This window comes from Chrysoperla carnea, chromosome X, assembly GCF_905475395.1.
Source record: "Chrysoperla carnea chromosome X, inChrCarn1.1, whole genome shotgun sequence".
Lineage (NCBI taxonomy): Eukaryota > Metazoa > Arthropoda > Insecta > Neuroptera > Chrysopidae > Chrysoperla > Chrysoperla carnea.
The window spans coordinates 14,741,873-14,813,550 of NC_058342.1; the positions used below are offsets into that span (position 1 = coordinate 14,741,873).

The following is a 71,678-nucleotide window of genomic DNA, read 5'->3' on the forward strand; positions in this document are numbered from 1 at the left end:
CTTTATTTTGTAAACCGAATAGTTTAGACAGTAACGGATGGCAAAAATCTAGCTTTTTGTGTGCTAGTTCATTGAATTTGATCAGAAATGGTCTTTGTAGAAAAACGAATCACTTTTATTTGATTTATTATCAATTTTTTTTCGAAGAATGTCTAGATTTCGCAGAAAAAATTATACGAAATAACAATTTTGATACGAAAAAACAATTTTGGGTTAAACTTGTCAGTTCGTTTTTATCTAAACTGTACGGCTTGGAAATTTCTTGAGAATTTTCGAGCAGAAACAAACCCTAAACACAACAAGATCGTTTTCACTTAACAGTGAGTTTCAAAGGACGTTGAAACCTTTTGGTGTAATCACTTCCGAGCGAGACCCGTAAACAAAACTCCATCTGTCGCAACTAGCGCCAGTCTTTAAAGAGTTTGCGAAAACTTACAGACTTTTTTTATTCAACACGAGCTTGTGTTTTGTTTTGTTCGTTTAGTATAAAACCTGCATTACGAATGCAAGAAAAAATAAGAATTTGTTCTGATGATTGTACGTTCGTTAAGTGGCGTTCGGTGTTCGAAGACACAAACTTGGATTATTCATTAGAACAACATCATAAACAAGTCTGTGAAATATCAGAACTACCGAATTTGATGCAGACTGTAATAAATATTCTTGCCATTGTTTTAATAATTACAGTTAATACAGCAGATCGTCGATAGAGTAAAAATTTCTATAGATTCATAAATTTTTTCTATAACTTAAACGAATAAATTTGGCATTGGACCTCGATAACTTGTTTTGACGCAGTGATGTCTTTTAGCTGCTACAAATAAAGTTCATAAATAAACATTTATACTAATTAAAAATATAAACCAATAAAAACTTCTTATCTTAAACCCTTAGTAAGTTAAAAGCTCGATAATTCAAATTACTTGACATTTCTCTTGATTTTTAACTTTTCGAGGTTGTACTAGGTGTATACTTTCCATTCTCTCTCATGTTGTTTTTTTTTTGCAGGATGAAGAAAATGATGAAGATGAATTGTTGGATATAAATAAAGAAATGGGCGACAAAGGTTTTAATACGAAAGAAGTTAAATTGTATGTGTTTTTCAATTTGTTTTTATAATACAATGAATAAGCCGGAAAAAAGTGTCGAAAGTGGAAAAGTGGAGAAACAGTACCGATTTTAATGAAACTTTTTATAACGTGTTTATAGGGTCCCAAAGTAAATTCAGCCAAGTTAACTTAGCCATAAAGGGGCATCGGCTTCCAGCGGGTGGCATATATAGTCCAAAATTTTTTTTAAATACTTATTTTGGCATAAAAATGTCATCTAGTAGGTATTCTTGTTATTACATTATCCGATGTCAGATTACACGAATTCTGCCACGTATTCCAATAATCGTGCAATTTTTGACCCGAAATTTCATTTTTTGGCACATAACCGGAAAACTAAGTATTTATCGTCCAAACTGTTATCTAGAAAGTATTTTTGGACGCTGATTACTGATCTGATTGGCAATAATTTCACTTTTTTGGCAAGCTAAGTATTAATCGTCAAAACTTGCTTTAGTTGGTATTTTAGGCCGCTGATGTCCGATTACACGGATTCTTTGACTCGTAATCTACGAAAAAAATTTCTCTTACAGCACAGATTATACGATAAATTCTTAGTTTATGTGCAAAAAAATGAAATCGTATCAGCGGCCAAAATGCCTTTTAGAGCAAAGTTGGACGATAAATATTTAGTTTTCCGTTTTTGAATTAGTGTAATTTGACATCGGATTCATATTCAGCGACCAAAAATATCTCCTAGATGACAATTTTAAGCCAAAATAAGCATTTCAAAAAAATTTGGAATACATATGCCACCCTCACCACTTATGACTTAGTTAAGTTAGGTAAATGTTCCTTGGGGTCCTATGAACTCCTTAAAAAAAAGTTTCATTAAAATCGGTACTGTTTCCAAGCTTTTCCTTTGCAAATGGGCTTATTAGTTGTTCTAAATTTAAAAAAAAAAAATTTGCATTAACTTTATAAGATAAAACAATTTCGGTCTCAATTACCACCAAATATACACTTTCGTTTTTTATAACAAATTAATTTAAATATAATAAACTAGCAACCCGCCCCGGCTTCGCTCCGGTCCAATACTGATACTAAATACACTACAGAAAAACTGTGAACGTTGTATATAAAAACATAGCGGCCCGCTCTGGCCTCGCACGGGTATGAAATATAAAGCCTATGTGATTAAAATCGATCCAGTAGTTTTGATTTATTCATTACTGCCCGTGGCCCGCACGCGTTAAATTTGGAGTAAAACAATCCCCCTTTCCCTATACCATGAAGATTTCCTGCTATCTTTTGAATATCTAAATTCATACACTACATTTTTACTTATTTACTTTTTACATTTTTAACTATTTATTTTATTTTTACACATCACATTAGAAACCTCAAAAATAGCAGTACTTCTCCACTATTTAATGGATGTTATTATACATATAAACCTTTCTCTTGAATCACTCTATCTATTAAAAAAAAACCGCATCAAAATCCGTTCCGTAGTTTCAATGATTTAAGCATACAAAGGGACATAGGCACATAGGGACATAGGGACAGAAAAAGCGACTTTGTTTTATACTATGTAGTGATAAGTAATCTCAGGATGACACCTGCCGCTGGCTTTGAGCGTCAAATTGGGGTTCCACTTAGCTGAAACAACAGAGTTATGCCTGGCATCAAATTGTAAAAATGAGCGACAAAAAGTTTATTAATATCGAAAGTCGATGTCTCGAGATATACATACTAAAAGTTATTTCCTATCCTAATTTCAAAAAACCTGTACCGAAAAGTTCCATTGTTATACCATGTATATAGAAAATAAATCATAGTATATTAAGTTTAGTTCCAAGTTTGTAGCGCTTAAAAATATTGATGCTATGAAAAAAATTTTAGTATAAGTGTTCATAAAATCACTGAATTAATCCATTTTCGGTTGTCTGTCCGTCTGTCTGTCAACACGATAACTCAAAAACGAAAAAAGATATCAAGCTGAAACAGCGTACTCAGGACGTAAAAAGTGAATTTGAGTTCGTAAATAAGCAACATAGGTCAATTAGGTCTTGACGTAAAAAATATTTCTTATAAAAAAATAAAAAACTTTTGTTTGATTCATTTTGTTTGTAAACATCACTGTTTACCCACAAGGGCGCAAATTAAGTGCAAATTTTATAGTATGTGTTAATATGGGAATATCGGGGCACGCGCCCCTTCTGTAAGGATGCCTATGTACACCTTTGTACCATAGTTACCAATATAAATACTGTTATAAATGCTGTAATTAAGTGTAAAAGACTATTCAAAATAAAAATAATTTTTAGATGTTTAAACGCAGTCCTTTTGGCGCTATCTGTTGATGACGTATTAATATATGATCTGTCAGTTGATGACAGTTCAATGCACTGTTTACTACAGGTATATAACCCACGTATGTAGGAATAATAGTATATATCCATGGTAATACCATACAAAAATATAAGTAATTAATACCATAGAATATGTCAACAAGTCTGACAAGCCACAGACTATGACGTCACGTCCGTTTTAGAAATTTGAATTTCTCTCACTGAATTTGTACCTTTATTAATTAATTTTAAGTAATTAAAAACATATTAATTACTAAATAATGGTTTAGTTCAAATGTTTTCTCATAAAGTTTATGTGAAGTCCATCGTTTGCCAATTAAATTAATTTTTATTCTAAAATTAATAATTTTGTATTTTAGTTCGAAAAAGAAATTTGAAACAATTAATAAAATGGTAAAACATTTAGAGAAAACAGATGATAGTAATATTTTGGAAACATTAGGAGACGTAAAACAAGGTGAAGAATTGAAAACAACTCCTCCAAGCAGAAATAAACGTTATCCTAAAAGAATTGTTAAGAAGGTTGATCATTGTAAGAACTTTATGTGTGATACGTGTGATAGAGCACCTAAGAAAAAGTAGGTAACTTAGGTATGTATACATTTATAATTATGTTCTAAGCTAATTAGCGTTGTCACGGGGAAACAGTGATGTTTACAAAAAAATGTTTCAAACAAAAATTGTTTCTTTTTTATAAGGAAAAGTTTTTACATTTAAAGATTAGGTTTATAAGATGAGTCTTACGGGCCCAAGACTCAATTGACCAATATTGCTCATTTACGAATTCGACCTCACTTTTTACGTCCTGAGCATGCTTGATATCTCTTTTCATTTTTGAAATATCGCGAAAACAGACGTAACACCGGAAATGGACTAATTAGGTGATTTTATAAACACCTATAGCAAAATTATGTTCGTATCATCAATATTTTTAGCGTTACAAACTTGGGACTAAACTTAATATACCTTGATATTGTATATTTCAATATATACACAGGGTATAACAAAGGAATAAAAAAAAGGAAAATAAAAATTGAGAAAGAGAATAGACCTTTTTCACATTTTTTTTCTTTTTTTTAAATGAAAGTAAATGTCTTGATTAATGAACAAATTTTTTCCCCCGATTTTTTGGAGCAATATGACCGAGAAAACAGACAATGAAAATCATTAAAATTCAAATTGGCGAAAACCATTCGGAAATTCACGAATATATATGAATGGCGGCTGTGATGTCAATTAGTATGAATTACATATTTTCAAATATTGTTTTGGCATAGTTTGCATTTTTGTTCATTGAATAACTAGTTTATTTTCAATTTTACACGAAAAATAGCCAGAACCAAAGTTATTTAAAATTAAATTTCGTACAATTTTGGTTCTTATCAATTTTTTCCTAGGATCGATATTTTTCGATTTAGACCCGAAAAAGGTGGTCATGAATTCTTGTTTGTTGCATAGCTCGTTTATTTTTAATTTTAAACGAAAAATAGCTATTACCAAAGTTGTTAGGAATTAAATTTCTTGCAATTTTGATTCTCATCAATTTTTTCTTAGGATCGACATTTTTTTATTTAGATCTGAAAAAAGGTGATCATGAATTCTCTTTGTTGCATAGCTCGTTTATTTTTAATTTTTAATTTTAATCTCATCAATTTTTTCTTAGGATCGACATTTTTTTATTTAGATCTGAAAAAAGGTAGGATAAATTTTTGTTTATTGAAGAACTCATTGTTTTTTAAAAATTCTGAAGTTATTTGAATTTAAATTTCTTACAATTTTGATCCTCATCAATTTTTGCCTAGGATCGATTATTCTGATATGTTCTTTATTATTGATTTTTTTCGTATAAACGTTAATTAAAGAGAAAGAAGGGTGCAAATGAAATAACTTTTACAATGAAAAATGCAAATTTATTTTTTTTCACTATTTCATTTTTGAAAAGAATTCAAAATTCAAATTATTCTTACACTTGGTCCGAAAAAAAATATCGATCCTTGAACTAAATTGATGAGGACTAAAATTGTAGGAAATTTAATTCCTAAAAACTTCGATGATAACCAGTTTTCACGCAAACTTAAAAATAAACGAATAATGCAAAAAATAAAAATTCATGACCACCTCTTTTTAGGTCTAAATCGGAAAATATTGATCTTAAGAAAAAATTGATAAAGACCAAAATTGTAGGAAATTTAATTTTAAATAACTTTGGTTCTGGCTATTTTTCATGTAAAAATGAAAATAAACGAGTTATTCAATGAACAAAAATGTAAACTATGCCAAAACAGTGTTTGAAAATATGTAATTCATACTAATTGACATCACAGTTAATTAGCCAATCAAAATCGTTTTAAATTATTTCAAATATCGTGACTTTTAAAAATTGTATTCGTGTTGTTTTTATTGTTAAAAATGCGTAATTTTCGAGTTACAGGTTCTGCTCGAACTATATTTTTATAAAAAATTAACAAAAAGCATTTCAATTTTTCATGAAAAAGGTCTATTACTCTAGTTACTCTTCAAAGCTGATAAATAGGTCTGAAAACTCTTATTAGTATTCAATATGATAAAAGTAACACCGACACTAATTAATTTTTCAAAAATTTCTTCCGAAAAAGTCTCAATCGATAACCATTTTCTGCCATTAAATGTTTGATTAATAATCTATTTAATATTTTCATATTTGATTAATTTTGGTAAAAGTGTTCATAAAATCACCTAATTAATCCATTTCCGGTTGTCTGTCTGTCTATCGTCTGTCCGTCTATTAAACAATTACTCAAAAACGAAAAGAGATATCAAGCTGAAATTTTTAAAGCGTGCTTAGGGCGTAAAAAGTGAGATCAAGGTCGTAAATGAGCAACATAGGTCAATTGGGTCTTGGGTCCGTAGTACCCATCTTGTAAACCGTTAGAGATAGAACAAAAGTTTAAATGTAAAAAATGTGACAACTTTTGTTTGAAACATTTTTTACAAACATCACTGTTTACCCGTGATAGTGCAAATCATGCTCAAATTGTGTAGTATGTATATTACAGATAGTTATATATGTGTGACATGTATGTATGTGTAATGTGACAGAGAGTAATCAACACTGTCTATACATGGTATTTCAACAATTAACTCAGTCAATTGTTTGTTTTCACTTGTTTTAATTTCTATATTTTACAGGTGAACTAAAAAAACAAAAGGAGGCGGTTGAAAAATCTAGTGTGATAAATTTAGAAAAATAATGAGTTTAGAAAATCATAACAATTTAAGTGATGAAAGTGACATAAATAAAAAACTTTTTAAACGGGACAAATGTGACTGACTCTACAACCAAATTAAATGTGCTGAATGTAGTGCTACGTTTACACGGAGTGCCAGTTTAAGAACACATAAAAATAATACTCACAACAAAAAATAAAAGCCACTTTTTATAACAGGGTGTCTACTTAAGTTGAATACATATTCAAAACTTTTTAAGAAGAAAGTTATTCTTTATAAAAATCAATTATATTACAATTATAAGATTTACGAAAAAAAAGATCTTTATAAAAATCTCAATCAATAATATTTCTATATCAATAATATATTTCTATTTCAATAATATATTTGCTTTCAATAATATTAACATTCAGCTATATTCACTTTTGACATCGAAAATACAGGGTGCCACCACAAATTGAGAAAGTTCGATAGGAATGTTAATGGTCGTTTAGAAATGGAGACCATTTTAAATAGTAGAAAATGGTTCATGAAATCACTCACAAGAATTATAGGAGTGGAATTAAAGAACTTTGTAAAAGAACCATGGAATCATGAATGGAACATGAAGGTGGATACGTTTAGGCAAAAACGAACTGAATATAACTGTTTAGGAACGAATTGTCTACGATGGAAATGTTTTGATCAAGAAATGTCCTGTTCAAATATTGAATTTGAGGAACGCATTAAAATCAATGATAGCATTTTAATGCAGATTAAAAATAGTTTTATGTTCGCTCTGCCGGCCTCTGCACTTCTTGTTCATTGCGGTCGGTTGCGCCTTGAGGTAAAAACAAAAAACCACCAAGCAATGAACGTGAGACCTAAAAGATTCACTTCATTTGAACGATTCGCACTTTCTTCATTACTAGGTTCAGTATCATCAAGCAATTCTACCGATCCACCATGGGGCGTCACCTCATTTGAACGATTCGCATCCTTTCATTACTAGGTTTAGTATCATCAGGCAATTCTACCGAACCACCATGGGGAATCACCTCATTTGAACGATTCGCATCTTCTTCATTACTAGGTTCAGTATCATCAGACAATTCTACCGAACCACCATGGGGAATCACCTCATTTGAACGATTCGCATCTTCTTCATTACTGGGTTCAGTATAATCAGACAATTTTACCGAGCCACCATAAGGAAAATAAGCATCCGGGTGATTAAAATCCGAGTATCGATTTCGTACGAACGTAACTGAATAACCATGATCATTTGAACGATTCGCACATTGTTCGACAAATAGTGCCTCCGCCATTTGTTCGTCAGTAGATTCCATAAAATCAGGTATTTCTACAGAGCCACCATAGGAAAAATAAGCATCTGGGTGATTAAAGTCAATGTAGCGATTTCGTACGAACCTAACTGAATAACCAAGATGATTTGAACGATTAAGACATAGTTCGGCAAATTGTGCCTCCGCTATTTGAGTTACAGAGCCACGATAGGGAAAAAAAGCATGCGGGTGATTAAAGTCCATGTAACGATCTCGTCTGAACGTAACTGAATAACCAAAATCAATTGAACGATTACGACATTGTTCGGCAAATAGTGCCTCCTCTATTTCTTCGGCCTCAGAGTCAGTATAATCAGGCAATTCTACCAAGCCACCATAGGGAATCACCTCATTTGAAAGATTCGTACCTTTTTCATAAATGGCACTATATTTTCCTATTTAAAATTTGAATTATTTACAATAAATATCAAATCGAAATTAAACCTTTCCTTAATTAAAGAAGTATAGATTCAAATCTAAATCGTTAGTGTACCCATCGAAACGGGCGGGAATCAGCTTGTGTTTAATATTGGAAATTAAATTGTCGATGAGAAATTTTTTTTTGTGAAAGAATAATTAAAAATTATTTATAAATTTATATCTGTGATTTCAAAAATTTTATTGTTTTATAACAAGAAACAATTTACGTATGTTCTTTTTGTACCTCAGTGTATACACTGCTTTTAAAGAGTGTTCGTAGAAAATGATAGTCTTACAATACTGTAAGACTAAGTCTTGTCTTTACTACTTACACCCAGTGTAATAGACCTATAGACAAGAACAAATTTGTGTACATAATTTATTTATTATTTGAATTATTTATCTGCGTCCAACGCATCCTGGGTTGTAGTTGATCTCTACTGGGACGGTTTGAGTGTTGGTGATTTGATTGTTATTTGGGTATCCTGCTGATCCACCAATGTATGAGGGTTGTTGAACATATTGAGCAACTGGTAAGATTTGTTGAGCACTTGGGTAGCTTACAACTTGATTGTAAACTGGTAAAGTCTGTAAAATAAATTTTGATTAAATTCTCAGTTATTCTTGGTTCTTTTATTTTAGTCTTAAGGAGGGCTTGTACCATTTTAAACAAAATAAAAAAAAGGAAGATAAAATAAAAGAAAAACTGTTGATAATTACTCAACAAATAGTACAAAAAAATTTGGATTTTTTGCTTTCCTCTAAAACGAAATGTAAACAAAACCTATTCCCAGTTTTAGACTGTTAAATGATATTTCATAAGAAATGGCACGGGACGTTTCCAAAAAATAAGCAAGTAAAGTAATATCCAATCAATATTTCTGCGTTTGAAAAAGTATGACTTTCTAGATTAGAAAATTTATAAAAAAAAGTGACCAAAAGTGTGGCATTTAAATATTATTTAGAATCTTTAAGTTGGCAATAACCATTTTTTCCACAGACTTATAAATAAAATATGTGATCATATAGACCAATTGTTGATGTTATGCATAATAATTGTATATATGGGCTAGATTTGTATGTAACGTTTTATAATATATTAGGCTGTAGCTAATATTAAAAGATTTCAATACTGATATAAACAAATTACCTGTGCAATGGTGGAGTATGGAAGTGTGGATAATCCATTTACATTGTTTACGATATTGGAACCAAATCCGTTTCCAACGAGTCCAACATTGCTAATTACACCTGGATATGAACCAATAGTTTGTACTTGAGAGCTACCAATGTTATTGATATAGTTCACTGGTCCTGACTGTAAAATTAAAAAACAGATTGGTTTCTTTGCAAGTTTTCTTTGGAAAGAAAATTAGAGAATTTTCTGGAATTTTGATAAGAATTCTTTATTTTTCAAATAGTTACCTGTACGGGGTATACTTGATTAGCGCCATTGTCTCTTAAATAAGTAAATGAGCCTTGATTTCCGAACGGGAAACCATTTTGATCGTTATCTCTTAAGTAACTCAATGGTGTTGCCACTGATAAAACAGTGCAACAAGCTACTGTTACCAACAATGAAGTACAAACTTGTTTGAATGCCATTGTTAATAATTTTTATTAAATTTTTGTTAAATAATTTAATTATTTTGATTTTAGTATAAAGTTCATTTGCTTTGCAGTCTTTTTATATAAAACTATGAACAAAAAAATTGTTTAACCAAAATAATTTTCGTGATGATAAATAAAAAACCGTCTGATTATGAGTTGATATAATATTTTGACATGTTTAAATATATCAAATATTTTGAAAATTTTTTGTTTTTTACCAAGAACTAAGAAAAAACACTGCTATCTTAAAATAGCATAGCATACTTCATGAGCGTCGCCAAAGAAGAGCAGGTAGGGGTAGCTGCCACCCTCTAAAAATTCCCAAAAAAAAAAAATTCAAAGTCCATCATTTGATTTAAAACTGTAATAATAAACTGGATTCAAACTTTTATTTTCATTGATCAAATCTCTTTTCAGGTAAATTAATGAGAAAATAGGTTCCATTTTAAAATACAACCATTTTCGCGTTATTATTTTTACTTGTATGATTTCAAAATATTAATTAATGATGTGACTAGTCTGTTTGTTAAACGTTGCCCAGTCATTTTATTGGCTGATTATAAAAAAAGAAATCGCTTTATCCTTCATAGATTATACCCACAATGCTGCTGTAAAAATAAGTTAGCGACCTAAAAGTTAGGATGAATTTAATAGCATGAATGATGAATAGAATGATATAATTGAAGTTTTAGAATAATTTGCTAGATAAAAGTCGCTTCACCTGTTATCGGAATAAGCAGCTATTGAGGGTTGTTTGGCATAAGATAATGAAGAAATTTAATTAATGTAATCTTCCTTAAAAAATTTTACGATTGCTTTATCTAAATTCCAAAGAATAATCAATAACATAATATTAAGAAAAATGTGCGATTTCTAAATCGGTCAAATGAAGTCACATGCGTTAGAAAAGCGCAAAAATTCTGTTTACTCTTTTTAGCAATTTCAGCAAATGTCCATTATAAATTTTTTTTCTCATCATTAATATTCTGTATCTTTCAGGTTACCCTCCTCTTATCTATTGACTGGCGACGCCCCTGGCTTACTTAGCCTTAAACTATCCTCACACGGCTGGTCCCATGCTGGCAAAAAGAGCAGAGTTTAGATAAACCATTCGCCCGTCAAATATATTGACGGATTTTCAATAAAAATTAAATTGTTTTTGTTTTTTTTCCATCAATATTATTTTTATTTACTCCTCAGGCGACTAATATATTGATCTATATCGATATTGATTGGATAATTTTGATCTCCTGAGATAAACCTTATGCTTTAGTGTGTTTAGTATTTTTGTTTCAATATACTCCTCAAATGATCAAAATATTGATCAAAATCGATATTAACTCAATTGGTAATATATGACAGTGTGAGGTACCTAAGCTGAGAGTTTTACTGACTTCAATATATTTTGATCAATATACTCGGAGAACAAATATATATTTCAATATCGAATCGGTTTTGCCTAATATTGGCTGTATTTGACTAGCGGAGTTTGCATCAAATTTCAAGACTTCCTAGTAATTTAAGGCAAACCCAAGTATAGAGGGGTAGGCTAAGAAAACTAAATAAATAAATGAATTAAAATATTAATATTACAAAATAAAATTTATTAAAATACAATTTTGTTTAACAAATACAATTTTATTTAACAGACAAAAACGTTTGATTAATGAATAGGAAATTTTCGATTCAATCAATCGGAATCTTCCAAACGAATGTGAAGAAATGTATAAAACTTATGTTTCTAAACTAATTAATTTAATGCAATATGACATCCATTTGATGGAGCATATTAAAAAAATTTCTTCTTTTAATTTTTTCAAATTATAACAAAAATTAAATTTTAAGTATTCAAAAATGAGTCGCTAAATAATTATTTATGTTTGGACGTAAATCATTTTTATGAAAAATCTACTTTTTTTTCTCAAAATAACAAACAGCCGTTACTGAAAAGTAATTTGAGCGATATCCCTAAAAAATTAAATTTAGTGAATAAAACATATATTTTATCTGGGGTAATTAAGTTCAGTCCGTCCATAATACCTAACGGTTTGGGGCATTAATATTGCATATTCCCATTCAATAAATGATAGATGGGTACAAATCAATGGTTTGGAACCAATGGTTCCAAACCATTGATTTGTACCGATATCGCCAAGGATTTTACGAACTCAATTAACCAGTGTTAGAATAGCTATACTCTTATATGTTTTAGTTTAAATAGAATTCCTTAAAATATATATATATTTTTTAAGAAATTCTATTTAAATAAAAATATTTCAATTTGAATTTTGAATTCTTTTTAAAAATGAAAAAGTGAAAAAAAATAAATTTGCATTTTTCATTGTAAAAGTTATTTCATTTACACCCTTCTTTCTCTTTAATTAACGTTAATGTGAATCACAAAAATATGAAGTTTACAAAATAAAAGGTCGACATCAAAGTTATTGCAATCTCAATTTTCAAATGATTAGTTTATCATGGTTTATACGAAAAAAAATCAATAATAAAGAACATATCAGAATAATCGATCCTAGACAAAAATTGATGAGGATCAAAATTGTAAGAAATTTAAATTCAAATAACTTCAGAATTTTTTAAAAACAATGAGTTCTTCAATAAACAAAAATTCATCCTACCTTTTTTCAGATCTAAATAAAAAAATGTCGATCCTAAGAAAAAATTGATGATAATCAAAATTGTAAGAAATTTAATTCGTAACAACTTTGGTAATAGCTATTTTGCGCTTAAAATTAAAAATAAACGAGCTATGCAACAAACAAGAATTCATGATCACCTTTTTCGGGTCTAAATCGAAAAATATCGATCCTAGGAAAAAATTGATAAGAACCAAAATTGTACGAAATTTAATTTTAAATAACTTTGGTTCTGGCTATTTTTCGTGTAAAATTGAAAATAAACTAGTTATTCAATGAACAAAAATGCAAACTATGCCAAAACAATATTTGAAAATATGTAATTCATACTAATTGACATCACAGCCGCCATTCATATATATTCGTGAATTTCCGAATGGTTTTCGCCAATTTGAATTTTAATGATTTTCATTGTCTGTTTTCTCGGTCATATTGCTCCAAAAAATCGGGGGAAAAAATTTGTTCATTAATCAAGACATTTACTTTCATTTAAAAAAAAGAAAAAAAATGTGAAAAAGGTCTATTCTCTTTCTCAATTTTTATTTTCCTTTTTTTTATTCCTTTGTTATACCCTGTGTATATATTGAAATATACAATATCAAGGTATATTAAGTTTAGTCCCAAGTTTGTAACGCTAAAAATATTGATGATACGAACATAATTTTGCTGTAGGTGTTTATAAAATCACCTAATTAGTCCATTTCCGGTGTTCCGTCTGTTTTCGCGATAACTCAAAAATGAAAAGAGATTCTTAGGTGCTCTATCACACGTATCACACATAAAGTTCTTACAATAATCAACCTTCTTAACAATTCTTTTAGGATAACGTTTATTTCTGCTTGGAGGAGTTGTTTTCAATTCTTCACCTTGTTTTACGTCTCCTAATGTTTCCAAAATATTACTATCATCTGTTTTCTCTAAATGTTTTATCATTTTATTAATTGTTTCAAATTTCTTTTTCGAACTAAAATACAAAATTATTAATTTTAGAATAAAAATTAATTTAATTGGCAAACGATGGACTTCACATAAACTTTATGAGAAAACATTTGAACTAAACCATTATTTTAGTAATTAATATGTTTTTAATTACTTAAAATTAATTAATAAAGGTACAAATTCAGTGAGAGAAATTCAAATTTCTAAAACGGACGTGACGTCATAGTATGTGGCTTGTCAGACTTGTTGACATATTCTATGGTATTAATTACTTATATTTTTGTATGGTATTACCATGGATATATACTATTATTCCTACATACGTGGGTTATATACCTGTAGTAAACAGTGCATTGAACTGTCATCAACTGACAGATCATATATTAATACGTCATCAACAGATAGCGCCAAAAGGACTGCGTTTAAACATCTCAAAATTATTTTTATTTTGAATAGTCTTTTACACCAAATTACAGCATTTATAACAGTATTTATATTGGTAACTATGGTACAAAGGTGTACACAGGCATCCTTACAGAAGGGGCGCGTGCCCCGATATTCCCATATTAACACATACTATAAAATTTGCACGTAATTTGCGCCCTTGTGGGTAAACAGTGATGTTTACAAAAAAAATGAATCAAACAAAAGTTTTATATTTTTTTATAAGAAATATTTTTTACGTCAAGACCTAATTGACCTATGTTGCTTATTTACGAACTCAAATTCACTGTTTACGTCCTGAGTACGCTGTTTCAGCTTGATATCTTTTTTCGTTTTTGAGTTATCGTGTTGACAGACAGACGGACAGACAACCGGAAATGGACTAATTAAGTGATTTTTTGAACACTTATACTAAAATTTTGTTCATAGCATCAATATTTTTAAGCGTTACAAACTTGGAACTAAACTTAATATACTAAGTATGATATATTTTATATATACATGGTATAACAATGGAACTTTTCGGTACAGTTTTTTGAAATTAGGATAGGAAATAACTTTTAGTATGTATATCTCGAGACATCGACTTTCGATATTAATAAACTTTTTGTCGCTCATTTTTACAATTTGATGCCAGGCATAACTCTGTTGTTTCAGCTAAGTGGAACCCCAATTTGACGCTCAAAGCCAGCGGCAGGTGTTATCTTGAGATTACTTATCACTACATAGTATAAAACAAAGTCGCTTTTTCTATCCCTATATCCCTATGTCCTTTTGTACGCTTAAATCTTTGAAACTACGTGACGGATTTTGATGCGGTTTTTTTTAATAGATAGAGTAGTAGGTAGAAAATGGGGATATATAACTTATAAATTCTCCCCTCCTCTTAGACATAAAATTCAAAGATTTTTTACAAGTTAACGTACATGTGGTATAATATTAACATGGGGTATACAATAAATTTTTATATGACTAATAATAAATAACGCACGATTTGTATATATTAATTTTTAACATTGTATATGCTATTAATAAACAATCAAAAAAAAGTGTTTACTGAATGTTAGTTTTACATTGTATCATTATTTATTATTATAGAATAAAATTATTAAGAGGCAATTTTTTTTAAATACTTTCATATACATTTTTTTTTTTTTTTTAAAGGTGGAGACAATTATATATCCTATGTACATTCTCGATTGCACATATTCCCTCATGCATTATACATCTATGAAAATAGTGATTTTCACTCTGTTTATAATTTTCTTCATCGAAGGTCCACATATCTTCAATGTTGCTTGCATTTATATTAAATAAATCCTTACACCACTTTACTTTCTCCAACCCTTTAACATAAATGCTATCACATTCTCCTAAAATATCGTCAACAAAGAATTTAACATCATTGAAATGTGCAAATCCATCCTCCCAAGCGATTTTATGGAAATGTTTGCTCAACCAAATGTTGCAAGATTGTGATTTATTTATAATCAAGCAAATTCCAGTTGTATGGTTTTTTAACCAAGAAGTGTTGTATTTCTCTCCCATTTTTCAAAATAGCTAATTCTTTTAATATAAACTTATTTTTTTCATCTCTAAATCCCTGCAAATCTACAATTGCTGTGCACATGATTTGAAATATTAATCTATTGTTAGCTAAAATATGAAATTTAGCAACTTTTGTTTTGGTTTATATAGATTTTTTTTGAAATTTAAAAGGGTAAGAGGGGAGGGTAAGTGTTAAAAATTAATATTAACTATATTGATTGTAATATGACGTATGAAAAAAAATTTATAACGTTCTATGATAAATATGTATGTTTTATATGAAATATTGCTATTCATAATGAATTTCATTTTTAAAATTTAAAAAAAATGTAATATAAAAGAATTTTACAAAACACTGGTTTTTTTTAAATTTGCTAACGTAACTACATAAGTAAATCAATTAATCGATATAGAGCTGTATATGGATGTACACAAAAGTTATCTTTAAAATTTAACTATATTAAAAATGAATATTTTTTTAACGTAATGAAAATAATCAAAAAGAGGACCCTATCTAATAAAGAAGTATATTGTTATTCGTATGCTTTAATTTGTGATTACCTCACCCAATTTTTGATTTTGTATACCCCTCAGGAAGCTAGATTTAAAATTGAAAAATATTATTTAATCATTACCAAACTAGAAGTTCAAGAAGATAGTTTAAAAAAAATATAAAAAATGGTGAAACCAATATATTTTATCACCATGCTATTAATTATAATATGCATTAATTACGTCATTTTTATGGCATGTTTTGCGAAGCAAGAGTAAGTGAAAATTAAGCATTTTTTTTATATTATTTTTTTTTTAATAAAAATGTGTGGTTTTTATTTACAGCAAAAATATCAGAAAAATGTTTCATGAAATAGAGTAAGTTTTTTATCTTTCTAATAAAATCTTGTTTGTTTTTTAATTTTTTTAAATTTTATTACAGAGAAACAATTTCGCATCCCAAAAATATCTTAGAGTATGTTTTATTTTTTTTTATATCTAAATACAGTGCAACCTCGATATAACGAATCTGAAGGGAACCAGTAAATATTCGTTATATCAAGTAATTCGTTAAACTGAGGTTTGTAATATTGAGGTTAAGTTGGTCTAAAATTCGTTATAAAGAGGAAAAAAGTGTCGGAACCTCTCGCGACATGAATTACATACTATGGAGTATACTAACTGTCATATATTGGTGGGACTTTATACGTTATATAAAGGTTTTGAATTGACGAATTTCGTTATTTAGAGGTATTTAAATTTTTTATGTAGTTGAAAATTCGTTATAAAGAGGCTGTTCGCAAAAAATATTCGTAATGTAGAGGTATATTTTATATTGACTCTTATGGACAATTCAAGGGGATTGCGAAAAATTCGTTAAATCGAGGAATTCGTTATATTGAGGTTCGTTATATTAAGGTTGCACTGTAATAATATTTATATATTAATATATATATATTTTTTTATAACTAAATAATAATATTTATATATTAATATATATATATATATATTTTTTACAGCAAACTTGAAGAAAAAAAAAAATAAATAAAATGTTGAAAAAAATAATCTAATTTTTTTTATCTAATAGCAATTCTATTCATGATGAAGCGGTCGGGCTAATGGGAATTGGTGAAGAAATTCTAAGGAGTATGGACTTTCTTCCATACTCCATACTTAACAGATTGGAGAACAAAAGTATGGCATATTATGAAATATTAAAAAAAAATAAAATGAGGATGCTAAATGGTATAAAAAAAAAACATCAAAAAGTATGTAAAAATTAATCTTGTTTTTATTTTAACATATGCATTTTATTTTACAAATTATCATTAACCATTAAGGTAGTTCCTCCGCGACAGTCCAGTCAAAAAGTTTTGGACTAATACTATCATTCAGTGCATTAACTGTGCTATGACTATTATACATATACCATATATTATTATATATAGTAATATATAGTAAATAATTTTTATTTTTATTTATATATTTTCTAAATATAGTATTCTACATTATATTAGTTTTTCATAGAGATGGTGGACGTCATTCATTGGTAAATAAATATAATATTTGTAAATTTGTGTATTTTTATACACTTCTCCCATGTACACGTACAAATTGCGTCACTTTTAATTGCTCATATCTCATGTATGGCATGGTAAATCATCTTCTAATTTTAACAGCATGTGTATTATGAATTAAATATTTTATATTCTGAGTTTTGAGAAATTCTTGAAATATCACTTTCGTGTAGGTACTACCTTAAGGGAAAAGTGTTTTAAAGCGTGTTTTCATTAAAACTAAATTTTTTTTATATTTACAGTGATACCAATAAAGTTATTGGGGCATCCTCATGTAAATATATATTATTCGCTTTGTAACCTTACTAACATTTAATTTTTATTTTTTTTTTTTTGGTTTTCTAACGTTAATTAAAAATTAAATAATATTATAGAAATTATAAATTTTTAATAATATTATAGAAATTATATATTTTTAATAATATTATAAATACAGTGCAACCTTAATATAACGAACCTCAATATAACGAATTCCTCGATTTAACAAATTTTTCGCAATCCCCTTGAATTGTCCATAAGAGTCAATATAAAATATACCTCTACATTACGAATATTTTTTGCGAACAGTCTCTTTATAACGAATTTCAACTATAATAAAAAATTTAAATACCTCTAAATAACGAAATTCGTCAATTCAAAACCTTTATATAACGTATAAAGTCCCACCAATATATGACAGTTAGTATACTCCATAGTATGTAATTCATGTCGTGAGAGGTTCCGACACTTTTTTCCTCTTTATAACGAATTTTAGACCAACTTAACCTCAATATAACAAACCTCAGTTTAACGAATTACTTGATATAACGAATATTTACTGGTTCCCTTCAGATTCGTTATATCGAGGTTGCACTGTATACCGAAAATGGCTAAGGATTATTGATTTATGGATTTACGGATATAAAATTATTTTTAATATTTTGTTTTATTATAGTATTCCGATACTATAATAAATGGATTAGTTCTGTTATCTTGGTAACAGTTTGCGGTCTTGAGTGTAGATGTGTCAAAAAGGACTAGGAAATCTCGGGTGGTAATTGATACTTTAGTATGCCAACCTTCAGTTGAGTATGCACGGATTCTCCTAGTTTTCCTCAAAACACCGCGGCCTTACAAATACATGAATGAGAAAGTTCATATTGGGAGGATAAATTTCAAACAACATTTTTTTTTATTTATTAGTTTCAGTTAAAAGTGGTTGAATGAGGGGTTTAAAAGTCCAGTAAGGTGTAGAAACCTAGCTGGCAAAAAAAAAATTAAGTTCAATTCGCAAATTGCCGTAATTAATGCATATTATAATTAATAGCATGGTGATAAAATATATTGGTTTAACCATTTTTTATATTTTTTTTAAACTATCTTCTTGAACTTCTAGTTTGGTAATGATTAAATAATATTTTTCAATTTTAAATCTAGCTTCCTGAGGGGTATACAAAATCAAAAATTGGGTGAGGTAATCACAAATTAAAGCATACGAATAACAATATACTTCTTTATTAGATAGGGTCCTCTTTTTGATTATTTTCATTACGTTAAAAAAATATTCATTTTTAATATAGTTAAATTTTAAAGATAACTTTTGTGTACATCCATGTACAGCTCTATATCGAGTAATTGATTTACTTATGTAGTTACGTTAGGAAATTAAAAAAAAACCAGTGTTTTGTAAAATTCTTTTATATTACATTTTTTTTAAATTTTAAAAATGAAATTCATTATGAATAGCAATATTTCATATAAAACATACATATTTATCATAGAACGTTATAAATTTTTTTTCATACGTCATATTACAATCAATATACATATATGATAATGTGTGTTACATTATTCTATAGTCAAATCTGATGTATGGTTAATCTCAGGTTTTAATTTTTTTAATTTTTTTATTAAAATTGTAAAAAAAAAGTATTGTATTTTTGCAACTCATAATAAAAAGAAATTATCTAAGTATTTTTTTTGTTTGTTTTATTTTTTTGTTTATTTTTCAGAATGTACATTTAAAAAAAAAATCTGTATAATAGTTTAAAGAACAATATGTTAACATGGTTTGTAAAATCTTTTCTAATGCAGTTGGATGGTTGATTGATAATTCCAACAATAATTTTTTCAACATTGGATTCTTTTTTTGAATAATTATCGATGATATAAATTCATTCAAGTCTAGTTGTGGGTTTTGTTCATTATGAAACTTATTTTTCACCATTTCCATATATCCTTGTATATTTAATGAGTCCAAGATTGAAAATTGACAATCTATAATTTTTTGTACTTCAAACATTTGTCGAATTGTTTCTTCGCTTTTTTTTTTTGGTTTTGTATACTAACGTTAATTAAAAATTAAATAATATTATAGAAATTATAAATTTTTAATAATATTATAGTTAAGCAATAATGAAAATTAGTTCCATCACTGATCGTTAGTAAATTTATATGTTTCTCTTTCTTTTCTCTAGTTAAATATAAAGGTCCATTAACAATATGCGAGTCAGATAATCCGTAAACATTTATCGAAAAGTCATTGTTTTTTTCAACTTTGATTATGTCTTTTAGTTTTACTGGAAATTCAATATCTCTAAAATCATATATTTGAGGAAAATTTTCTCGATTATTAAATTCTAATGGGTTAAAATGGTCAAATATACAGCATGTATTAAAATCTGGTATATATTTTGTAACATTTTGAGGATTTTTAACTATATTTTTAAAATGCGCAATTATACAATATACAAAGCAGAAAAAATCCTCATTTTTAATGTTAACGCAAGCTCTTTTATATAATATTTTTTTTGGCAGAGGGATAAAACATCCACCCTTGAAGGGTTCGAATTTTGCTATATTCAACTCTAGAGATAATATTTTATCTAAAGTATCATTCGACCCCCTTGACTGAAAATCTTCCAATCTTGCTTCAAGTTTTTTTAATGATTCATTATACCACGTCTTAAAATCAGATGCATGATCAAAAGAAGAAAGTTTTAATGCAAAAGGAAAAGTATCAACAACTTCCACATCAGCTTTTCTGATTATAAAATCACATTTTATAGCAAGCGAAATTTTAATTAAAGTATGTAATGATAAGTACTCCATAATTTTACCCCTAACTAATGTTTCTTTATGTTTAAAAAAAGTTTTAAGTTTCTTACTGTTTTCAAGGTTGCTAAGTGCTCCTGTAAATACTCTTTTTCCGAACGCTGTTACTGTTTGCCATAATTCTTTTGTTTGTGATGTTGTGTGAGAAGGATGATTAAATTCTTCTTCATCTGCAGATGATTCTGTCTCATCATCTCTTCTTGATGTTGATGGGTGAGAATAGCGTGAAGGAAGATTAAATTCTCCATCATTAGATGATGTTGGTTTATCATCTCTTCTTGATGTTGGGTGATGATGAGAATTGTGTGAAGAAAGACCTTTAACAAAACTCTTAAGTTAAAAAAATATATATATATATATATATGATGAAACTTGTTACCTGTCTCTTCACGGTTTCTTTTCAATAAAACCTTTTTCATATCTTAATTTTTTTTTCAAGATAGATTGGATATTTAAAAAGTTTTTTATGACGATAGTATGGCTTGCAATTTTTTTTATTTTCCTCAAATATCTTCTTCGATGTGCTCGGTTGATTGATATTTACTGAATGAGGGTTATCAGGATGGTTTAAATGTGTTTCCTCCACAAATGCTCCCTTTGATAAAGTGGTCTGATTGATTTTTTCTGAATGTGGCTTATCAGGAGGATTTAAATATGCTTCTAATTCATCTAGATCTACTTCTGGAATAGAATTAGGTAATGGATTAGAAATTGTTTGCATGCAATCATCCAATTTTAGAGGTGGAAAATGCATGTAATCATCCAAGTTTAGAGATGGGAGGGAAACATTGCTAATTACACGTGGATAATTTTCTTCCATTTTCTTAGCCATCATAAATAAATATTGATTGGTGACTACGCAATCTAAATCATCAATATTTAAAACCTATTAAAATAATAGAAATATATATAAATTAAAAAATAATAATAAAAGAAATAGAAAAATATTTATATTAAAAAACTTACCTTAATTATTTCACAATTCATTGTTGGCTATATAGTTAACTATAAAACTTGTATTGAGTACACTATGAATACAAGACGATTTTTTCTCTCTTTTATATTATAAATTTTAATTTAAAAAAAATTAGTATTATCAAAAATTTCCTATGTTCTAGAATATTTTTATTAAGGATATAATTAAAAATCACTGACTCGTCTATAATTAACATTGACAAATTAAGTTTTTAACCTTAATTAATATATTCAAAAATTAATTCTAAGTTCATTCACCTTAATATTTTTATTAAGGATATAATTAAAAATCACTGACTCGTCTATAATTAACATTGACAAATTAAGTTTTTAACCTTAATTAATATATTCAAAAATTAATTCTAAGTTCATTCACCTTAATATTTTATGTAAAAATAAAATAAATAGTTAAAAATGTAAAAAGTAAATAAGTAAAAATGTAGTGTATGAATTTAGATATTCAAAAGATAGCAGGAAATCTTCATGGTATAGGGAAAGGGGGATTGTTTTACTCCAAATTTAACGCGTGCGGGCCACGGGCAGTAATGAATAAATCAAAACTACTGGATCGATTTTAATCACATAGCCTATATATTTCATACCCGTGCGAGGCCAGAGCGGGCCGCAATGTTTTTATATACAACGTTCACAGTTTTTCTGTAGTGTATTTAGTATCAGTATTGGACCGGAGCGAAGCCGGGGCGGGTCGCTAGTTTATTATATTTAAATTAATTTGTTATAAAAAACGAAAGTGTATTGAGGTGGTAATTGAGACCGAAATTTTTTTTTTTTTAATTTAGAACAACTAATAAGCCCATTTGCATAGGAAAAGCTTGGAAACAGTACCGATTTTAATGAAACTTTTTTTAACGAGTTCATAGGACCCCAAGGAACATTTACCTAACTTAACTAAGTCATAAGTGGTGAGGGTGGTATATGTATTCCAAATTTTTTTGAAATGCTTATTTTGGCTTAAAATTGTCATCTAGGAGATATTTTTGGTCGCTGAATATGAATCCGATGTCAGATTACAGTAATTCAAAAACGGAAAACTAAATATTTATCGTCCAACTTTGCTCTAAAAGGCATTTTGGCCGCTGATACGAGTTCATTTTTTTGCACATAAACTAAGAATTTATCGTATAATCTGTGCTGTAAGAGTAATTTTTTTCGTAGATTACGAGTCAAAGAATCCGTGTAATCGGACATCAGCGGCCTAAAATACCAACTAAAGCAAGTTTTGACGATAAATACTTAGCTTGCCAAAAAAGTGAAATTATTGCCAATCAGATCAGTAATCAGCGTCCAAAAATACCTTCTAGATAACAGTTTGGACGATAAATACTTAGTTTTCCGGTTATGTGGCAGAATTCGTGTAATCTGACATCGGAAAAAAAATTGGACTATATATGCCACCCGCTGGAAGCCGATGCCCCTTTATGGCTAAGTTAACTTGGCTGAATTTACTTTGGGACCCAATAAACACGTTATAAAAAGTTTCATTAAAATCGGTACTGTTTCTCCACTTTTCCACTTTCGACACTTTTTTCCGGCTTATTCATTGTATTATAAAAACAACTTGAAAAACACATACAATTTAACTTCTTTCGTATTAAAACCTTTGTCGCCCATTTCTTTATTTATATCCAACAATTCATTTTCATCATATTCTTCATCCTGCAAAAAAAAAACAACATGAGAGAGAATGGAACGTATACTGACTGCACCTAAGAGAAATGTCAAGTAATTTGAATTATCGAGCTTTTAACTTACTAAGGGTTTAAGATAAGAAGTTTTTAGTGGTTTATATTTTTAATTAGTATAAATGTTTATTTATGAACTTTATTTGTAGCAGCTAAAAGACATCACTTCGTCAAAACAAGTTATCGAGGTCCAATGCCAAATTTATTCGTTTAAGTTATAGAAAAAATTTATGAATCTATAGAAATTTTTACTCTATCGACGATCTGCTGTATTAACTGTAATTTTTAAAACAATGGCAAGAATATTTATTACAGTCTGCATCAAATTCGGTAGTTCTGATATTTCACAGACTTGTTTATGATGTTGTTCTAATGAATAATCCAAGTTTGTGTCTTCGAACACCGAACGCCACTTAACGAACGTACAATCATCAGAACAAATTCTTATTTTTTCTTGCATTCGTAATGCAGGTTTTCTACTAAACGAACAAAACAAAACACAAGCTCGTGTTGAATAAAAAAAATCGGTAACTTTACGCAAACTCTTTAAAGACTGGCATTAGTTGCGACAGTTGGAGTTTTGTTGACGGGTCTCGCTCGGAAGTGATTACACCAAAAGGTTTCAACGTCCTTTGAAACTCACTGTTAAGTGAAAACGATCTTGTTGTGTTTAGGGTTTGTTTCTGCTCGAAGATTCTCAAAAAATTTATCTTTAGTCGAGGTGGGAATAAAAATCAATGCCTCGAGAACTCGAAAAACCAAGTCCGTACGCTAGGTATAGCTAAAAACACGCATAGGTATAACACGTAGATAATAGATTTTATCCAAACTCAAATTCATGTTCAACCGAAGTTTTCAACATCGCAAACCAAGATAATAAAGAGGTACTCAAACTGAATTATTTGAACTTCAACTAAAAAGGCCATTCAGGCAGCTAAGACTATACAGACAAAACCAGTTACACTCACATGACTGAAAATTTAATAAAAAAAATAATTTCAGTGATTCAGTCTATTTAGGTTTTCAAGCTCAATGAAAAGCTCACTCTACTTCAAAACTGGTAACCGTCAATAGTTGAACACTTTAAATTGAAGTTGTTGTTGATTAAAAAAGTAACATTTTTTGTTCGTAACGTTTTACGCAAGCCGTACAGTTTAGGTAAAAACGGACTGAAAAGTTTTACCCAAAATTGTTATTTCGTATAATTATTTCTGCGAAATCTAGGCATTCTTCGAAAAAAAATTTACAATAAATCCAATAAAAGTGATTCGTTTTTCTACAAAAATCATTTTTGTTCAAATTCAATGAACTAGCACACAAAAAGCTAGATTTTTGCCACCCGTTACTGTCTAAACTATTCGGTTTACAAAATAAAGTTGCAAACAAAAAAAAAAAGCGTTCGCCTAATGTTTGTCAGGTATGAATCAGAGTGAGATTTTAATTAAACCTTCGATGCTGGTAGAAGATGTGTGCCTTTAAAACTAGCATTTCCCATACATTGTTCGTACAATTGAAACATTTTCCGGAATTAAATTTATTTATTGCGTTTCAAGCATGTGTCAACTTAAAACAGACACCCTGTGTTTACTGCACTTACTTTTTTCCAAGGACGGAATTATCAACCGTGCAGCCACAACTAAGAATAACAAAATTTTCTTCTCTAAACATCTCTAAATATGCTGGTTTGTTATAGAAGAAGAACTATGATTTGGCTCAATCGAGGCAACCAATGCAAAAGGACCGAAAACAAAAACAAAATTCGAAAAAAATGTTCGATTTCGAAAATGTTCGAAATTCTCGATGAAAACTAGAGTTTTGGGTTTGTATCAGTTTCGTTTTTGTTTTTTAGGTTCTAGAAAACACAAACATAACAAAAACTTAACTGGCCGTTTAGTGGAAAACATGTTTTAGATGAAATAAAAAGATTTAGATGAATTCAAAAAATATAAAAAAATTTTAAAAATACAAAATTATCTGCCTCCCTTAAAACGTTTCGTGCAACTAAGTTTTCTCCTTTCGTATAAAATTCGTCATGTAAACCAAAATTCCGTTATGTTCCACTATGGCCGTAGCACTTTTGCTATGAAACACGGCTCGAATAATTTACAATTTTGCACAACGACATTTTCCTATGCCAAGTATTATGAGACTACGAGCATCATCAAAATAATTTTTATATTGTAGTAATTTTCATTGATTAATACAAAATAAAAATATTTTTTTAATTATTAAACATTTGGACGTCCCTATCACATATGTATATAATATATGTTAGTAATAATGCTTGGCCTGTAGAGAGTAGCACTGTAGGAACATTTTAAACGCGCTTTCATTTGAATATTCAAATAATCTAGTTTATAAAGAAGTTTGGGATGAAATTTTCGAAGGTAGATAATAGTAATTACGCTTATGTTAGTTATACTATGTTTATATGAAATATAAAGGTATACTAAGGTTAGTTCCAAGTTTGTAACGCTCACAAATATTGATGTTAGGACGTAAAAATTGAGGTCGAATTTGTATATGAATAACATAATTCAATTAGGTCTTGGGTCTATAGGACCTATTTTATACCGTTAGATATAGGTAAATTAAAAAAATGTTCCTTATAAAAAATAAACCACTTTTGTTTTAAAAATTTATTCCTAAACAACAGTGTTTACCCGTGAGGGTGCAAATCAGATTAGAAATATTAAATAGTATGTATACAGGTAATGTATAGATTTTAAATGTATAAGTTACATATATTATGTATATGTTTGTTTGTTATAAAATATACTATGTCCACTAAGAAAGTGAGAAGAAAAATATTCTTATTACTTTGTGTGTAAGAGTGGCTATCTTTCTTAAATTACATGACGTAAAAAAACGATTGTGTAATCGACACTGTCTATGCATGGCACTTCAACAATTAATCCAGTCAATTGTTTGTTATTTTACTTATTTTAGACTAAGCTATGTAATATTAAGGCAAACATTTTTTTATTAGGTGCTGAGAATTTGTTTGTTAGCGAGACATAAAAAAAAACATTGCATGTATCGATATTGAACAAGTTTTGATCGGGTGTTGCCAACCGAAGATATAGAGGAGAGGGGAGAGTTGTAGGTACAAGTAAAAATATAGGAGATAAAACGCGAAAAATACCATTAATTTACCTAAAACTCGGATTTCTAGTGGTGATAACCGTGGTACAATATGTTGATAGCTTTTAATTATAACGACGCAATCAAGCCAGTGTGATTTTATAATATTTTTTTGATTTCTGATGTTCTGATTTGTTTTTGCCTTGTTTGCGCTTTGGTATTTTTTTTTTTTTTTCCGAAAATCGCCAGATTTAGAAAAAATTTCTCAACCAGACATTTCTTGTGGTTGGGCCACGCAGGAAAAATATAAAGCTGCCCCAATTGAAGAAATGTCCTGTTCAAATATTGAATTTGAGGAAAGCATTAAAATCAATGATAGCATTTTAATGCAGATTAAAAATAATTTTATGTCCGCTCTGCCGGTCTCTGCACTGCCATTACATTGCAAGTAAATATATGATTATCCTTTTTATAATTTGCAATGACAAATATTTCATTTAACATTTTTTTTTATAAGGAACATTTTTTACATTTTAACTTTTGTTCTATCTCTAACGGTTTACAAGATGGGTCCTACGAACCCATAGGTCAAGACCCAATTAACCTATGTTGGTCATTTACGAACTCGACCTCACTTTCTACGTCCTGAGTACGCTGTAAAAATTTCAGCTTGATATCTTTTTTCGTTTTTAAGTTATCGTGTCCACAGACGGACGGACGGACTGGAATTGGACTAATTAGGTGATTTTATGATCACCTATACCAAAATTTTGTTCGTAGGATCAATATTTTTAAGCGTTAAAAACTTGGGACTAAACTTAGTGTACCTTGCATATTACATATATGCATGGTATAACAATTATTTTAATGTTTTATATAATTCTTTTACAAAATAAGTGTTAATAAAAATTGTTGCAATAACCTTATTTACATGCTTATGACATATGTATTTAGTTTCAAGATTGTAAACAAACATTTCCGTTAGATTTATGTATCTATCGGCGTTCTGACAATAGTTCGTTTTTCTATCTTAGCATTTTTCTATCTTAGTCTTTCTTAGCATTAAAATCCATATTGGATTTATTATTATTAAAATATACTAATGAAAGTTATACTATATCGTTATATATAGGTAATTCACGTTGCCTATAGAAACATAAATATATGTATAATTACTGGTATTTTCATTTTTACAAATTCATATTCGCATCGTGTGTGAGTTTTATTGGATGAGTTTCCATGGTAACGATACACTACTTTAATTATAGAATTGTATGGATGCATATATAATTGTATGGATTGCATTTATGACTTACATTGAAAATTTAATATTATTGTCTCACAAATTTAAATAAATAATTATGATAATTTACATTTGAAAAATAATATTTGTGCAATAGAGTATTATCGTTAGTCAAAAATAAATCATGAAAATGGAAAAGAGTTAAAATTTATGTAAAAATATACTTATATATTCTGATTTCGAGTCATAAAAGCACATTTTTCTTTTAAAGTATTAAAATTAAAAATCGTATTAACGCAGTCAATTGTTTGCTGTCACTTGTTGTTTTGTAGTATAGGGACCTTATTGTACAGGTAAAACTTTTTCAGGACTGGACTTTGTAATTTGGATTTTTTTTAAACATAAAGTGTAATAATTTAAGAAAAAAATTTTATTCTTTGTAAACAAAAATAACAACTTTTATACAGAAAATTTTTTTACAACTATAATTTTAACAGCTATAGCCTGGATTGCCACTAATGTTGACTTCCACTGGAGCAACTTGGTTGTTGGTAACTTGTTGGTTATTATTTGGGTATCCTGCAGATGCTCCAATAACTGATGGTTGTTGAACAGCATATTGAGCAACTGGTTGAACACCTGGGTAGCTCACAATTTGGTTGACGATTGGTACAGTCTGTAAAATAAATGATTTTTACATTTCGGCTAAAATTGTTTCTAGGTACTAATCGAAGTGAGATATATCAATAAAGACATACAATATACAAATCGATTCAGTGTTACAACAAAAATTATTGTTTAGTGAGTACTAGAGTGATACCACACGCTTCGTCGGGTTTAAAAGTAAAGATTGATAAAGATTGCTCTCGCTTATCCCTTTTCTATAACACTCGAAATAATGGTAAGGATTGTTTTACACAGGTAAAATATATGTATGGTTTTCAATTTTTTTAAATGTATAATAGTCGTAATTATTCATTGAGTATATCAGAAAAGATGGACGTGAAATATTTTATATTGACTATTTTTACAGAAATCTGTAATCTATGGTAATGTCAAATGACTACTTTTACAGAAATCTGTAATTTATGGTAATGTCAAATTAAATTAATTTAAATTTTATATCTTTATTAATTATATCTCATGTGTTATTCTGAAGTATGAGCTATATTGCTGTACAGTTTCATTAAAAACCATTCGTTAGTTTTACCGTGCAAGCGTAACAAACAAACAAACATGCTTACTTTCGCATTTATAATATATAGAGATTGAGAGATTTAAAAATGTTACCTGTGCAACGGTTTGGTATTGAACAGTTGGTAAACCGTTTAGGCTGTTTACATTGTTTATGATATTGGGACCTAATCCATTATATCCAACGATTCCAACGCTGCTAATTGTATTTGGGTATGAAGCGATAGTTTGGATTTGGGAATCTCCAACAAGATTGTTGACATAGTTTACTGGTCCAGACTATAAATTCAGAAAAATTGGTTAAAAATAGAGAGCTATTTAATATTCAATTTAAATTTAAAAATTTAAGACAACGAATGAACATAATTATGTATTAAAAAAAATTAATAAGGTGTTTTTTACGGAAGCCTGAATGGTTCACTGTCAACCTATGAGAAAGTGGCGCTACACTAGCTTATTTTTTAAATGTGTACTACTCACAAGTATAAAAACCAACTTTTAAAAAAGTCTCAAGTTCACTTTCAACAAGTGCACTTGTGACTTGGGGCATTATGGAAACGAACCTTTTTGAAGATGTCAGTCGGTGATGATTATCTTTTAATTAGACACTACTGAAACTGTCTGGAATTATTAATAATTGTGTGTCCGGATTTAATAATAATATGATAATGTTTATAATTTGTCTTATGTAGTTAGTTAACAATTTTCTTTATTATTATTTAAAAAATAAAATGCTTTCATTGTTGACGTTTTTCTTTTGCATCTGCACATTTCTAATTTCTAACCTTTAAAAGTATTATTAAATGTTTATTATGACGTTTAATTAGAAATCCGAACATGACAAAATATCGACACCTACAAAGAGGTTCGTTTCCATAATGTAATAAGTGCATTTGTTGAAAGTGAACTAGTGACTTTTTTTAAAAGTTTGATTTATACTTGTGGGTAGTACACATTTAAAAAATAAGCTAGTGTTGCGCCACTTTCTCATAAATTGACAGTGAGCCATTCAGGCTTCCGTAGTTTTTAACAAGTTAGATTTTCAGAAAAAAAGTGTCTTTATAAGTTTCAAAGTTATGTACTAATTATTCACAATCAAATATTTCAATTGGATAATTTTTTAACAAAATAATGTCATATGTCAAAATACATTTTAAATTTAACCCTGAATTAGTGACAACATATAAGAATGGTATATTTACAGTGTGTTCCGTAATATTCACCAGTATACTTTCCATTGCTGAATACGTCAACCGGCGCCGTACTGGTGAATCGTTCCGAAATATACTGGCCAGTGCGTGTATAATATATATCCTAAAATATATATTCTTATTGTATTCGTCAATTACGGGTAAGTCATTTCAGACGCCATTATTCCTGCTTAATAGATAATAAATAAATAAATTTCTTGTACAAATACCCGGAACACACTGAACACATGTACACTGTCATGCCCGTTTTACCAGTACAATATGGCGCCGAGTTCTGACGTCATGAGCACTGGTCAGTATACTGGTGAATATTACGGAACACACCCTTAACATTTTGTGTTAATTAAAGTTTAATATTGTATAAAGATTGTTAGCTGTTTACTATTTGTTATTAAGGTAGTACGAGCACCAAGGCAATTTTAGATTTAGAGTTGAAATTATTTATACCTTATTTAAATGAATTTTGTTATAATTTCATAAATGTAGACAAAAAATACGAATACAATTTTTCTAAATATGCCTTGGTTTCCAAAATATCGAAAGCTAAATAATTAAAGAAAATTTATAATTTTCGATGTTTTGAAAATTACTGCAGATAACGAAAAATTTTATTCTTACTTTTCGTTTTATATTGTCAAGTTCAACATAATTCGCGATCAAAATAGAAAATATATATTTTTTAAATTTGTGGCCCCACTACCGTGCTTGAACATGCTTAATTAATCGGACACAACGGGTTTTTTTTGTTTTCAATAATTAACTAAGGTTTTAACTTTAATTTAAATAGTTTTTTTTTTTTTTAATTTTCTCCGACAGTTTTGGAGACATCTATGAAAACATAGCATCCATCTATCATTTTACTATAAAACCAATGTTAAATATGCCTAACTTATGAAGTCATTTATTTATTTAAATAATCGGGCAACACCCCCCCCCCCCTAAAGTTTTCAGAATTGATTAAGACTTAGCCCAACTTCATATTCAAAAATAATCAAGCTTTTTATTTAATATTGCCTGGTGCTCGTACATCTTTAAACAGAATAAACTCTAAAATGTAAAATATTTATCCTTCTAATACACCTTCTAATTTAATTGTTAGTGTTTCCCAAATGACGTAGCATTAAGTCGTGTCATTTTAGCATTTCATAGAGACTTTTTTTGTACCTCAACCTATCGAGCCAGTTTTTTTTTTTTTTTTTTTTAAATGACCAGGAAGGTCCATAAATCGAAATCAACATCTAACTTTTTGCCGCTCGAAAGTTTTGGTTTTTGCTATGGACATAATAGGCTAATCATTAGAATCCATTTATGAGTTAATTTTTAAAAATTTTAAAACCTTGAAAATATGGGCCAGAAACGTATACTCGGTGGGCTTTCGAGATCTCTGATCACTATTCCGAAATCAGATTTTCGACATAATCTCCTCCCTCTTGTTGTAATTTACCTCGCTGGTTGCAATATATTATATAAATATTCAACAAAATGGATCAAAAAAATATACTCAGGAGTTTTTGGGGTCACTGAGCACGATTCTGAAGTAGGAATAAAGATGTACTCCCCTCTTCTGGGGGTTATTCGCCCCACTGGTCCAAAACAGCAGGATTCTGTTCATATTCGACAAAATGGGCCAAAAATAATAGGGATATATTCCCCCCTTCTTAGGGTTTTTCGCCCTTCATTGACCTAACAATGCAATTTTCTGTAAATATTCAATTTGGTCCAGCAGGGTGAATTACCCCAGGAGGGGGGGTGTATATCGAAATTCTGACTTCAGAATAATAATCAGCGATCCTGAAAACCCCCAAAAGTACGTTTTTGGCCCATTTTGTTGCATAATTTCAACTTTTTGATATTTTCAAAAATCACCTTTTATAATAATGGGATTTTTTGGCCCATAGCAATGGCCAAACTTTCTAGCGGCAAGAAGTTAGATGTAGATTTTGGACCTTCTTGAACATTTAAAAAAAAACTGGCCCGATAGGTTGAGGTACATACAAATTCTTCATTTTAGCCTTTTTTGATCTAAAATGATTCGTCTAATTAGGATGTCTTAAAAAAGTATAAATTAAAACAAAAAAAAAGTATTTACCTGTAATGGAATAACGGATGATAATTGATTAACGCCATTATCTCTTAAGTAGACAAAACCTTGATTTTGATTTCCGAATGGGGAACCATTTTGGTCATTATCTCTTAAGTAACTGAGTGGTGTTGCCACTGATAAAACAGTGCAACAAGCTACTGTTACCAACAATGAAGTACAAACTTGTTTGAATGCCATTTTTAATAATTTTTATTATTAATTATTGTTAAATAATTTAATAATTTTTTTTAGAATGCAATTCATTTGCTTTGAAGTGTTTTTATATACAAATTTGGAACATGTTTAAAAGTTTTTTGACCCAAAATTGTGCGTGATTATAAAGAAAAATATTCTGAATTGTTGATTAGATTGCGATATAATAAAAGATAACAATTTTTTCATTGAAACAAAATATTTATGAATGAAATATTTTTGTTATTATTTGGTTTGAACGCTTTTGTCAAAACATCTAAATATTATTTTTCTCCATTCAACTTATATTGAGTAACGAATGCACAAGCATAAGCCAGTCACTTAGTAGTCAAAATCGAGGTCGTTTCGAAAAAAATTGCGAATGGCTGAAAATACTTTTCTTATGGGTAATTTTGAGCGCTGGTCACGAATTTTTGGGTTATTTTGCTCCTCGAGGTGAGAAAAGAAGATATGGCCATTTCGCTCTTTTCTGCCTACTTAAGGTCATTTAAAGGTCATGGGGCCCATTTAAATCTTTGAAGACTAAGTTTTATGTTTGTATATTTAGCTAAAAAAACTTACTTACGTCAGTCTAATATGAAAGGATGACAAATGAAAATAAATTTAGAATGTTTTGATTTTCCAAACGTATAATTATTGGCGAAAATTTATCAAAATATAATAAATTTAAATTTCTATGACCAACAATCATTTTAAAGCAATTTTTAATCCAAAAATTATAATTTTTATTTTCATGGTGTTAATTTTTCAAATTTAGGTCAGGTAAAAAATGAAAATAATCAAAAAACTCTTAGAAAAGCCTTAAAACACTTCATAATTTAGGTATCAAAATTCATAATTAATGTCAACAAATAAGCTTAAAAAAATATATTTTTTATGTATAGCGAAAAATTGAGACCAAAATATGCGTTTTTCCAACAAAACTTCCACTCTCTGCATGCACACACACCAGAATATCTGCCGTATCGTATCTGTAGTCTTACAATTAAATGCTCAACTCATGTATATAATACCTCTCACTTAGATACATTGCTTAACGCATGTATTCTGTCATACTAGTGATATTGGTATCCCTAGATGGTACAAACACGGTCTGTATATGAAATATACGAAGGTATATTAAGTTTAGTCCTAAGTTTGCAACGCTTAAAATTATTGATGCCACGAAAAAATTTTGGTATAGGTGTTTATAGAATCACCTAATTAGTACATTTTCGGTTGTCCGTCCGTCCGTCCGTCCGTCCGTCCGTCTGTCAACACGATAACTCAAAAACGAAAAAAGATATCAAGCTGAAATTTTTATAGCGTGCTTAGGGCGTAAAAAGTGAGCTCGAGTTCGTAAATGAGCAACATAGGCCAATTGGCTCTTGGGTTCGTAGGACCCATCTTGTAAACCGTTAGAGATAGAACAAAAGTTTTAAAAATTTTTTTTTTCATTTGTTTGTGTTGTTGTGTTTCTTATCAAAAAATAAACAACTTTTGTTTGAAACATTTTTTTGTAAACATCACTGTTTACTCACGAGGGCACACATTGGATGCAAATTCTTTAGTATGTATTCATATGGGATTATCATTTATGTATGTGTGACATGTATGTATGTGTAATGTGTTAGAGTAATTAACACTGTCTATGCATAGTATTTCAATAATTAACTCAGTCAATTGTTTGTTTTTACTTGTTTATTATGAAACCAAATTTTTTTTCTGTTTCGAATTTAGTGTTACTTTATCTTATATATTATTTCTTTAGCCTGCTCTTTCCTGAGTACGCAATATCTTCCTTATTTTTTTATCAAATTCCATGAGTTACCCCATACATTTTACATTTAAAAAAAATAGACTTACTACCTAAATTGTACCGCTTAGGAAAAACAGGTTAGAGAAATAATAATAATGTTTTTATTGTGTTCATTATGTTATGTAAAAGTAAATTTTTTTAGCCTGTTTTTAGCCATGGGTATTGCACTGCGGAATTCCTCACGAGGCGAGTTAGTATATACAGGGTGCTTTTGATTCTTAACTGACAAAGATTGGACAAACGCTTTAAATTAGAAAGTTGTTCTTTATTATAATGACAACAATTCCAACAATTATACGAAAATACAATTTTGGGTAAAACTTTTCAATCCGTTATTGCCTCTATTCGGCTTTCGAAAAAATGTTTCGAACAAAAAATGTTACCTTTTTAATCAACAACAACTTTCTAATTTAGTTTTCATCTATCGATTGCCAGTTATGGAGGTAAAGTTTAATGTCTGCATAAGATATGTTTCTACACACCCAACATTTTTTGCTTGAAGCAATTTTTTTTTCTTATCGGTAAAACTTATTTTCCGAGTTTCAATAACTCAACTTAAAACCAGTATAAAAGTATTCGAATGTGCTGTAAATCCAAAGTCGACATCATCGGTTCTGTTAATAAGATTGAGGTCCACTTACGCTTAAAATTTTTCGTATTTTTTTATCTTCCATTTGCCGTGCGTTTCGTCATGATATGATTTTTTTTGAGCCGAGCAATTCAATTTGCTTACTAGCCGTTTATGTTCTGAGAGATGGCAGGGAGTAAAGGATAAAATTTTTGAGAAAGATTTTATGCTTAAAAATGCAATTGTTAGTTCGTATTTATATTTATGGTCATTCAGAGTGGGAAGTTCAAAAAATGCCACAGAGAATCGCAAACTAACTAATTTGTTTATAAGACATTTTTTAAACAATTGCAAAATACGTGAGATATTATAACAAAAAAGACTGTGTAATCTATGAGCAAAACACAATATTTTGACCAAAATACAACATCTATACAAACTTTTATTAAGCAGAAAAATAAATTAGAAAGAAAATGTTAATTTTTTATCCTTAACTTGTTTATAATAATTGAACGGTTAGGGTTAAAAGGTTGCAACTAATCGTAAATGACGTATTTTCTCAAAATTTTAAGTTTTTACCTCTTTACTTCTTTTTTTTTAGCGGTTTTTCTTCAAAACAATGAAAATTGCTGCTAAATATAATAATTTTTAAGAAAGAAGCCCTGCAGACTTCGCATAATTTTTTAATCACTATTGTATTTAGCACTCTTTTTATACCATATATATGAAATATACCAAGGTTTACCATTTCCGGTTGCCTGTCTATCTGTCTGTCATCACGATAACTCACAAACGAAAAAAGATATCAAGCTGATCTTTTATAGCGTAATTAGGACGTAAAAAGTGAGGTCGAGTTCGTAAATGAGCAGCTTAGATCAATTAGCTCTTGGGTCTGTAGGACCCATTTTGTAAACCGTTAGAGAATAAACAAAAGTTTAAATGTTAAAAATGCTTCTTTTAACAAAATTAACAATTTTTGTTTGATACATTTTTTGTACACATCACTGCTTATCCACGAGGGCGCAAATTAGGTGCAAATTTTATAGTATGTATTATATGGAAAATCAGTTATGAATGTGTGGTTATCTAAGAGTGGATATCTTTCTTTACTTCTTAACATGAAAAAACAAACGATTGCGTCACCAACACTTTCTATACATGGCATTTCAACAATTAATTAAGTCAATTGTTTTTTTATCACTTGTTTAATATAAAAAAAGTTAATAAATTGTCGTCATTAATTTTCTGCCTGAAATATGATAATTTTGACATCGATACGACTCGACTAGTATTGCACTGTATGCTTGATAGTCCAACTGAGTCTAAAATCTGGCACTTATCGCCGGTAAAGATGAATTTTTTCATATACATTTTTTGGATAAAACTAAATTGGCTAATTCATCAATTTTTGTAGGTCTATTTTGTGGAACTTTTTTAATGTAAATTTAATAAAATAAAGACAATATGTTGCGTTATTTCGAATTCTAAGTTATTTTTCAAAAAAAAAGTCGAAAAAAAATTAAAAGTAAAGTGGAATTCTTTAAACGCATAGTATTGTTTTATCTAACTTACTTTAAATTACTTTAACTTGATTTTTGGATATGATGGGATTTGAATATGGAATTTTTGGATATGGAAACCAAATTTAGAGAAAAAATTTTTTACATTAGTTGAAAGTTATTTTATTTAGAAATAGGGAGTGATTCGAAAAAGACAAAATCCAGAAAGACAGTTTTCTATTGAATAATTTATTGAAATCTATATGCTTTGAAACAAACAAATTCAATCTTTTACAAATTTTATTTTGAGATGAAACTCATTGAGGAATAATTGACAAAATGAAAATATTTGATTTAAAAAACAATGTTCTTTATTTGTGAGCAAAAATATATTTATTTTCTTAACAAAAATAAAAATTTGTGCACTAAATTTTATGACATGGCAATTCTAGGAAATATTCCTTGAATATTATCCTAGAATCTAGATTAAATTGATCCTAGATTAAAGTAAAGATCTAAGGGTGCTTTGAAGGCAAGGTTGTTGACTTCCAAAGTTGATTTCTACTGGAGCGCTTTGAGTATTGGTAATTTGGTTGTTATTGTTTGGGTATCCTACAGATCCTCCAACGATTGATGGTTGTGGAACATATTGAGCAACTGGTAAGACTTGTTGAGCACTTGGATAGCTTACAATTTGATTGTAAACGGGTAAGGTCTGTGCATAACCAGGATATTGAACAGTTGATAAACCACTGTTTACGTTGTTTATGATGTTGGAACCACCAAATCCATTGTTTCCAATGAGTCCAACACTGCTAATTACATTTGGATATGCACCAATAGTTTGGATTTGTGGATTTCCAATGTTGTTAATGTAGTTGACTGGTCCAGACTATAATTTAAATTTTTTTTATCTATTTTTGCGTTTCGATATTCGAGTATATAATTTTAAAACCAGGTAGTGGGGAGCCATGCATGGAAATAAACTTTATTAAGCGAAAGACCTTTGTTAGAAAAGCACACACAAGCCATAAAACTTTCTAGGACCGCTGCATAGAATGTGACAAAACTTTTTTACCCCCTTCCCCCTTGGTGAGATGTCAATAGCGGTTAAACAATCGAAGAGCTACTATGTTGCTCTGTGGCGTTCTGACAAATATAATAAATATAATTGTGTCAGATTTTGCCATATTTGATTCAAGATACGTTTTTTACTTTCATTTAATTTTACAACATTTTCTGCTAAAAAAATTATGTGATATTTGCCAAGACCTCCCTCCCCTCTCCCCGAAGTGAGATTTAGTAAGATTCGACTCGACCGCAATCAAATTATTAATACCTTAATGATATTTTTGTAACAAGAAAATGGTTCTTGCCAGTCTTTATAAACATATAAACACAAAAATAACGATTTACAAATATGCAGGTGTGTGTGTATAATTTATATATGTATAAATTATACACACGATTTCTAAGCATTGAGCCTGTTGTCACAAATAGTGTACGAGCATATTTTTTTGGACTTGAATGTACCGTATTTACCCTCAAATGAATTGTTTTTTTTTATGAAATTTACCTGTGCTGAGTATACTGCAGGTACTTGATTAGCGCCATTATCTCTTAAATAAGTAAAGGAACCTTGGTTTGAGAATGGGAAACCGTTTTGATTGTTGTCTGATAAGTAGCTTAATTGTTGGGCCTGTAAAAATAAATTTAATTTTAAAAGACTTAAAGCTCGGGTAAATGTTCGGACGGCTTCAAAAAAAATGCCTTCAGTTCAATTTGTGAAGAGAGTTCGTAAAACTGAACCGATAATGAACAAAATAACTCATGCACATGTATATAAATTTTCTTGTCCATTGCGTTTAGCCGAAAATAGTGACTGATTTAAGCAAAAAGACCAGTGGGCAAAATCCGTAAATAGGGATATTTTTTTAGCAAATTGGTCCTTTTATGCAAATTGGTCTTTTCCCCCTCTCTTTTTTAGTTTTTGTAAATGCACTTCGGACCCCCTTGTGGAGCCCTTCTTCGCCGGTCTAGTTGGTAACTTCTCCTTTGTCAACCCTTAAACATTATCTTCCGCCACTCTCCGAAAACATTATCTCCCCAAATTGGGCTGTAGATGAAAAAATAAAGACAAACGCCAAGTTAAAAAAATTAATTTAAAAAAAAAAGTGTACGGTAAATCATGTTGAAATTAAACAAAAATTCGTTTTTAATGCTATTTAATGCAGCCAGATATTTTTTTACTATAAGTCAACTGTGCCAATTTTGCATACATAAACCATTTCCGGTAAAATAGAACAAAAATAATCATAAGAGCCCGTGTATTTTTACATATGTTTACGGTACGATAAAAAAATCAAATTATTTTCTGTAAACTAAGGGAATTATGATCTTTTTAGTAAATTAAAAAAAAAAAATTATTTAACTGTAAATCTCGATACTGCAATACTACTTTAAAAAGCTCACCCTATATAAAGAAATAAAACGTAAAAAATATATGAACATTTTCTATGAAGGAATTTACCTGGATTGGGTACAATGACTGCAATTGATTTGCGGTATTATCGTTTAAATAAGTAAGGGATCCTTGGTTTCCGAATGGAAAACCATTTTGATTGTTGTCTGATAAATAACTCAATTGTTGGGCCTACAAAAAAAATTTAATTTAGAAAAAATTTAAATCTGTGGTTAACATTCGGACTTACCTTCGATAAAACGCTGCAACAAGCTACTGCTACCAACAATGAAGTACAAACTTGTTTGAATGCCATTTTTAATAATTTTTTTTGTTTATTTTAATTATTGTTAAATAATTAAAAATATTTAATTGAATATGTAATTAATTTGTTTTGAAGTCTTTTTATATAAAATCATGAACATGATTAAACGCATTTTAATAATTATGCGTGATTGTAAATAAAAATAAATTTGATTAAGAATTGATAAAGATACCGTTTGCGATTTGGTTAATCTAACAAAAAAAGTATTTTGTTTAAAAGGACTTTCTTATTCAGCAAAAAAAAAAAAAAAAAATTAGACGGTCCGAAACATCGGAGATTACAGGCTTAGGTAGGTATTTATTGGATTTAATATAATATTTAGAAGGATGCAGTTTGGTAAAAAAATTACCAAGTTACAAAAGTTACTTAAAAAGACATTTTAAATAATATTTGATCAATTTTGAGTAGGGTTGATTTGACTACTTTTGACTATTTCACCCCTCCAGGTCCACGGCTCCAAGGGAGAGTTATATCAAACCTAGGACCTTGTTGATATAAACCCTGATACGAAGTGTCACTGCTGTCCCCTCAATTTCTCTAGAAAATCCCATTTTCCTGTGTTTGGAAAGGTTTTCCCTAGGGTGTGGGCCTCTCAAATTTTCCCGGATATGTAACTTATACCAATCCTAGGAACACCTTAAGGTCTAGCTTTGTGCCAAGTTTAATCCAAATCGTTAGAGCCGTTTTTGAGTAAACCCCAAAAATCCTGTTTTGCCTAGAGGGAAGTACCCTTGAAAAAAGGTCTAGGGAAAAAATGTAAAAAATGTCTAGAATTATGACCAAACTGGATCTATGTATCGAGTTTGAGAAAAATCGATTGGAAATTGAAGGCTCCAGCTTAGTAACAGACATACCGACATACCGGCGGCGCAATATTTTTTAAAAACCACTTTTTTGGAATCAGGGACCTTCAAAACGTGTATTTCCGTTGAAACCCCGATATTGATTTTTTTTCGATCGCAATACTTTATTATATTTATAATATATTTATAGGTAAACTTATACTCCAAGAATATGTGATTAAAATTTCACCTTAGGTATCCAAGAAAATTTTTAAGAAAAAAATAATTGAAAATCGATATAAAATACATTGTTTTTATGGAAAAATCTCAAAAAAAAGACATATTTAGAAAGTTTTTGCTAATTTTTACTTGGCACGAATGAAAACCATTAAAAAACACCACTTTTTAATAGAAAGTAAACATTTTAGCAATGACATAGAAAAAAAAGCAAGTGACTCCATTCATCAAGCGATGTACGAGCAGGCTAGATTTAGGGTTAAAATTATTTTTATTTTATTGTCAACTTGATGAAGGTGATATAAGAATAAAATTTTCGATATCTGTCTTGATTTTCGAATTATCGAAAGCTGTTTAATTAAAGAAAACTAGAAAATTTTCGATATTTTGAAAATTAAGCCAGATATCGAACAATTGTATTCTTATTTTTCGTTTTATATTGTCAAGTTATAACATAACTAGCTGTTAAACCCGCTTCGCTGGGTTGTTTTTGCACATTTAAATATCAAAATTGTTAAATGAAAGACTTTTTTTTTAATTCTCTCTGTGTGTACGGAACAGTAAAATTTTTTTGGCCGATCCCAATATTATGTCTACACTCTCTGTTTGTACGGAAAAGTAAGGGAAAGATCGATAGAAACCCATGGAACATTCCAGAATATTCGAGAAAATTCTAGAAAATTTGATAGAAATCCATAAAACATTCCAGAATGTTCGAGAAAATTCTAGAAAATTCGACAGAAACCCATGGAACATTCCAGATTGTTCGAGAAAGTTTGATAAAATTCAATAAAAATCCATACAACATTCGAGAATATTCGAGAAAGTTCTAGAAAATTCGATAGAAATCCATAGAACATTCCAGAATGTTCGAGAAAATTCTAGAAAATTCGATAGAAATCCATGGAACATTCCAGAATTTTCGAGAAAAATCGAAAGACATTTGCGCCAGTAGCGCCATCTAGTGAAAATTGTACTATTGACAGTGGGGCCTATTGTACTATTAGAACTATTTTTTTTATCTATTTTCTATGAATTCCTAGATCATTTTTAATTCCACCCCCACCAAACTCCCTTATTCACAATGGGAGCCTAAGGGCTACCCAATGACATAATCCCCTACCGAAGGTCAATGGTTAGTTTTAGGGAAAATCGGGGACATACAAACAATCTTTAATTTTTCCATTTTTTAGGCGTTTGTTCACCTGGCCGCCAATTTATAAAAAAGGTGTTATCTAAAATCTTATCATGCTCATTAGAAAACTTGTACTTTCGAGTTTTGGAATCTATTTGCCAAAAATTTTTATCACCTCCTGTCGCTTTGTACTGAGGATTGAAATGGTGAGAAATTCGAGTATTATTTTGGTATTTTGAGTATCGTGGTATTTATTTCAATAACTATTTTACAACTTGCTTTTCAACTCTATAAATTTTTCACTCCATAAAACTTTACTTGTTAAATCGATCAATTGCATTGTTAGAGATCTGGCATCAGCGCCAAATGGCTCAATGTGAATTTCGTTACTATTTATGTTGAGAGGATTTACTATGAGTGCTAGAGTAGTCAAGCGCGGATCCGGCGCTCAAAAAAGGTGATTGGCACGGTACAGCACCTGAAATTCGGCCGAATGCAAATCGGAGTATGAACGATATAGTGCGCATGATCGATATAGTGCATTTCTAAAAAGGAGATGTTAACAAAATATATGACCTGACCAAGATTTTGTACAGTGTATTTGTAAATTAATAAACCTGTAAAATGTTAGTTTGTTCGTTCACAAAAATTACAAAAGTAAATGTGCGATTGCTTACATATCACAGTGTCAAATCTAGACTTTTACTTTTACAACTTTATATCAAATTGAACGCCAGTATAAATTTAACATTAAATCATTTTATTTAGGTTATTTTCTTAATTCAAGCCTTCGTTTTTTTTCGCGAAAGCGTTGATCATATGATCGATTTCCAAATGATTAGGAAAGCAAGACCGAGTGTTCTTTCCTGTCCCATTTAGGCACACAACCAAGATTTTACCCCATGAGGTGTAGAAAACGATCTCTCTGCAGTAGATACGCTGGCTAGAAGGGTTACTCTACAAATCTTGGTCGCTGGCTTGAATGAGATGAGCTACCGACTCTGGTATGGCGGAGTTATTTTCACATTCTGTTTTCCCTTTTTCCAGTTTCGGTATTCATTTGGTTCATTTACCGATATTTGGCTCATTGATAACGGAATCTAAATAGGGGTATGTAAATTGATTTCCACAAGTACTTTTCTACCTACTTCACTAGGATTTTTTTGCTACAGGCTTTGAAACGAACGAATTTTTAAACAAATTAAAATGCCCCCCCCCCCAATTTTTAGATAGGGTTGAATATGAAATTAGGAACAATAACTATTTAAAGCGATTCATGTTTTTTTTTATTAAATCACTAGCTGATTCCCGCCCGCTTTGCTGGGCACACCAACCATTTGGATGTGAATCTATCCTTCTTTTATTAACGAGATGCCTAATTTCGATTTGATATTGATTTTAAATTTTTCAAATTTTAAGTAGGAAAAAATAGTGCCAGTCAGTGAATACACAGATTTCCACATCACCCATAAGATACTGTGTATTAGGATGTTTCCGTTATTTATTGTGACGAGATCCCCAGCAGGCCTACACCACGAAAAAATTGTCACCATAAAACTAAGAACAAATTTTGATAATTTTTTATTTTTATATATTAAATTAAATTTATAATCCTTTTAAATTTATGATATTTAAATCAATTATATTTTTACGTCCTTTACTTTTTATGTATGACAATTTTTATAATTAACAACTACATTTCCATTTTTCATCACATTAATTTATTTCTCTTAATTTTAACATTTAATAACATTTCATGTATATGAAACTCATAATAATGGATAAAGATATGTAAATCTGTAAAATACTTTACTTACATTCACAAAACTTCTCTGTAAACAACATTCTTCGTACGTTTATCTGGTTGGAGAGCAATGAGATCCTCAGGTGAACTCACTCTTGAACACGCCACATAAAATTGACCATGAAAAAAACAGTCACTTCGTAAGTTTACACCCGTTAATTTTAAACTCTGACCTTGTGCTTGATTGATAGTCATCACAAAGCAACATTTTACTGGAAACTGCAAACGCTTAAATTAAAAATGATAGTACGATGGAATCAGAAGGATTCTCGGAATGAATAGACTTTCACCTTCATACTTTTCTGTAAAATTTGTTGCTTCGATAGCGTTTCTTTGCATGGTTTTTACGTGTAGTCTGGTGACATTACACAATTTTAGGGGATTGAAATTACGCAACAACATTATTGGTGCACCAATTTTTACATGAAGAATATGAGGTGGTGTTCCCGGTGGGTTGAGTGTGTGTAGAAACTCGACAGGATAATGAACAGTATCTTCTACATCTATGACTGTATCTACAGACTTATAAACTATAGAAAATCCGTTGGGATAGGAATTCCGTAAAATCCGTTTTTAGTGAACGTCTATGTCACGAAAGAGGTAAGTATGCGAAATTTGAACTTAATTGGACCGATAGTTTCGGAAATTTCGTGATGAGTCAGTCAGTGGTAAATCGCTTATATACATTTAATATACATAGATTAGTTGATAGGGCAGATCCTATCATATATGGGTAGATCCGCCACTGAGAGTGATTTTGTCGGTTTATTATTATTTTTATTTCGGCTCGTTAATATATCCAGAACGATTTCAATTAAAAAAAAAAATAATAATAATATTGTGTGTGGAATTAAAGGGCCGCAGCTTTACCTACATCCAAAGAGCCGCATGTGGCTTTCGAGTCGCAGGTTGTCGATGCCTGGTGTAGCACTATAGTTCGTTTGGATTGTGTATATTATCATATACCAAGTGTTTTTGTACCATCTAGGCATATACATGTCTGTAGTATGACTGAATACATCCGTTAGTAATGCATCTAAGCGAGAGGTATTATATACATATATTGTAAGGCTACAGATACGATACACAAGACTTTTGTTGTATGCATGCAGAGAGTGGGAGTTTTGTTGCATACAAATATTATTAATTATCTAAAAAACTTCCACTCTCCAAGCGTCTCCCAACTAATGTTAAATACATGTATATAATACCTCTCGCTTAGATGCATTACTAAACGGATGTATACTGTCATACTACAGATATGTATATGCCTAGATGGTACAAAAACACTTGGTATATTGTTTAATAATATTAAGATGATTTTTTAATAACTGACCAGTTTGTAATTAAATTAATATTGACATAATATCAATAAAGTTTTTTTACATTTCATTACCCTTTTAATTTTTATGCTCAAAAAGCAAACAAAAAATTGCTTCAATGGCAAGAATTATGTTCCTTAACATAAGAAAATTGTTTAGGCAAAAGATTGGCTACAAAAAATGGAAGAATTTACACATTTAAGATTATTAAAACATATTTAACTAACAGAACTCGCTGTTTTAAAAAATTTTTATTACATGGATTATGATACGTTTCAAGAATTCTTAAATTTAGTAAAAAACATGATCGAAAGATCATGACGATCCTTTCATTGGTACAATTTTTTTAATTACAGTCTTTAGGATCATTGGGAAATACTTCTTACATTTTGCAATTAGACCATTGTATGCCGTCTTTTTCTGTACTTGTTTTTGTAATAATTATTTGATTTTACATCTCATAGATAAAGTTTTTCTTTTTAAAGCAAAATAAAGTCTTCCAAAAAGACAAATTTAAACTATAATAAAATTTATTTCTTTAATTTATGATGGTTGAAAAAATCTGTGAATTTTGCAATAAATAATTGGTTTCTTATTTAGTCTGGTATAAATAAAAAAATTATGTGATCTTATAAAAAAGAAACAATAATAATAATAATAATAATAATAAATTACTGTATTTAAATCCATTAGATTATTACAGGAGATGACATTTATCATACAGAAAAGATCTATTATTGCTTGATTAAAAAAAAATCAGCAAAAAGAAAAAAAAAAAAGAGAAACACAATCATATATTAATCCTAAAAATTAAATAGAAAAATAAATATAAAATTTGATTGAATTGAATTATGAAATTGATAAGAAAATAAAACATAGCAAGTATAAAATTAAATTCAAGGAATATCATCCGAGAAAAAAAAAACATAATAATAATACTAATAATAATAATAATAACAATAACAATAACAGCAAAAATAACAGCAAAAATAACAGCAAGAATAACAGCAAAAATAACAGCAACAATAGCAAAAATAGCAAAAATAACAATAATAGCAATAATAACACTAACAACAATAACAGTAACAATAACCACAGTAATAATAATAATAAAAGATACCATCACAATCACAGCACTGTGTACCTTGATCAAACACAAAGTTAATTGAAACAACACAGATGTTAGTTTCTTATTCTTCTAGAGAAAAAGCTCGAAGCTTTAAAGCATTCATACAAAAAAAGAACAATCTGTTGACTTCATTAGGTCCAGAGTGAGAAAGCAATTCGGCTAGTGGGTTCAATGATTGTTTGTTGACTATCTCTCCCAAATATGCGAATCTCAAATGTGCTAAAACTGGACACTTCAGGATAAAATGTTCTAGCGTCTCATTTTCCCTGGTATTACAGATCTGACACTCCTCCTGGCTGCTCCACTCGTAAACCACTCCTCTTAATAGGAGCCTGATGTGTAAATTTCCCATTAGGCGCAGTTGGACAATTAACCTCATGTGTTCTATGTTAATGGGCAAAGTTAGATAGTCGCATGATTTTGACAGAAGATATTTGTATAGGGAAGAATAAGAAGACTCAAGAATTCTTGAATCATCCTGTTCTTTTATATTTTCTATGTATTTCTGGACCATGGCTTGTTGGTTTTCTTTCAGTTCATGTAGACTTTGACTAGCCCAGATTGACTCAAACCCTAAGCTTAAAACAATTTGTTTTAGTTGGGATACCCAGTTATATTTTATAATAACGCTATCACTATTTGCGTTATGAAGTAGGTGTAAGTAGCATTTTTTCACAAACCTAGTGTCAGAACAGGCAAGAAGTTTGCTCCACCAATTCAAAACCATAGCAAGAGCATACGCTCCTAAGTGGTCTCTACTATGTTCTTTGCGAATCATATAATGTGGCGTATTACGTGGTAAATTATAGATTCTTTTGAAGAAGCAACTTTGCACCCTATCTAATTCACTTAGATGCCTCAGACCCCACACTTCTACACCGTATAATGTTGTTGAGGTGACAATTGTAGTAAAAAGCCTATTTCTAGCTAGCTCAGAGTTACATCTGGCTTTCACAAATAGCTCCCTGACGCTTCCAATAGCTACGTTTCCTTTTTTAATCGCAGTGTTTGCCGCTTCTGTGAAAGTGCCCGAGCTAGTAAATATAACTCCTAGATAGTTGAATGCTCTCACTATTTCAATAGCGTTATTTTCAATGCGGAATTGAGTATCACTCTGTAGCCTACCACCTTTTCTGAACACCATTGCCTTTGTTTTTTCAGGGTTGATAATAAGTTTGTTAGCAACACAATAATTGTTAAAGACGTGAAGGCTTTCTTGCAGTTGTTTTGCAGAGTTAGCTAAAAGCGTGGTATCATCAGCGTAACACAAATGACTCACACACGTACGTTCATCTAATTCAACTCCCCTTATTAAATTTTGTTCGAAGTAGTCTTGCAGGTCCGACATAAAAAAATTAAAAAGAAGTGGACTTAGCGAATCTCCCTGCAGAACTCCTTGCGAGATGTGGATGTTTAAACATTCATGATTTCTGGTAGTAAAAATAATTTTCGCATTACTATATAGGTTGGAAATCACAGATATCACTTTCCTGCTGATACCCAATGCATGTAATTTATACCAAAGGCAGGAATGGTTTATGGTATCAAAAGCCTTTTTTAAGTCCACGAATACTACAAACAATTTCCCTTTAACTTTTGTGAGATGATCATTTATTAAACTATTTAAAACAAATATGTTATCCAGGCAACCTCTTCCTTTTCTGAATCCTGACTGGTTCTCTGGAATGGCATTAGACAATTGTGCCCATTGCTGTAATCTTTCGCTAAGCATGTACGTATAAATCTTAGTGATACTGTTTAGCAGAGTGATACCTCTATAGTTGTTAGGGTCATTCATATCACCTTTTTTGTATATAAGACACAGTTTACCAATGGACCAATGTATGGGAGCCTTTTCAGAATTGAAGGCTTCGTTAAACATATTTAGTAGAACATTTTGCCATTTACTTGGTAAATTTTTTAAAAATTCATTTGAGATTAAATCTACTCCTGGGGCCTTACCTACTTTGATATGCTGTAGGGCTTTGGATAATTCATGTTTACGAAATGGCACGTCTAGAGAAGGATGAAGAACATCCAAGAAAATATAGTCTGTGGGAATTTTGGGCGGAAATAGAGTATTGAAGTAAGTTTGCCACGTTTCGAGAGATATGTTATCAGATTTAAGCTTATATTTTCTTTTTAGGTCATTTACCGCTTTCCAAAACTGTCCTCCGTCCTTTACATTTCCTAACCTGTCTCTAATTAAGTCAAAGTATGAGTTTTTTTTCTTTTTGACTAGCTTTTTATAGTTTTTTTTGACAGCCAAATACCCATCAGATGTTGTCATATCAAAATGAGAAAGCTTTGCCTGCCTGAACGCATTTTTAACCTTTGCTTTATGGACTTTGCACTCTTCATCAAACCAAGGTTTATTATTTTTAATAGTGCAAGTATTGGTGATGTAGATTGTTCTCTCTTGAACCATGTCGCAGTTTTGAGCTGTACTTGTAATATTTTGAACTATCGCGTTGTAAATATCACTGGCTGAATATTTATCAAGTGCACATTCAGACTCATTTAATCTATCAATATATGATTCAGCATTATCATCATTCCACTTTAGGTTCTTGCAAGTATAAGTTTGAGGGACATGATTTACTACTCTGTGCGATTGTTTCTTATCAGTATTATTTAACGTTACTATACAGGGCAAGTGATCTGACTTTAATATAAAATCGCTTACTTTAAAATCAAATATTTCCAATAATGCCAAATCATTTGCCCATGCAAGATCCAACAAACTGTGTCCATTGGAGTTGTGGAATGTAAACTGTCCCCTATCATCGGATTTTGACCTGCCGTTTATAATATTAAAACCAGCATCCTCTAGAAAGGCAGTTAGCAGCTTTCCTTTTCTACCGGCAACCTTATCTAAGGAACTCCTCACTTCGTTTAGATTGGTTAGCTCAAAAATTTCTTTATCGGTTTGACCCAGTAAACCGACTCTGCAGTTCATATCGCCTATCAGAAGTACAGGAATTTTATTGAAATTATTATAAATCGAGAGGATATGATCGTTGAGTGAGTCAATAATAAAATCAATGTCTAGAGAAGGTTTGAAATAAACGAAAATTATGACATATGATTTATGTCCTAAAGTTAGCTTGAGTGACACCCAATGCTCACATTGGTTAATTAATAAACATATAATGTGTTTTTTGACAAGCACCAATAGACCTCCACTTGCACGGCCTTGAGTTTTTACTTTAGTGGCTTTTACACTGAATAATTGATAATTTTCTAAACCGGGGAACCTTTCACTTATATCACTATACACCCACGTTTCACAAATACAAATAACCTCAAACTTTGCTATTCTTTGTTGTTCATAGGTATCCATGTTTAAAAAGTTTTTAAAACCATTACAATTCCAGAAGAGCATATTCCATTTCCGTCCCATATCCATGTCCGATCTATTGCTGTTTATCTTGTGTTCTTGTTGCTATTTGTTCGGTATTGCATGGTTTTCTTCTGAAGATATACCGCTTTGATTGAAGGAATGAGCTCGCGGAAAAAAGAAACAAAGTTAGATTTGAATATTAATAGTTAAAATCTAAAAATTTAGCATTTTACCTACTTTCAATATAGATGTAATTCTTAAGTTATTCGTAATAATGTATTTAATCGAGGAAATGAAACCAAAAACACCCTCTAACTGAGGAATTCTCTCCTCGTCAGTAGATTTTTATGGAAGCCGGTGGAAAATGTTTGTCTGAGTGTACTCAAAAATGCTATATGCGTGAGTGCTTGAGACCAGAAATTGTGGCCAGAATATGCGATTTTTTTTTCGAAGTCTTATATATCGAAAACGGTGAGGTTTAGCAAAAAGTGTCAAAAGTCAAAAAGTCTTTAGAATGGTTCAAAATAAAATGCCATATTTTTTTCAAATAAAATTTTTAACCAAAATCACAAAATAATCATTCATTAGTAATTAATTCATTTTCGTCAATAACGAATTTTTGGCAAAAAAAGTTATGTTTTTTTTCAAACGATATATATATCAAAAAGGATGAGGTTTGGTGAAAATTGTCAAGAGTACAAAAATGCTTAGAATAGTCTAATTTATAATATCTTAGGACTTTCAAATTAAATTTTTGACTCGAACCACGAAAAAATGTTTATTTTCGTTAACAACGAATATTCGGAAAAATTCCGCAATATTTTTTTCAAATGTTTATGTCTCGAAAACGGTGAGATTAAGTAAAAAATGTTTATAATTGTCCAAAACATAAAATCCAATAGTTTTTTCAAATGTTTAATAAAGACAACATGGTGCCCAGGAGTAGGGAACTTCTTCCCCGACGCATAGGCGTAAATAAAAAAAGCACATTACTCAAGTATATGACATTTTTTAGTACACTCAGACAAACATTTTCCACCTGCTCCCATAAAAATCTACTGACGAGGAGAGAACTCTTGGGTCAAATTTCCTACAGTCATTTCAAATAGTAAATTTTTTTCTGTCATGCAAGATAAGTACTCTCTTTCTGCACTGTTTTTCGTGCCCAAAATAGTTAATTACCTACTGCGGAGGCCAAATTTATTTATCGCACGCCAAAAATAAATTACCTTGGTAGTTTATTATTAACGTGAAATAAAAAAAATTTTAGCACACAGTAATTTGTCCTTTCACAGAAAATCGTGCAGAAATAAAGAATTAATCTAGAAAAATATCATTTACAATCAGAGCTAATTGTTTATTACAAACTCGAATGATAAAATGGTACTTTTTATAGAACGAATAGTTTCGAAGATACAGCTTTTCAAAGTTAGTATTTTTTCAAGTTACACGATTTTACGCAAAATTCCATCTTGTAAACCGATAGAGATAGAACAAATGTTTAAATGTAAAAAAAGTTTCTTATAAAAAAATTAACAACTTTTGTTTGGACCTTTTTTCGTAAACACCACTGGTTTTTGAAATGTTTCGAAAAATTATTTTCCAGAATATTTTATAAGACCACGTTGAAGCTATCTGAAAAATTTCAATTCCCTATCTATTATAGTTTTGGAGAAAATGGACACCGAAATTTGGCCTAATTTGCTCCTTCACCGGTAAACAGTGATGTTTACGAAAAAATATTGCTGATTTTTTTATAAGAAACATTTATTTTTAAACTTTTGTTCTATCTCTAACGGTTTACAAAATGAAATTTTGCGAAAAATCGTATAACCTTATAAGTTGTATCTCCGAAACTATCGCTCCTATAAAAACCGGCTTGATCTCAAATTGCTGCAGATTTAACCTTCTCTAAAAATAAATTCTAAAATTTTTGATGAAAAACCAGTCCTTCCAAATCAAAATCGGCAAAAACTAAAATAAGGTCAAAATTTTTGAGATTTTTTTATTTTTCAGGATGATTCGGTTTTTTTCTGAAGTCGAAAACTTGGATTTAACATTGCCTTTACATTGCAAACAACATATCAAAACTACCTGATTTGATGCAATGTCCAATGTTTATTTTAATTGAATTAATGGTTTCTGGGTTATTTTATTATAATCTTTTTATTAAAAAAGTGATTTGAAATAAAAACTATATTTATTTGTCAGCAAAAAAATATTTATTTTTTTATAAAGTAAGAACTAGTTTTAAAAGTTTTTCTCGCACTTAACATTTTATAAGATGCATGGTCTACCAAAATTGCCTGGATTGCCACTAATGTTGACTTCTACTGGAGCAACTTGGTTGTTGGTAATTTGATTATTATTTGGGTATCCTACTGATCCTCCAATAACTGATGGTTGTTGAACAGCATATTGAGCTGGCAAAACTTGTTGAACACTTGGATAGCTTACAACTTGATTGTAAACTGGTAAAGTCTGTAAAATAAATTTTTATCATTTTCCAATTGTTTCGAATTAAAGTGTTTCAACCCAATCTGATTTAAAAAGGAAGCGAACTTGACGTTTATCGGAAAAATGGTAAAATAAAGTGATTTGAAATATTACCTGGGAAATGGTGGAGTATTGTGGAGATAATAAACCGTTGTTTACGTTATTGATGATGTTGGACCCTAATCCATTATTTCCAACGATTCCAACACTGTTGATTGCATTTGGATATGAAGAAATGGTTTGGATTTGAGAACCTCCAACAACTGATTGAACATTTGGGTAGCTTACAATTTGGTTAACTGGTAATGTCTGCAAAATATAATTTGTTTAAATATTTTCGATTAACAAATTGGATATACAATGGACCTTGGTTAAGAGGGACCTGAATAAGCGAGAAACCTCCATAAGTGGAACTCATGCTGAGGTCCCAACACTTTGGCACTAAATTAACTCTGTTAGTTGGACGAAGCAAACCTCTGTATCTGGGATTCGTTCTTTGGATTTTATCGTCATAGTTACCTCTATAGCTGAGACAGTGAGTGAATTTTATATGAATTAACCTCTATAACTGAAAACTGAGAAAATATTGTTTTTTTTTTTGTTTGTTTACTTATTCTTATTCTACCCGTAAATTCCACACTAACTAATTTTGAGCCTCAAGTTTTAGTTTTGTTTATCTCGCAGTACTAGCGTAAAATCCCACGGGCCCCCATGATAAATTTCTTATTTGATTTTTTTTGATAAATCACAATGTGTAGGAGTTAGAAACTTGTTTTTCCCTATAGCTTCCTATTTTTAACTACACCTAAACTGTATAGTAGCTGGTTTAAGACATTACCTGTGCATAACCAGGATATTGAACAGTTGATAAACCACTGTTTACGTTGTTTATGATGTTGGAACCACCAAGTCCATTGTTTCCAATGAGTCCAACACTGCTAATTACATTTGGATATGCACCAATAGTTTGGATTTGTGGATTTCCAATGTTGTTAATGTAGTTGACTGGTCCAGACTATAAGTTCAGAAAAATTGTTGAAAATATGTTTAGTTTTTCGATATTCAATGATTTAAAATTTTAAGCTTAATTTATGGACAAATCATTGTAGGAATATTGTTGTTAATAGAAAATTTGACCTATTTAAGTTCGAAAACTTCTAGAATTTATTTTGTTTTAAGTCTTTTTTTGTGAGCTTGGTTACATTCCGGATTTAATCCTAGTAGGAACAATTTAAAAAAAAAAAAACAAAAACTAAAAATATTCCTTTAAAGTATAGAATTAAAACATATTTCTGCCATCTATTGCGCAAAAAAAACAATTTTTGGAAATTTAAAACAAATAAACATGTGCTAAAATATATAAATAAATTATTATACCATGTATATATGTAATATGCAAGGTATACTAAGTTTAGTCCCAAGTTTGTAACGCTTAAAAATATTCATGCTATGAACAAAATTTTGGTATGGGTGTTCATAAAATCACCTAATTAGTCCATTTTCGGTTTTCTATCCGTCTGTCCGTCTGTCTGTCAACAAGATAACTCAACAATGGTATTTCAACAATTAACTCAGTCAATTGTTTGTTTTCACTTGTTAAATTTTAAAATTATCAAATAGTCTCAAAAAAATATCTGAAAGAATTAATTTGATATTTTTAAGAAAAAATTTATCTTCAAAATATTGTACTAATTTAATAATTTGATAAAATTTTTGATCAATTTTACATTTTCATATCCAAAATTCATAGACCGGAAAAAATAGACCGAAAAAAATTTCTGTAATAGTGTCCCAGAATCCAAAAAACTCCTCTATTGTAAACAAACTCAACCCAACCAACTCACTCGTAATTACAACAAATCTACGGATCAATAAAATTTTCGGTTAATTTTTCCGGTTGTATTTTTTCCGAATATCGATAAAAATAGTAGCGAAATATCCTGTTTTAAAATTATTTACCTGAATTGGATACACAGATTGCACTTGATTATCATTTAAGTAAGTAAGTGAACCTTGGTTGGAGAATGGTGAACCATTTTGATTGTCTGATAAATAGCTTAATGGTTGAGCCATGGTACAACAAACAACTGCTACCAACAATGAAGCACAAACTTGTTTGAATGCCATTTTTAATAATTTTTATTGTTAATTATTGTTAAATAATTTAATTATTTTAAATTCAGAATGTAATTCGTATGTTTTGAAGTCTTTTTATATACAAATGTGAACATGCTTAAACGCATTTTTGACAATATTTGTGCGTGATTATAAAGAAAAACATTAAGATTAGATATTAAATTGAGAATTAAATTTTGAAAAAGGCATTAATAATTTCATATATATTCATTCATTATTTCTGTATCAGTAACATATATTAATCTTTTAATAATAATAATAATAATAGGGTTTAACCTCCGTTTTTGTGACATTTTTATTAAATTACATTCATGTTTCTATAATTATATTATTTATTATTTATTAACGGTTATTTCGTTCTTATCCAAGCGACGACAATGGACCAATTCTACCGCCTCATTAATTATAATTTTAATTGATTAGACTGCCGCTGCCTGGATTCGAACCTGCAACCTAATTCTAAGCAGTCAAACGGTCAAAGACTAAAGCCTTAGACCGCTCGGCTATTTAGGTTGTAAATCCTTTAACTTCTATTCTCGTGTTTGAGGTTTTACGTTTCAGAGTACGTAGATTACGAAAATTAAAAAAAAAATTGTATCCGCTTTACTCCAAATGCCGTAACTCAAAATCTTTTCCAGAGTTTATCTCGTTTCCCTAGAATGTTGAAAATAGGTATATAACTTTGAGTTTTTGGCCTTTAGTATCTTCCCCCGCACACAATTTATTGATTTTTGGTTTCGGTTAAGACTTTTTTAAAATTATGGATTAAGGTAGGATCATGGTGATCAAAAGTTTTTGTAGAATTAACCGTCGAAAACCCTTCCTCTCTAGCTACGAACCTTCAAAGATTATACCTACATGAGATATTGATTTTTGGGTTCGTTTAAAATTTTTTTAAAACTATAAATTAAGGAAATTTTGATTATGGTGATCAAAAGTTCTTATGGATTCAACCTCAAAAACCCTTTCCGTCAGAGCTACGGCCCTTCAAAGGGCACAAATTTAGAGTTCCGAATTTTCCACATTGTTGTGTTATAAATCTTGCTTATATTTCGGTAACGATTTTTCTCGTTCGAAAAATGAAAGTATGAGTATGTCAAGACCCAATAGGCTCAACCCTTGGCAACCCTTTTTTTCCTAGATATGGCCCTTCATAGGGCCAAAATTCTAGATTTCCTTATTTTCAACACACTCTTTTTATGAATGTTATGTGTGTATCGATAACTATTTTTCTCGTTAGAAAAATGGCTTGTGATTAAAGTGTAAAGCCCTTATGAATCAATCATTAAAAACTGATTACTTCGACTCAGACAAGATTTTTTTTTTGTATAGTCATACTATAAATGCCATTTCTGTCTTGTTCTACCCTTTATTTTCTTTTTGTAAATTATTTTCTTTGGAAGCATGCAATCGTGCACGTGACAATCTGCAAATATCTCATGCAGGCATAACTTTTGAAGGGCCGTAGCTCGGAAAGCAAGGGTTTTTTGAGAATTGGTCCAGAATTACTTTTGATCAGCATGACCAAAACTACCTTAATCTATAGTTTTCAAAAAATCGAAATCGAAACCAAAAATCAATATCTCATGTAGGCATTATCTTTGAAGAGCTGTAGTTTGAACTTTTGATGAGCATAATCAAAATTACCTTAATCCATGGTTCTAAAAAATTCTAATCGAAGCCAAAAATCATTGAATTGTGTGCGGGATCCTTTCATATCAACTGGACTGAGAATCTTAAGAGAGTGAAAGAAGCGGGGCCGGATGAAACCATGCCTTCGAACAAAATCTAATAAAAAGTGTGATGTGCTTTATTTACTACGACATTAAAGTGCTAAATTAAACCAAAATAATGAAGTTTACTTTTTTTTTGCCTATGATCCTGTTCATTGTAAAACAAGCGAATATTCAGTATATATACGTCAAGCGACGTTGTCGTTCAGAGTCCATTTTACATACGAAAGAGACAAAGAAACCACCTATCTTTTCTTTCTTGTCGATTACAGTGTTGCTTACTCAACCCGATAGTGTCAGCGGTAAAAGTCAAGACGTAATCAGTCGTTTTCTCAGTATCCTGGTTAAGTAATTACTTGTGAAATAAATAGATAATATGCATAATTTTGGAAAAATAAGTAGTGTGTTAAACCCAGGCCAAATCTTTTGCCCTTACTTAATGCAAAAAAGTGAAATAATGAAAAATAAAAAGAATTTGAAAGACCTCAACAGGAAAGATTATTTTTCAATAAAAGTTATGGAAGAAAGTAGAGATATACTCCCAAAATTAGAAGAAGCATAGAAGAAGGGAAATAAATACCCCTAAATCGAGACAGAGCGAGATCGTTTTTAGGCACCTTTTTTTTTAAATTAACTTGTACCCTTGATCCGGCGCTGCGTATCTAAAATACGTCAAACTTATTATAAAAGAAAGCGTAACTAAAGAAAAACAAAAGAGAGAGCTGTCTTCGTCGCTACAAAACAACATAAATCCAAGAAAACAAGATATATGACACGTCAAAGTACAAAAGGACTAATGCCTTCGTTTTATGAGAAATAGGTCAAATATTTTTTCTAACTATACAACCAATAAGAAGCAGAGTAAGTAATAAACGAAAAAGAAAAACGTGTGGGAAAAAGACCACAACCCTTCAGCAAGCACAGACAAAACATTTAGAGTAATTAAAGAACCAGGAGGAAGTAGCTGGAAGAAGCCTATTATTCGGATAAAGGATTACATAAAATAGCCAATCTTAGGAAGTCCTCAATAACAGCTCCGATTTTGTTTTCAAAACGATTCTTTTTGTATACTATTTAAAATCCGAAACATTTCAGATGGGGGAAATAATCTGGAGGGGGAATAGCCAATGTCGTGACTGATATATCGACTCCCAGCCTAAATCGCTAATGATAGAAGTTTGAAATTTCGAGAAGATATGGACTTTATACTGTAAGTGTTACATAAGAAAGAATTTTTCGAAATTCATCTCCTGAAAGGGGGAAATAGGGAAAGTTGTATGAAAATATATAAAACTGTACTTAACTGATTTTAAAAATTCTTTCACCTATAGAATGCTACATTATCAGCAAGTAACATATGTTGTATTTTATTTTCAAAAAAAGTTAGGGTTCCGCACTAAAAGTTAAAATTAATTTTTATTGCTATTAAGTTGAAATACATTTTTTGTGGAAAAAAATCACGCAAGAATGAATTTTTTATATAAGTTGCAAAAATATTGTTTAAAAAATATAAATAACTAGTAAGTATCCACGTTATAGTCTTTAATTCTCTTAAGTTCCCTTATGTTCAGTATTTAATGGATTGTCCTGACCATGACTTTTAGTGCGAATCCCGAATAATTTTGAAAAGATTCGGTCATGTCACTTGTTGATAATATAGCATTCTAAAGATGAATAAATTTTTAAAATCGGTAACGTAGTGAACTCAAAAATGTCGGTTTCAGTATTTAATTGATTTTAACTTTTGGTGCGGAACCTTAATTTTTTGAAAATAAAATATAGCTCATTTTACTTGTTGATAATGTAGCATTCTATAGGTGAAAGAACTTATAAAATCGGTTACGTATATTGAATTCAAAAATGACGGTTTTTATATATTTTCATACAAACTTTCATCCCCTATTTCACCCTTTTAGGGAATGAATTTCGAAAAATCCTTTTTTATGTGACATTTCTAGTTTAAAATCAATATTCAAACTTCTATCATTAGCGATTTAGGTTGGGAGTCGATATATCAATCGCGACATTGTTTATTCCCCCTCCAGGTTATTTCCCCCATCTGAAATGTTTCTGATTTTAAAGAATATACAAAAAGATTCATTTTGAAAAAAAAAAAAATCAAAATCGGCGCTGTTATTGAGGACTTCCAAGTAAAAACATTCATTGATGCGACTATATGGAGATAGGGTTCCGATCTATTGAAAATTTTTTTGCATTTAATATATTTAAAATGCATATAATTATAATTATAGATTGAAAATAAATGTGCTTTACCATTGATACGGCCTCATATCATTGATACGGCGGTAGCTACGCCCCTGATTTCACCGTTAAATTGTTATAAACAAATTAAGGGTCTAAAACAATTTCTTTCTAATTTTTTTTCTGCTCAACAAAAGGTTGTATGGATATAATATTTCGGCAGAAATGTTGTGTTTTGAGAATACACAGTTTTTTTTTGTTAATATATCTATTCTGTTAATATATCTACTATAAATATATATATTCATCGCATTTTTATACCATGTATATGAAATATATCAAGGTATACTCAGTTTATTATACCATGTATATGAAATATATTAAGGTATACTAAGTTTAGTCCCAAGTTTGTAAAATTTTGGTACAGGGGTTCATAAAATCACCTAATTAGTCCATTTCTGGTTGTCCGTCTGTCTGTCTGTCAGTCGTATGTCATCACGATAACTCAAAAACGAAAATAAAATTTCAAGTTGAAATTTTTACGTGTGTGCTCAGGTCGTAAAAAGTGAGGCCGAGTTTGTAAATGAGCAACATATGTCAATTGGGTCTTGGGTTCAATATTGTAAACCGTTAGAGTTAGAACAAAAATTTGAATGTAAAAAATGTTATAAAATAATAAACAACTTCTGTTTGAAACATTTTTTTTGTAAACATCACTGTTTATCCACGAGGGTGCTAATTAGGTGCAAATTTTATAGTTTGTATTAATATGGAAATAACAGTTATGTGTGTGGGGCTGTTTAAGAGTGGATATCTTTCTTTATTTACGTGACGTCAATAAACAAACAATTGCGTCGTAAACACTGTCTATACATGGTATTACAATAGTTAACTCAGTCAATTGTTTGTTTTCACTTGTTGAATAATATGTTTAAAACAAAACAGCATTTTTTTTTAAATATTTTAAGACTCAATTCACTTAGCTTACACCTTTTCTGCGCTACTTTTTTTAAAAATAGTTTAGAATTTAAAAAAATTGTATGAAAAAAATGGTGATTTAAAAAAAAAATTTATTAATTTGTCAGCAAAAATATATTTATTTTTTATAAACAAAATAACAATATTTGTACAAAATTTTTCTGACACTCAACATTTTAGCAAAATATATCCTGGATTAAAAGTAAACTGGACCATTACCAATGTAACCAGGGCAAGGTTGTTGACCACCAATGTTGACTTCCACTGGAGCAACTTGGTTGTTGGTGATTTGATTGTTATTGTTTGGGTATCCTACTGGTCCACCAATGTAAGCTGGTTGTTGAACAGCATATTGAGCAACTGGTAAGACTTGTTGAGCACTTGGGTAACTTACAACTTGATTGTAAACTGGTAAAGCCTATAAAATAAATTTTGGTTATTTTAAAAATTTCTTCGAATCAAAGTATTTCAAATTAAGATTATTATAAGAAAAACTTTGTTGTTTAGAAGTCAGCCTTCTTAAATTTGTTAATGTGTTCAAAATTTGAAAAAAAATTACCTGTGCATAACCCGGATATTGAATTGAGGATAATCCATTTACATTGTTGAAAATATTAGAACCGAATACGTTGTTTCCAACGAGTCCAACATTGCTAATCACACCTGGATATGACCCAATGGTTTGTACTTGAGAGCTACCAATGTTGTTGATATAGTTCACTGGTCCTGACTATAAAATTAAAAGTAAAACAATCAATTAAAAAAATTACAAGAATTAAGACAATTGTTTAATTCAATAATTACCTGTGGGTAAACAATGGGTTGGTTTACGCCATCATCTCTTAAGTAAGTAAAGGAACCTTGGTTTGAGAATGGTGAACCATTTTGATCGTTATCTCTTAAGTAACTCAATGGTGTTGCCACTGATAAAACAGTGCAACAAGCTACTGTTACCAACAATGAAGTACAAACTTGTTTGAATGCCATTTTTAATAATTTTTATTTAATTATTGTTAAATAATTTAATTATTTTAGTTGAGTATGAAATTCACTTACTTGGAATTCTTTTTATATAAAATTTTTATCATGATTAAAGTTTTTTAATCCAAAATTGTGCGTGATTATAAATGAAAACAATTTGATTCGAAATTGATAAAAGATATGTTGATATGAAAAAGATAAAAACATTTATTTTTATAAGAAGAATAAATGAATGAAATTTTTGAAACATTCAAAAATATTTTATACATCAGCTATATTTTTATACCATGTATATGAAATATATCAAGATATATTAAGTTTAACCCCATGTTTGTAACGCTTAAAAATATTGATGTTACGAAAAAAAATTTGTTATTCGCACCGTGCGTGAGTTTTATTGGAGGCGTTTCCATGGTAAAGATATACTACTTTAATTATAGAATTGCATGGATGCATAAATAATTGTATGGATTGCATTTATGACTTCCATTGAAAATTTAATATTATTGTCTCACAAATTTAAATAAATAATTATGATAATTTACATTTGAAAAATAATATAATTTGACATTTTCTATAACATTAACATGTAAAGAATTGCAAATAAGTCATAACAGCGTCCTTTATCGCCAAAATTTTTCACTGGAAGCGCTAGCATCGATTTTATTGTCCTTACCATGACTACGCACACAACGAATAGGTGTTCATAAAATCACTTAATTAGAAAATTTAAGGTTGTTTGTCCGTCCGTCCGTTTGTCAACTCGATAATTCAAAAATGAAAACAGAAATCAAGCTGAAATTTTTACAGTGTACTCAGTACGTCGAGTTCGAAAATGAGCAACATAGGTCAATTGGGTCTTGTAAACCGTTGGAGATAGAACAAAAGTGTAAATGTAAAAAATGTTCCGTATAAAAAAATAAACAACTTTTGTTTGAAACATTTTTTCGTAAACATCACTGTTTATATATCCCATATAATGTTATATGGGATATCAGTTATAAATTCTTGACGTGTATGTATGTGTAATGTGATAGAGTAATCAACACTGTGTATACATGGAATTTCTACAATTAACTCTGTCAATTGTTTGTTTTCACTTCTTTCCATTATTATTATTTCCATATGTACTCCTCATTCAAGCCAGTCTCCACTTACTCAAAATCGAGCTCGTTAAAAAAAAAAAAAAAAAATGGCGAATAGCTTAGAGTATTTTTCTAAGAGGTAATTTGGTGCGCTGATCATGATTTTGGATCATTTTGCTCTCCGGCTAGAGCAGAAAACAAGATATGGACATTTTTAAACGCGAAATTTGAATTGAACATTGAAATTTCGGTTTTCTTGAGTCTAGCTTTTAACAGAAAGGTCAGATCAAAAAAATTTTCAGATAAAAGTTGTCTCTAGAGTACATATATACAATTTTCAGCCCATTTAAAGGTCATGGGCCCCAAATATGATCCCTTATGCCCAATTTTACTGTTTTTTTTCTTGAGTGTTTTTTTCGAGTTGATGGAAGACTCTAGTAATAAAATATATGTTAGGAGTGATAGTAGTTTTTATGCGGTTTCACAAAATTGAGTTTTTAGGCCCAAAAATGCAGTTAGTAAAAAAATCAAAATAGGTCTTGTAGATTTAGGTCATTATAATCTAAAAATACCATCCATTGTAAGTTTGGTCAATACCTCCACTTCTGAGCTAACTTTAAACCTCGAAAATGTGGTTTTCGAGGTTAAAATTATTTTAGATTGGCCAAATTTTACACGTTTTTCGAAACGGAAACTCGGAAACGGCTCCAACGATTTTCATGAAATTTTGTAAGCAGTGGGTTTCGGGGCCGAAAAATTGATCTAGCTATGTTTTATTTTTAGAAAACGTCGTTTTACTATGTTTTCAGAAAAAACTGAAACATAAACTGCAAAATATGACTTTTCCTGACATCAATTGGCGAGAAAGTTTGAAATAATATATATATATATATATATATATATATATATATTATTTCAAACTTTCTGTAAGTTTGTAACAACATTCTACATGTAGTTGGCCCAATTACATATGGGCTAGATATGATGGATTTGCGACCATAATAACCAACTCCTCTATTTAAAGTAAACGCAAAGAAATTTTCTTTTAATTCATCGGTTTTTATATTCCAACTAAGTACAATTTTATTTTCCATCAATAAAATACATGACTTTAAACTAAAATCAATCTCTTTCATAGAAGTAATTATTTTGGTTATTTAACTTCAGTGATTTTGTATCAATGAATTCATATTTTAAATTCAATTCCATTCTATTGTAAATACAAATATTTAGCTGTGCTACCAATCTTTAGACAATTGTTTGAAAGTATTTTTACTTTATTTTAATATAAAACGGCTAACTTCGGAATGAGGTTGTCAATTTTTTTTCAGTGTACTTATAAAATTGACAGTATAATAACGAAAAAAGACAATTACGTTATAGTTTTTTTTTTAATGATTATTAACTTGAATTGAAATTAAAATAATTTTAAGTAATAGTAAACAAAAATCAGTTAGTCAAAACCACTTTTGACCAGCTTCATTGAGCAAAAGTATTTTTGAAGTAAAAAGTAGTTTTGACCGGTTAAGAATTTTGAGTGTAAAATATTCAACTTCTCCAAATAATCTTTTATTAGTCCAAACATTCATTTTAACAAAAATGAGCAAAGATTTCAAAGCATAACCTGCATTTAATGAAAATTTATTCACCAATTGCTAATCAAAAAATTTTTTGGTAAACATCACACACAATTCTTGATTAAAATGCGTTTAATCATATTCATATTTTTGTATAAAAAGACTTCAAAACATACGAATTACATTCTGAATTTAAAATAATTAAATTATTTAACAATAAATAAAAATAAACAATTTATTAAAAATGGCATTCAAACAAGTTTGTACTTCATTGTTGGTAGCCGTAGCTTGTTGCAGCGTTTTATCGAAGGTAAGTCCGAATGTTAACCAAAGATTTAAATTTTTTCTAAATTAATTTTTTTTTTGTAGGCCCAACAATTGAGTTATTTATCAGACAACAATCAAAATGGTTATCCATTCGGAAATCAAGGATCCCTTACATATTTAAGCGATAATACCGCTAACCAAGTGTACCCAATCCAGGTAAATTCCTTCATAAAATTGTCCATATATTTTTTACATTTTATTTCTTTATATAGGGTGAGCCATTTAAAATTTTTAATTACAATCGGTTATAAAAAAAACTAATATATATTTTTCCAAATTCCGGTTTTATTTAGAGTGGTTAAACCTTGAAGTTTAAGAATGAAACATTAAATCATTCAAACGATTGCCACGTCTGGCCCGACAATACTTCCTCAGATCAAACCAATTTTTAAGCACTTTTTCGTCTTTTCGATTATGTTGACGAATTGTGGCCTAGGATAAGCCAACCCTTTTTCAATATTACAACTACTGGTGTCCCACTCCAAGACCGCAAATCCAACTTTATTTTACCTAACCTTAGTTTATTAACGGTCCAGTTTCACGAACACCCTCCACAAATTGACACACAACTGAACTAAAGACCTTTTTTATTTGGTAATTTTTCATATATAATCTTTAGTACAGTAAAAGATGTTACAAATTAAGAAAAATGAAATAAACCGCTTACTTTTTCTTAAAACCTGATGAAATTGTTTCTAAGGTGTCAAATATCATTACTAAGGAATGAGTTAGTGGAGCATATGTTTCTATTTGTAAATAAATGTTGAATGAAACGGTCAATGCAAAAGTTCACTCAAAATTTAATAAATAGGCAATTTGTAATACATATATGTGAGTATTTATCAAAGAATCGAAAAACTATTTTAAAGTATATAACTTATAGGTAATACAAATTGCCTATTTCTTAATTTTTAAGTCAGCTTTTCCATGGACATTAAATTATTTGTTTATTAAAAAATGGAAACATTTTTCCATTAATTCATGATATTTGACATCTAAGAAACACAATCACACAAATAATTAGGCGATTATTGTAACATCATTTACTGTACTAATAGTTAGAATAGTACTAATAGACTAATAGACTCACTGCTTTGGAAGTAAGTTTTTGATATTTCCCAATTTTATTCATAACATAAAACGAAATTTTTTTGTTTAAATGATTGTCATTCTATCTTTCAAGATAAGCGGCAGTTCAAATTTAAAACGTTAGACGATCCATCAGTTACTTAGCTCAGTTTCACTATCTTTGTTTAAATTTAATCGTTGATTAACTTGTCTAGAACGACACTTCAATTATATTTCAATGTAATTTATTTTTTTTGCTTTAATTTAAATTTACTATTATGTTTTTAATTTACAGTCAGTACCAGTTAACAATCTCTTGGTTAACAACCTCGGAGGCTCTCAAATTTTTGGAAGTTCTCAAATCCAAACTATTGGTGCATATCCAAATGTAATTAGCAATGTTGGACTCATTGGAAACAATGGATTTGGTGGTTCCAACATCATAAACAACGTAAACAGTGGTTTATCAACAGTTCAATATCCTGGTTATGCACAGAGTTTACCCGTTTACAATCAAATTGTAAGCTATCCAAGTGCTCAACAAGTCTTACCAGTTGCTCAATATGTTCCACAACCATCAATCATTGGAGGATCTGTAGGATACCCAAACAATAACAACCAAATTACCAATACTCAAAGCGCTCCAGTAGAAATCAACTTTGGAAGTCAACAACCTTGCCTTCAAAGCACCATTAGATCTTTACTTTAATCTAGGATCACTTTAATCTAGATTCTAGGATAATATTCAAGGAATATTTCCTAGAATTGCCATGTCATAAAACTTAGTGCACAAATTTTTATTTTTGATAAGAAAATAAATATATTTTTGCTCACAAATAAATAACATTGCTTTTTAAATCAAATTGTTTTTTTTTTTTTTTTTTTTAAATTCTGTCAATTATTCCATAAATAGCTTTTTTATTCTCATTTACAGTGGCGGATTTGCCACCAATAGGCTAAGTGGCTCCAGTTGCATTCAACTTCTAATTTCAGAAAAATTTTACTTTTTTTGTGAAAAATAATGATTAAAGTTTTGCTGGCAATCACCAAATTAGCCCATTTCCGATTGTCCGTCCGTCCGTCTGTATGTCAACTCTATAACTCAAGAATGAAAAAAGATATCAAGCTGAAATTTTACAGCTTACACAGCACGTCGAGTTGGTTCTTGGGTCAAATGGTTCTTGGGACCGTAGGACCCATCTTGTAAACCGTTAGGAAATAAAACTATTTCAGTTTAAAGTAGCTTTGACTGAAAATCATTGGTTAAAAGTTCTTTTGACTGACGATTCTAGAAAAAACTAGATTTAATTGATAGAGAGTCAATCAAATTTTTTATTTAATTGATACGAAAGCTGGCAACGTTTACGAGAGTTTATTTTAAGGTGGTTGAATTTCGGGTAGCTCTTTTCTTATTGAAATTAGGGAGGCATGAAATACGTCTTAAATCTGAGAGCAGTTGCGTTACTTAATTGTCTGGCAAATGTAATTTACATTGCTAAAAATCACAAAATAATTTGTTAAAAGATGTCTTAAAATGATTTTAAATTTAGCAACTTTCGTAATTTTCTTTGGTAATATTTCAACCCTATTTAATTTTAAACACAAATTAAATATCCAAAATCCAACCAATCTTTAAATCAACTTTTTCGTGGCATTGCTAGCTCTTATATCAAATTATTCGGAATGGAAATAAAACTATTTATTTAAATGCAGAATGTTCGATTTACATCTAGGCAAATAAATATCACGAGTATATCAGAATACATCCGTTAAGCAATGCATCTAAGTGAGAGGTATGGTATACATGTGTTGAAGCTTCGATATGCGTTGAGATAGTTGTAAGACGCTTGTAAAGTGGGAGTTTCTTAGTTGAATAGATGAACTACAACAGATAAGCCACGATACAAGTCACTTTTGCAATTTCATATAACACCTACCTCTTACTTAGATGCATTGCTTAGCGCATGTACTCTGTCTTACTCGTGATATTTATATGCCTAGATGTAAATCAATCATTCTCTATGTAATTTTGCGAGATTGTTTATTACAAAAGTTTGGTATTTCAACTGAGACAAAAAAAAATTAACAAGTACTTAAAAAATTAATAGTTAAATAATATAAAAGTACTTTTAAAGAGCTAAGAGGTTTCGGATTTTACAATTCTTTAAGAATTGACCATGTCAGCCGAAAACATAATTTGCATTATAATTTCTTCAGAATACAACTTTATATCCCAATCTTGTATAACTGCTTGGAGTTTCGATACTAGACCTCTCTTTTTCTCTTGACGCACCTCGCACATTGATAAATATATGTTAAATAATTATTTTGTTATATTTGCTTACATTTTTGCCGTTTCATTTTTAAGCCTATCTGGGCTAATTATGTGTCCAATAGAAATATGAGCAGCATCAATAGTGTCGTTTGAATCGACTGTACTGCAACGGCGTTTTTTTTTCTTCTAATTTTGCGTCTTCCACGTCCAATCGTTTAAATTCTTTGTAAAAAGCGTTCTTTCCTTCTTGATCACTGATTTTTCCAATATGTTATGCATATGCGTTTCTTTCTTTTTTTTTTTTTTTATAGATTTCTTTAACTTTTTAAGAGTTTTGACTGGTATGATATTTTGCCCAATGACGTTGGTCAAAAGTGGTTTTGCCTGATTTTATCAGTTAAAAGTAGTTTTGGCCAGCTAAGAGCTTTGACTGTAACATATACACTATTTAAAAAATTACTGGGTCGAGAAAACACGTTTACATGGCGGTTGATATGGCACGCTATTTTACTATTTAATGTCCGAAAAAAAATGATCGTAATAATAATACATTATTATTATGTTATCATTATAATAATAATCATTTTCATTATGTACATAATTTTAATTCAATCATTTTTATTATGTACATAATTTTAATTCATATTGAATAGTAAAACGGCGTGCCATATATTTCCATTATGTACATAATTTTAATTCAATCATTTTTATTATGTACATAATTTTAATTCAATCATTTTTATTATGTACATAATTTTAATTCTCTATTTCCATTATGTACATAATTTTAATTCAATCATTTTTTTTAATCTAATTCAAATAAAATTAACTGATTTATTATTATGTATCATCATAATAATAATACATTTTTATTATGATGATAACATAATTTTAATTCTCATCTCTCTTTTCTCATCTTATCTTATATCAATCTCTCTTTTACTAAGATTTATTTTACAAAATATAAAATATAAAATATAAAATATAAAATTTCTGATTGAAAAAAAATAATTCATTAATTTTTTTCTCGATAAAAATTAGCCTATTAAATAGTAAAATGGCGTGCCATACGGTTGATGTTCTTATAATAGTTAAAACAAGTAAATATTTGTTGAGCCAACGAAAGTCTAAGTATTAGAAAGCTTAAAAATATTCTTCAACCAAGGAAATATTTATTTGCCATCATGTTAAGAATATATTTTCTTACAACTAATACTTTTTTTCAGCGTATTTATATAAAACAATCACACCAATCACAACGACTTGGAAAATTTGAAAGATCTATGTAGGTCTTTCCGTTTTGAAGCCAATTGACAAAATTCATGAACAAAAACATTGTGCAGTTTGTTATTGAAAATATTTCCTTTTTGGAATATGTTCTGAGGTTTTCCCTCAAATGAAAACCTCAGTTGACGAGATAGGGGAGGGGGGGCTAATTTAAGCCGCCATCTTGAACGACAAAAATAGTAAGCAAAATTTTCGCTAACCTTTATTGCATAGGTTTTATTTATAACGCTTCAAACTTCTTTCAACGTGGTTATTGTTAAATATTTAGTTAGTGGTTGATGATACGTTAACCTTTGTAGAACATTAAATTTGCTATAAATTTTATTCAAAATTGGATGCCGTAACATTTATAGTTTAAGAGCTATAACGGTGTAAATGGTGAATCGACGCACAATAGCCATGATATTAAAATGCTGTATTTTCCATCATGGACCTATATACTTCATTACTTGCCATGCTGGAAACTACCCCCCTCCCTTATCCCTGAGACGGCCGTTGGTCTTGGCTCCGTTTCATAGACATTAAGGCCATTTATTACAATAAATTATTATTTATACAATAATTTAAATATTCTGCCAATCAATACTAACTTAAAAAAAACTGACATACCCAAAACTGGCCCTCAAAAAATTCCCCGCCAAAAATTTGTCTTTCAAATAATAGAAAAAAATTCTAAATGCAAAAAACCGCATATCTCTAGCATGTATAACAGAAAAAGGGTAGTTTTGAGGGTGTTTTCCCATTTGTGTAGGGTAGCAATGAAGGTAATGAAATTTTTCGAAGTATCTTCTTAATTTGAGTTTATTTCGAGTCACCTTCTCAATTCGTCACCCCTTCAAAATTTTACCAAGCAAAGTTTCAAAGTTCGCAAGCAATAGCTCTTTAATGCAACTTTATATGTTGTTGGTCCCGTGACGGTCCAACAAAATGTAGTTTCCTTTTTCTCAAAAACTACAAAAGATGTTTGTTATATATATATATAATATATATATATAATAATAAACTTTATTGATATGCCAATTGGCTAATCAAAGTAATACATAGTTAACATTATATAACTTATACACAAAAAATCAGAATAAAACTGAAAGATAACATATTACAAAAAGAAACATCATGAAAAATATAAATAATAGAAATTTTAAACCAAATGTCCAATCAGAGATAAATGAATAAAATAAAATAAAATATGGTCACAAGTACAACAAGGCAAACTGAAATTCAAAGATATTGTGAGCGCTTGTCCAAGATGAAACGCAAATATTTATACACTGCTTTAAGATCTACAATATTCTTAGCGTCCAAAATCAATTTCGTATTATTCAATCCGCGACTGTAAAGATCGTCTCTTTCATTCCCTACTGTCCCATATCACTCCTCTATAAGATGTTCAATTGTTTCAATTCCGTTACACAGAACACAAACTCTATCCCCGCTTCGGTTTTTCTTATTTTCCCAAGCAAACCTGTTCATTCTGAAAATAGCAATAGTTCTTCTTACATCTCTGTCTGTTAAATTTACATACATTGCTCCACCCTCATAGTGATCCAATTTTGAATACAAATCCAATGAAACCTTATTCCTCACATCCAATAGCATTTCTTTCAGGAAGTACTCATACACTGTACTTTTGACATGTTTTCCGATCTCTAAATAATTGTCATGAGCCACATCCATCGCGTTAAATCCTAATTCCAATAATTTGTTTTTAATTATTGGAGTTGTATCGTTTAAGCTGTAACAATTTCTCTGTAATATTTTGTTGCTTAAATGAATTCGACAATAATAGTTTATAAGATGTTGTAATATAGTGGCTTCGATCGAGATTTCCCCTAACTCCAACTTAACCGCACTGTTTGGTGATGATTTTGCAACTCCTAAAACTTCTTTATAAAAGCTATGAACAAATATACCGATAGACTTTTCACATTTTTCTAGACCCCAAATTTCTTTCCCATATAATAAGATGGGTAGTACCATCACCCTAAACATATTTAATAGAATTTTAGGTGGAAAATTTTCATAGCTATAAATTTTTCTTCGAATCACCATTAATGCTTTGTTGGCTTTCTCAATCATTTTGCTTTGATGCAGACCCCATTTTCCGTTGCTACAAATAAAAAGCCCCAAATATTGAAAGTTATCAACTACCTCGATTTTGAAACCATTATACATCCAATTTTCGTTCCTGCCCTGCTTGCTACCATTTCGGATTGTTAGCATTTTCGTTTTTTTCACATTAACCGTTAACTTCCATTTGTCGCAAAAATCTTCAAGCCCTTTTAAAGCTCTTCGCATTCCACCAACTGAGTTTGACAACAGAACTGCATCATCGGCATATAACAGAATTTTAATTTCATCCCCTTTGATACAGGGAGAAATAGTTTCAAGACCTTCCATATGATTAACAATATTATCGATAAATAAAACAAACAATATAGCAGACAATTGACATCCTTGTCTTAATCCCTTCATAGTGTAAAATACGTCCGACACATGATATTTATCAATACGTAAACAGCATCCAGGTTCTTTATATATTGACTTTAAAATTTCCACCATATTTACAGACATTTTCATTTTTAACAGTTTTTTCCATAATAAATTTCTATCGACAGAATCGAATGCCTTTTCAAAATCAATGAAACGGCAATACAATTTATTACGTTTTAATGTAAGTGTTTTTTGAATCAATGTTCTCATAACTAGTAAATTGTCCAGTACCTCATACCCCACTCTAAATCCTGTTTGATATTTAGAAATTTTCTGTTCAGTCTCAACCCATTCTTGAATCCTCATTGACAACAGCTTAGTGTAAATTTTACTGATACTCGGCATTAAAGTCAATCCTCGATAATTATTTGGATCCAGTGCACTTCCCCTGCCTTTAAATAAATTACAAATTATACCGACATTCCATTCCTTTGGAAATATTTTGACTTCCATCAATTTGTTTCATAAATTCACAAAAATAATCAAAGCATCATAATTATTATTCAAAAACCCACACTTTAAAAATTCATTCACAATACCATCTCTGCCGCCAGCTTTATTTGATTTTAAATTACTTAGTACCAAGCGAACCTCTGATATATTTATCGCTGCATCCAAAACATCGCTGTAAGTGTTATATTCTCTTTCATCGCTAATTTCCCCCAAGTTAACTTCCGCATAATCACACTGTTCGCCGTATAAATTCCGATAATGTTGAATCCATTCATGAGGAGCAATATTATTAAAATTATTATTATTATTGGCTCTATGATCATTATTTTTCAATAACAGCCAGAGCCCTTTATTTTCCTTTGCCTCTAAGGCTGCATGTATTTCCTGAATATATTTTAATACGTGCTCAAATTTTTTCGTTCTGCATAAATTTTTATGATATTTTCGACATTCTACATATTCTATAATGCTTTCCTGATTTACATTTTTTCTCATGATTCGTAATTTACATTTTAAATCTTTCTTCTTGCTTTTACATTCAGCATCAAACCAAGTGTTTTTGTTGTTTGCATTTGGCGCTCGACCAATAAACTCACTTTCCATTTCACTTCCCAAGAAACTAAACCATTTATGCATAAGCAAAACTGTATTGGTTATATCATTTCATTCCAGCATCCATTTTAAGCCAATTAAAAATAACTCAGTTTCATTTCCATTCAAATTACATAAAAAATTATCCCTCTCATTTTCCTTCCATTTAAACACTTTCTGATTTTAGATCCTACTGAGCGTTTTTCTCCTTCCGTTTTTATCGAATTCAGTTGTACCTCCACAGGAAAATGCTGTGATTGACTTTCATCTCCAACTTTTAAATCAATGCCGTCGTTCCACAATGCGGACGTTACAATAACATAATCTACTAAACTGCAGCCATTTTTCGATACAAAAGTCAACTCGCCCGCCTTATCACTTTTATTTCTACCATTTAAAATTATAAAATCTAAATCGCGTACAAATTTTAAAAATTGCTTACCGTATTTATTCAAAACCTTATCCTTACTTTTCCTGTCCCTTATTTTAGTATTTAACACATCATACGCAAAAGAACAACAATATCTATCCACTTCAGTTTGATCATCACCTTCTGCATTTCCAGTTCGAGCATTCCAATCCCCACCCATAATTATTTCTGCCTTTGGATACCTTTGAGACAAGCTTATTATTTCTTCTTGCAACTGGTTAAAAAAGTCAATATTGGCCAAAACCGAACTTTCTGGATGTAAGTAAACTATTCCCAACAGAAAAACTGTGTCACAATCCTCAAATAAAACCCACATTACCTCTTGTAAACTACTAAAAATTTCCGTAACTTTATTTTGAAATTGCGAACTATAGAACACCGCTAATCCACCCGGAAATCTACCTCTTTCTACAATTCTACTTCTATTTTCAACTAAACATTCATACCCATCTAATTCGAATTTCAAGTCGCCTTGTGACCATGTTTCAACTAAACAAATAAAAGAAAAATTTTTTATATAACTAATAATACTATTGTCCTGTAACTTAGATTTTAAACCCTCTATATTCCAGAACACTACACTTAAGTTTTTCTTAAAATCAATTAGTTTTTTGGTGGTTGATTTTTATTGGATCTAGATCGGAGAGTTCGCCCTATATATCCAATTTATATATATATATATATATATATATATATATATATATATATATATATATATATATA

At 29.9% G+C, this 71,678-nt stretch overlaps 6 protein-coding genes across 6 annotated transcripts; 1 reads left to right on the top strand and 5 right to left on the bottom strand.

The window, feature by feature from the left end:
- Positions 1-8,655: 8,655 nt before the first annotated feature.
- LOC123302407 lies at positions 8,656-32,458 on the bottom strand. Its single transcript, XM_044885332.1, has 4 exons — positions 32,436-32,458; positions 9,802-9,995; positions 9,527-9,694; positions 8,656-8,964 (listed from the first exon to the last, which is right to left on the bottom strand). Exons 2-4 carry the CDS (start codon positions 9,979-9,981, stop codon positions 8,776-8,778), a joined length of 537 nt encoding a protein of 178 aa, XP_044741267.1. The 5' UTR covers positions 9,982-9,995; positions 32,436-32,458; the 3' UTR covers positions 8,656-8,775.
- LOC123302403 lies at positions 28,187-32,453 on the bottom strand. The gene is made up of 3 exons (XM_044885328.1): positions 32,234-32,453; positions 29,030-29,212; positions 28,187-28,415 (listed from the first exon to the last, which is right to left on the bottom strand). Exons 1-3 carry the CDS (start codon positions 32,423-32,425, stop codon positions 28,230-28,232), a joined length of 561 nt encoding a protein of 186 aa, XP_044741263.1. The 5' UTR covers positions 32,426-32,453; the 3' UTR covers positions 28,187-28,229.
- Positions 32,459-36,709: 4,251 nt separating the features above from the next.
- On the bottom strand, positions 36,710-39,140 carry LOC123302387. Its single transcript, XM_044885305.1, has 4 exons — positions 39,017-39,140; positions 38,836-38,958; positions 37,882-38,004; positions 36,710-37,197 (listed from the first exon to the last, which is right to left on the bottom strand). Exons 1-4 carry the CDS (start codon positions 39,080-39,082, stop codon positions 36,808-36,810), a joined length of 702 nt encoding a protein of 233 aa, XP_044741240.1. The 5' UTR covers positions 39,083-39,140; the 3' UTR covers positions 36,710-36,807.
- Positions 39,141-51,099: 11,959 nt separating this feature from the next.
- On the bottom strand, positions 51,100-53,508 carry LOC123302386. Its single transcript, XM_044885304.1, has 4 exons — positions 53,299-53,508; positions 52,178-52,354; positions 51,454-51,648; positions 51,100-51,324 (listed from the first exon to the last, which is right to left on the bottom strand). Exons 1-4 carry the CDS (start codon positions 53,464-53,466, stop codon positions 51,121-51,123), a joined length of 744 nt encoding a protein of 247 aa, XP_044741239.1. The 5' UTR covers positions 53,467-53,508; the 3' UTR covers positions 51,100-51,120.
- Positions 53,509-58,496: 4,988 nt separating this feature from the next.
- Positions 58,497-59,415, bottom strand: LOC123302402. Its single transcript, XM_044885326.1, has 3 exons — positions 59,193-59,415; positions 58,948-59,118; positions 58,497-58,806 (listed from the first exon to the last, which is right to left on the bottom strand). The coding sequence occupies exons 1-3, from the start codon at positions 59,373-59,375 to the stop codon at positions 58,585-58,587; spliced, it is 576 nt and encodes a 191-aa protein (XP_044741261.1). The 5' UTR covers positions 59,376-59,415; the 3' UTR covers positions 58,497-58,584.
- A 2,810-nt stretch (positions 59,416-62,225) lies between these two features.
- LOC123302398 lies at positions 62,226-64,231 on the top strand. Its single transcript, XM_044885322.1, has 3 exons — positions 62,226-62,341; positions 62,401-62,514; positions 63,722-64,231. Exons 1-3 carry the CDS (start codon positions 62,276-62,278, stop codon positions 64,133-64,135), a joined length of 594 nt encoding a protein of 197 aa, XP_044741257.1. The 5' UTR covers positions 62,226-62,275; the 3' UTR covers positions 64,136-64,231.
- Positions 64,232-71,678: the final 7,447 nt, after the last annotated feature.

Bases quoted from the DNA above. Each gene is read 5' to 3' on its own strand.
- LOC123302403 (XM_044885328.1), bottom strand. From the start codon at position 32,425: ATGGCATTCAAACAAGTTTGTACTTCATTGTTGGTAACAGTAGCTTGT. The intron at 29,213-32,233 runs GTAAATACTTTT...CTGAATTTATAG, and splicing joins CATCCGTTATTCCATTACAG to TCTGGACCAGTAAACTATGT. The intron at 28,416-29,029 runs GTAACATTTTTA...TTTATTTTACAG, and splicing joins AATACCAAACCGTTGCACAG to ACTGTACCAATCGTCAACCA.
- LOC123302398 (XM_044885322.1), top strand. From the start codon at position 62,276: ATGGCATTCAAACAAGTTTGTACTTCATTGTTGGTAGCCGTAGCTTGT. The intron at 62,342-62,400 runs GTAAGTCCGAAT...TTTTTTTTGTAG, and splicing joins GTTGCAGCGTTTTATCGAAG to GCCCAACAATTGAGTTATTT. The intron at 62,515-63,721 runs GTAAATTCCTTC...TTTAATTTACAG, and splicing joins ACCAAGTGTACCCAATCCAG to TCAGTACCAGTTAACAATCT.
- LOC123302407 (XM_044885332.1), bottom strand. From the start codon at position 9,981: ATGGCATTCAAACAAGTTTGTACTTCATTGTTGGTAACAGTAGCTTGT. The intron at 9,695-9,801 runs GTAACTATTTGA...TTAATTTTACAG, and splicing joins ATCAAGTATACCCCGTACAG to TCAGGACCAGTGAACTATAT. The intron at 8,965-9,526 runs GTAATTTGTTTA...TTTATTTTACAG, and splicing joins CATACTCCACCATTGCACAG to ACTTTACCAGTTTACAATCA.
- LOC123302402 (XM_044885326.1), bottom strand. From the start codon at position 59,375: ATGGCATTCAAACAAGTTTGTACTTCATTGTTGGTAACAGTAGCTTGT. The intron at 59,119-59,192 runs GTAATTATTGAA...TTAATTTTATAG, and splicing joins AACCCATTGTTTACCCACAG to TCAGGACCAGTGAACTATAT. The intron at 58,807-58,947 runs GTAATTTTTTTT...TTTATTTTATAG, and splicing joins AATATCCGGGTTATGCACAG to GCTTTACCAGTTTACAATCA.
- LOC123302387 (XM_044885305.1), bottom strand. From the start codon at position 39,082: ATGGCATTCAAACAAGTTTGTACTTCATTGTTGGTAGCAGTAGCTTGT. The intron at 38,959-39,016 runs GTAAGTCCGAAT...TTTTTTTTGTAG, and splicing joins GTTGCAGCGTTTTATCGAAG to GCCCAACAATTGAGTTATTT. The intron at 38,005-38,835 runs GTAAATTCCTTC...TTATTTTTACAG, and splicing joins AGTCATTGTACCCAATCCAG to GCCCAACAATTAAGCTACTT.
- LOC123302386 (XM_044885304.1), bottom strand. From the start codon at position 53,466: ATGGCATTCAAACAAGTTTGTGCTTCATTGTTGGTAGCAGTTGTTTGT. The intron at 52,355-53,298 runs GTAAATAATTTT...CTGAACTTATAG, and splicing joins AATCTGTGTATCCAATTCAG to TCTGGACCAGTCAACTACAT. The intron at 51,325-51,453 runs GTAATATTTCAA...TTTATTTTACAG, and splicing joins AATACTCCACCATTTCCCAG to ACTTTACCAGTTTACAATCA.